Source organism: Mercenaria mercenaria, chromosome 1 (genome assembly GCF_021730395.1).
Source record: "Mercenaria mercenaria strain notata chromosome 1, MADL_Memer_1, whole genome shotgun sequence".
NCBI classification, from domain to species: domain Eukaryota; kingdom Metazoa; phylum Mollusca; class Bivalvia; order Venerida; family Veneridae; genus Mercenaria; species Mercenaria mercenaria.
The window spans coordinates 34,598,436-34,666,003 of record NC_069361.1 but is presented as its reverse complement, the minus strand read 5'-3'; the positions used below and the strand labels follow the sequence as shown (position 1 = coordinate 34,666,003).

The following is a 67,568-nucleotide window of genomic DNA, read 5'->3' as shown; positions in this document are numbered from 1 at the left end:
ATTAACGGAATACCTAAAACTACTTTAAGTCGAGTGGTATCATAATGTGAAATAGATGAACTTACTTCGGCTGAAAAATATTTTTTGTATTGTCTTGACAGTGATCTTTGGTATATTGTTGTTTCAATTTTATAATATATAGTGCTGCTTGATGTATTAAAAGGCTTAAAGGCATTCTGATGCCTATGAATTGGAAATGAAATCAATATTGAACAGACCTTTGAACAAATACACATTATTTTGTAAAGAATGTAAAACAAAGGTCAAACAGAAAAAAAGCTATATTCAAGGAATATAGTTGCTCATATACAACACAACGTGGAAATAGGGGTAATTGTAAATTATACACGTGCACAACGCGTGAGAATATGTAACGGAAAGTTCTAGACACAATCATTGCGGTGTGTTCTGGGCGAGATATTTCATTACAACTGCATTAGTAACCTCAGCAGCAAAATTGCTAAGGTAGGGTATAATTGGTTTTAGCTGTAGAGCCGCTCAAAAGCTCTACAGAGCTCATGTTCGTTGTTTCACAAAGCAATGGTAATAAAATAGAATTTACATTTTGCATGTAACTTTTTTGTCACAAACAAATGCAATATTGTCAATATAAAGGTAGCAAATAGACAGAAGCATACATGAAAACAGTATACAGCAGGGCACAGCCCTGGAACTGGCAGTGACAAAATACCATCGGGAAAGACCTAACGCATAATTCGATGTTAAACTTTAAGTGTATGAGATATGAAACAGATGTCTTTAAATCTTTGGACAGTTAGCTTTAAGGTTTACTGTAACATCAAATCAAATTCAAATGATATATTCCAGAAATTCTTAAAAATTCATAAATAATAAACAACATCTTGTACATGTAAGTATATCAATACAAACAGCATGTTTAAATGACGTCTAAGTTATATGCGAAACAATATATTTGCATTCATACTATTTCGAGGAAATCATTTTTTTCTTTTTATTGCTCTGTTTTTATAGACTTTAGTGCTTTATGGACTTCTTTACAAAACACTAGAATCCTGCTACAACATTTACTGTTCTAATTAGTTGTTAGTTACATCTATGCCCACGCTTCCTAATAACACACAAAAAGTGTCCTTTTTCCTTTATTAGCTTTTCTGAGATATGCACTGTTCTTAATCCTTTAAGGAGCTATATATTGCATTATGTTTTCAAGTTCAGATAATTGTCAAACAAATATCTGGTTTTTCAACTTTTTTTCCAGCACGAAGTCTTTTACAGAAAAGTGGAAACGGTGGAGATCAATTGATACTTATTTAAAAAGATTTATTTTTCTTGTACATCAAGTTAGGGATTTGTATGCAGTAAATTCAATGTTTTCAGGTTTTAAAATATGATAAAAAGAGCAGATCAATCCATAGTTACGTAACGGTGAGTTATTGTATGTTTTAAGGCATTTGCATCTTATCTCACGGCCTACCATTACTAACTGATGACCATGAACATTCCACAATGTCGTTGTATAGAAATTATCTGATAAAAACTAAGTACACTAAGGAGAGAATAGAAACTATTCAGAAAAAAATATAATTCTTGCTTGCTAATTACATAAGTATCATAACAATCATGTACATGTTTACGTACAAGCTAAATATATTTTTTGTAATTGATTGAAAATGTTGGACAATGCTTATTGATGTGATGAAAGGACTTTAACTCTGGTTAACATTGTAAGACGTGTTTCACATTACATGAATTGTCTTAAAAGGATTCAATCGAACCGAGTCCGCTTTACTTCCATCACATTTTATATTTTATTTTCGTCTTGCAGACTATTTGACCCACTTTCACCATATCAGAACCAAATAGCCGTTGTACAACTTATACCCGGCCTTAAGGTATATAAAAAGAAGCGAAGAACGAAACCAGGCGAAGAATTAAGACACTCATTTGGCTATCTCATAATAAGGAGATACTGTGAAATTATTAATTTCGTGAGCATGAAATTTCGTGATTTGGCCTAAAAAGGCATTTCGCCGGAATATAAATTCGTACATTTGAAATTAAACTTAATAAAAACTAAAGCAGTCACAGGAGTGACGAATTCTACCACCACAATACGACCTTGTCACAGAAGAAAGCCAATGTCTAAAGTCAAACCTCAAAATCAATAGGGGTCATCTTCTGGTCATGGTCAACCTCTCTAATACGTTTCGTGATCCTAAGCCCCCAAGCTCTCAAGTTAGCTCCGAAAACGGTTTAACTGTTCCGGGTAACTTTGACCTTGACCTTTGATCTATTGACCTCAAAATCAATATAGGGATCAGCTGCTGGTCATGTCCAACCTTCCTATCAATTTTCATGATCCTAGGCCCAAGCGTTCTCAGGATATCGTCCGGGAATGGATTAACTGTTCCGGGTCACTTTGACTTTTAACAATGACCTACTGATCTCAAAACCAATAGGGGTCATCTGCTGGTCATGACAAACCTCCCTACCAACTTTCATGATCCTAGGCCCAAGGGTTCTCAAGTTATCATCCGGAAACCATCTAACAGTTCCGGGTTATTATGACATTGACCCCTGACCTACTGACCTCAGAGTCAAACTTGACCTGTATTTTATTATGTTACATCTGTGTACCAATATGTATCATCATCCTAGGCTAAAGGGTTCTTAAGTTATCATCCGGAAACCGATTAACTGTTCCGGGTCATTGTGACCTTGAGGACCTACGGCCCTCAAAATCGAACTTGACCTGTAGTTTATGATGTTACATCTGTGTACCAAAATTTATTATCATAGGCTCAAGCATTATCAAGTTATCATCCGGAAACCGTTTAACTGTTCCGGGTCATTGTGACCTTGACCTTTGACCTACTGACTTTAAAGCGAACTTGATCTGTATTTTTTTGAAGTTACACCTGTGTACCAAAAATTATTTAAATCTGTCAAACCTTTCATGAGTTATTGTCCGGAAACCATAAAAACCAACGGAACGACTGACTGACCGACCGACTGACCGACCGACCGACCGACAAGCTCACTCCTATATACCCCCACTCCAAAAATAAATAAAGAAAGAAAGAAAAAAAAACTTTGTTTTGTGGGGGTATAATTATGGTTCCACAGTACTAAGTTCTAACTGGAAGATTATGAATTCATTTAATTTTACTAAGACATTTCCTTACATATTTAGATAGGCCTCGGTGTGTTAATAATGATGTGCGTAAGTTTTATTGTCTGGGAGGTCTGACAAAGACTCCAATCACCATTAAATAAAACAATTTTCGCTAACTGAAATAAGGATTTTAATTGCAGTGTTAATACTATTTATGCATATGCATACTGATTTTGATACTTTTAAATACTATAATTCGAAATGTCAAACTACAATATGTAATTCTGAAAAACAAACACGTATTTAGTTTACAAAACGCTTGAAAATCACAGCTTGTTTTTGAAACAAGTTCCATACTCGGCTAACAATGGAAATGTAAAAATTCAAGGTAAAAACTGAATCACACTGTTGTTCAGTAGTCACTGGCAGTGCTTAGCTTGCAACATTCATTGGTCTTTACAGAGAAAGTATTTTCACGAATCACAGAATGTTTTTTCTTCATTAATTTATTCGAGGTTGAAATAATATTCAAACTGTGAAAAACTATAATTTAACGGTTCAGCGTGCGAAAATTGAAAACATTTGGCATACTGATTAAATGGTTGTTACATATTCAACTATTACCTTATATAATATCATCCAGATATCATCCAACTAAGTTAAAAAGTGTCCAAGAGATGGTTTCGGTGTAAAAGTGGTATTACCAATTTATATTTTCTACCATTTCAAATAATAACTAAGGCGTTGAGACTTTGTATTACTGTGTGTGAGACGCTGTCACATAATTGTTGGTATCGTTGTAAATTTTAACATTCGTGTAGCGTTTGCATCAAAATATTTTCAGACTCTGTATTCTCTAAAATTTTATCAAACATAATTTTGGAACAGAATGTACAACATAATTGTCTGTTGTGCATTTGAGAAGTTCATGGTCCTTTTTGTCCTTACTATTAATAAAATAAAATCTTTAACAGGATTTATTTGTTATTCCTTCTCTTGAGAAGGAATATCTTAATTCAGTAAGTCACACTTGACTGAGCTACTGATGTTGAAAGCTGTTGTAATTACAAGCTGGCCAATTAAACTCCGTGACCTTAGAAATAACCTCTGACGTTAAACTGTTCTTTCTCAATTGAGGGGACTCCATGGGTTACACAATACTAAACCCGAGGATGATTAATTGATTCTTTTATTTCCTCCTGAACATAACATATGTACATTCACCAGATAGACATATATCAGCAAATTTAAATGTAAACAACCAAATATTATCGTTACCTTCAAATGCATGGTTAATATATGAAAACAAACCCGATTGCGACCCTCTAATTATGTGTAACAAATTCACATAGATTTACCAGGTCAATGTCTTATTGCCGTATTTATTCTACTGAAAGAGGTAACAGATTTAATTTGTTGTTGGATTTAACAATTTATGTTAAATAACTAGCGTAAATACTTACCTGATATTTTTTGGCAGTATAAAACAGACACTGCAACCAAAATTTTACAAGATGATCATTTTATATTTATATATAGATGTGCCCTAGAAGGAACTTCTGGTATGCTTTAACTTGTTATAACCCATTATTTCATTTGCATTTGATTTGTATAATAGCTAACGTATTTCAAAATCACATTTTATACCCATGAAAAATAAACCAATGTTTTATTACAAATAATAATTGAATCAACGAAATCACACTGCGTGACACTGCAACAGTTTTCAATAAGACGTTGTGATTGAGATATGACACGTTAAAACGTACCTCTCCCGGAGTGTTCTTTTCAACACGACACAGCAGTTCAATTTCATATAATATGTATAATTCTTTGTGTTGCTGATCGGCATTGTTGTTGCCTTTTATTGCAAGACAGAGTAGTTGTCATGTTTCAAAAATGTCATCCATTAAAAGTGCAGAGCTGTGTTGTTTCTTTGTTTTGTTTTTCTGTTCTCATAGTGTTTCGTAAATAAATATGTTTTTCTAATGAAGCCGCAACATAAACAGGATTATCTTTGTCAAGAATTCTCATTTTAAATCCAGCTAAAACATTCTGCCTTTATTATCTGAAAGTGTCTCAAAAGAGACAATGATGGACATTGAAAAACAATGCGAATACTGTTTTAGTCACATTCTATTCTCCGCGATTTTGATTTTAAATCTCGTTCGATTTTAGCTGATGTTACATGTGTTTCCTTATTTCTTAATGTAATTATAAATCTAAAAACAATAGTTTTTGATAGATAAAAGTGTTCTGTGCAGCTGTACCATAAACAATTGCTTTTGAAAATCTCAAAATGTTAAAATACATGTCGACATAGCCCTATGCGAAGGCAAAATAACTGTTTCTTAGTTAAATTCCCAGAAAATGTATTTTCTTGTTCTCACAAATAGACTGTATACTGTGAAATGGAAAAGTGGAAAATTCACAGGTCGCTCAACATGACAAAAAAGAAAATGTTGCAGGCTCGGTTTGATTGAGCCTGTTCATGGACAGTAGTGGAAATGCATGCTACCGTCCACGCCCTCTAGCCCCGGGTTGAGCAGAACTCAACATTTACACATTTAGAGACATCCGCAGATGTTTTCAAACGGCGGTGCACATGGAATCTTCAATGATATACGTGTTGTGGCGTGTAATTCCATGAAAAGTGGCATTTGGTCCCCAGATAAAGTAATGGGTTTGCCCCACACGAGAAAACAATGGGAAGAACTAAACAAACTGGAATTTAGAAAGGAGATCCGAGTTTATGGAGCCTGCATATCACAGGAACTGTCAAAAGACACAATTAAAAGGCAGGCACCATATCCAAGGGGTGATTGTACAATACCCAAGACTATGAAAGCGGGAGTATTGGAACCACCCATGCCGAAATGGTCATGCTGAGAAACTAAACAGTACCAATAACACGACATAAAAGTCGTGCTGAACGATCTGAGAAGATCGAAATATAACAGCCCTGACTTAATGTACGGGGAGACTTTTTAAGGCCGCCACACGGCACAAACAACGCTGCTGTGATAATAAAATAGAAAAAGTGGAAAACTATATTTTAATATTAAAGTATAAAATCAATTATTAATGGATATAGGCCTTAGACGTTTACAATGAATTTATTGTACTTATAACCGTTATGAGAAAACACCTTAATGAAGGTAAACCATGCATATGTCCACTTAACACAGTACCAATTTTTCCTTGAAAGTTTACATTTGTATGCTTATCTCATCTAAAGTATGGTATTGCAAACAAAGATAGAGAAACGAAAAGATCTTACAAAATGTCTCATTTCCTCATATCGGTCATTTATTTTTATTGTTGCATGCTGGACAGTATTTTTCCGTGTGTTTCCGGTGCTAGAAAACTCAATGTAAGATGTCTCACGTGCTGTAATTTATGAATGAATGGGTAAATACATACGCTACTATAGCAAAACAGTGCCTAAAAGAAAAACCTTCGTTTTTTTTTCTTTATATCCTCTACAAATTAAAGAGGACGACTTGCAAGAAAAAGAATCTATCACTAGTTGAAGGTATGGATGGAAATATCTGGCTCGTTACCGCCTAAACAGTTACTCCGAGCCAGATATCCCGATCCGCACCTTCAACTATAGTATGCTGTCAGCAATCTCTTTTTCACTGTTTTAAAACAAAAAGAACAATGCAACACAAACCCAGTTGCCGACAATAGTTTGATTATTTTTTTTAATAAGAGATTTATTACATGTATTTAAAGTTGAATTTGCTTATTTATTTTATTTTGTCCGTAAAAGAATATTGAATTTTCGCAAAACGGAGGGCTAGAAAATTTAATTATAGAATATGAAACACTCTATGAATTCATTAACGACAAATTAATGGTACAAGTAATGAGAAATTGGGTTTTACCCTGTATTTGACAGCTTTGGTTTATGTCATTCTGTTTGTGAAGTACGAGTTCAGTTCAAGCTGAAGTATCGGAAACCTTTAGGCCACCGATACTGACGCTCTCTCTCCTCCACAGTTGTAATTGTCTGGTTAAAGCCATTACATCTATAGTTTCCATAGATATGTAATCATATACATAGATAATACAAGAAATACTTTTAAAGTATAGATCATGGACAGTCAAAGGTTCGCAAGATTTCATATTTCTTTCTTTCTTTAAACGATTTCGTCAAAAGCACATTGCTTAAGATAGATTGTAATTTAAATCGAATCCTATATCAAATCCTAGTTAATGTTGACTCAAACTGATATTTATTTTGTTATTTTGGCATGCTATTAATGTCTTGTCAAGTGCAATGTAGCCTAGCTTAGCCAGAAATGTTTTCTCTCACAGTGATATTCTAGTTTAACGTCGTGCATAAAATATCATTCATAAAAACTGTTTAAGGTATTACTTTTTAACACGACTAGATGGAGGATTGTCGTCCACATACCTTTTACGACTGATAAGTCACATATTCTATTATTATTATAGAAGTACGGCGTACGTATCTAATTATACGATGAATAAAAGCAGGTAATTCACTTGAATATCATTAAAATTTAGCAATATAGCGTGTACCAAAATATAATATCTACTGGCCAATAGCACAACTAATAGCTATGTTTGCTGGCCTAAAGTCAAAATTTGATAAATAAATCTTTCAAATTTATTTCTCTCCAAATCCATCCATTGCATGTCTAGCAAATCGTTTTGTATATTAAACGCAAAGCCATTCAATACGTTTATATAAAAAAAATCTTAGAACGTGACGGGTATGGCCATTGCTTATACTTTAACGATGGCAACAGAGATGTTTAAAATAGCTTATATCTTGCTTTTTATCGTAATTTCTTATAAAAAATATTAAATAAGATTATATTTCTTGTTAATGCAGCTTTAAAAACATTTTATTTCTAAGGTAAGTAACATTTTCGTGTTATTTGCATTTATTTAAACAAATTTCACAGCTTAAAATACTTACAGCAGTACCCCTCGTCTGACATTTTTTTATGGAAAATCGTTCTGCATGCTGCTATTATTAATATGGATATTGTTGAAATGCAAATAAAAAGCCAAAGCTGTGTTCCTTAAATAGACCTGTGTCAACGTTTTTGAATTTTACATTTAGATATATAGGTCACGGGCTTCGTTTCCATGGTAACATCTATTTAATTCAAGAAACCACAATTTTCTACTAAAATTTGAACAATTTTAGAGCTTAGTTTTAATATATAAGTAACAATTTATCAATGGAAACTGAAAAGTAGGTATTACAAATCAAACTGCCCAGTTTTTATTTGAAAATGGCCGTATTAAGCAGCCTTTCACCCAGCTATATTCCAAATAACATTGGTTACCATCATCCATTTTCTTACATTCCGCATAACATTTCAAATATAACTACATAAAAGAAGCAAAATATTGATTATTATTCAGAGCGAAAGACGCATAAAAAATATTTCAGCAAATAATGGCTGTTTAAGAATAGTTCAAATAAAGAAAATGCACAGAATTACGTTTTTTCAAAATGAAAGCTATTAATTTTGCGCGGTAACTGACCTGACACGTAACGTTATGACGTCAATGACGTCATTTTAAAGCAACAATGTCTCAAAGAGTTTCTGCGCCAATTTATTCATTATTTCTGCGTTATTAAACCATTTAGCATCAGATCGGAGACAGGTTCGTGATTTTTTTTTCTGAAGAATGGATATACAAACACATTTAGTTTGTCGTAAACGTCGTCGTAAATCGTAACGTTAGCTTCCGGTTGGGCATGCGCACATACAAATATTAAGGTAACCTACCTCCTTAACATTGGATTTAGTTTTGTTCAAATGATTAAGAGGGTTCCAGTTAAATCGCTGATTAGATATTTACATATTACTTTGTCTAACAATTCATGGTAATCTGAAATCGCTTCGCCAGCGAGGTATACCAAAACATGACGTGTATTGGTGTCCTGTTTACAAACTTCGCGTGAATATGCATCATAGACATGTTGCTGTTGTTTTTTACAATGTTATAACCCAACTAAAACACACCTTATCAGTCGCCCTTGTATAACTTTAAAATGAAGAATATGTTATACATTGTATCTGGATCCTTTAAAATAAAGCAGCAGTTTACTAAAAATATTATTACGAAAAAGTGGATCAACCAGTAGGAAAATATTTGACTCAAAAAATAGCCTCCATTTCTGTCTCTACTAAAGCGTATCTGATCCAATAGAATACAATCCAATACTTCTGATCTTATGGTGGTAATCAAATATTTACGTGTGTTCTCGAACTTAAGAGTTTTATCACTTCCATATTTTCATTATGAACAATTTCTGGACTTTCGGAATGCACATTAAATGACATAAACCTGTTTTTTCTTGATATTATACCTTTGGCAGTATTCTCGAATGTTTTGACTTTGTGTGTGACAGTGTTGCCTTACTCTTGAAAATTATTGGGAAAAAACGTGGCGAAATTTACAGTATTTTTATCTATGAATAAAAGACCTATATTTTTGTAGAAAATTACATGTCATGAATATATCAAGTTTCACCTGTAGAATTTATACAACAACATTGATATTACAGTTTTAGATTTCAATAATACTTATTTTCCCTCCAAAATATAATTACAGCGGTATTTTTAGGCATGACCATTTTATATTTGTAACTTCAAACTGTAAATATTTTACAGCTATATTTTTGGGACCTGAATGTTTCAACTGTATTTATTATCATTTTCCACTTATAAGTCTTTTACAGCTATAATTTCAAATCTACACTTAATTGTATGCATTGTGGCCTCAATAAACATACAATTTTTTTTTCTTTGTTTTTTTTTCTCCGGCCGGAGGCCGATATTGATTTTTCACCTTTACTTCCTGTAAATATCTGGGGTGAAGCTAATTAAAACTGTCAATTTGATTATTGAAAATGAAGAATGCCACAGGTTTTCGAATGGAATAGATAGTATTTTCTTAAGGGGTGCTGTATTGTTAGACAGTATAAACCTTTGCAAGTGCAAGACTTCTGTGGAAATAGCTTGCGTCATAAACCTGAAACCCCTCGGTAGTAAAACTGCGGCAACCTGCAACCTCTGCCACTCTGATATGGAGTGATCTCCCCCTAGTCAACTCGTCCCCCAGTCAACTCGCGACCCATTTTCGTTTCCCTTGACAATTTCAAAAATGATCATTTCGTCCCCCACTTTTCCACCCCTCATTTTTAGTCTTATTTTTTGTCAAAGTTTCCTAGTTTATGGTTAATATGATTATGATGTTAAATATGTGTTCTTTATAAAATGTTCTACATAAAAATCATGAAAATTTTACTTTAAAAACTACATTTTGTTTTGCTTTATAAATATCCGATCGTATGCAAAAGTGCAGAGTGCATGAATGCATGCACGTTTCGTAGCTTAAAGTATGCATTTTAATGCGGCCGTGTATCTTTTCTAAAGCTACTTCTTGTTTTAATTAAAGCTTCCAGAAATAGGTAAATCAAACAACACATTATTGCAAGTAAAAGTACTAGAAACATAGCAAACAAAGGTCACTGATACCTTGATTAGTTATTGGAATGTAAACTTTCCAAGAAATCAGTAAGCTAACATTCCGCCTTCCCGGTTCACCGGCTGAATTGATGCACTTCCCGGCTCACCAGTTTTCAAAATCTGGATTGCTTATAAATGTGATCAAGCTCACCTGAAATTCTAATACATGGAGTAACCAATTGCAATTGAACATTTGTTGTCTATCATTATGTGCATATCTATGATACATGTTCTCTACATTTCCTTCTATTTGTCATTTTGGGTAGATTAAAGATGGAAAAGAAGACAAAATCTTATCTTCATTAATGGAACGGTTAGAAAGGCTTGCCGAGTGATTGACATGAATGACACATCTGAGGTATCATGTTCGGAAAGTTGTAGGACATTTAGAACACTTTGAGAAGTAGAGAACATCCTCTTATGGAATTACCAAAGAGACGGTTTGTGTCCGTACCAACAAACGACTTTGTCTGGTGCTGTTTGAACTAAATAGGTATGTATATACATAGATGATTTATTTCCAATCATTTTACAGTCAGAGGTAGTAACTATGGTCTTTAACACATCATTACATTGTACTTAATTTCCACTCTTAATATCGACAGTATTTCTGGAAACCTTTGGTAAACTTGTATATTCACTGCAAATAACCATACATTTTTGTAATGATAAGTATATATGGCGTGTCATCGAAAATAGTGGAGTGTGGTGGTGTTGATTCTGAAGCCGGGTCCAAGGCAGGACTGATGAGACAAATAAGAACACACATTGATAATGTCATGCTTAGTTAAGCTTAATTTATATAGTAAATTATTAACAGTGATGTATTAAAGGCGCAAGTCGTACGTCAGTATGACGTTTAATGATATACTACCATTTTCTCAAAGCAATAAAATATTTTGGCGTTTCAGTGACCACGTATTCGACACAGCTGTTCGGGAAAAAACAAAAAAAAGACAGTATTTAGTATTACGCCAACGAAATGTCCTGATGGGATGTAGATAAGTGCTGGGAAAGAACATAAGCGAATAAAATCAACCACGAGAATGGGACAACTGGTGAATCTAAACTACTGAATTGAAAGAGATCAAGGATTTAAAAATGATTGACGTTTAGATATTCACACGGCTGGCAAATCGTAGTGCACTCACTTGTATTTTAACGCACAATCAATGTTAGTGAACATGGACAGCTGTAAAACAATTTTACATGCAGTGGCAATTATTTTGCTTTTCTTAAACTATCCAGTTGTTAGAAATGTTGCTGTGTTAAGAGATTATTTAAATTTTGTAATTTTATTGGATAATATATGCAAACCCTTCCACATGTGAAGCCGTTGTAACAGTTCTTCACAGGTTACAACAGCAATATATATTTTCTGCTAAGTATTTTCAGCTTGGTAATTACAGAACCGACATTTATTAACTTGTACAATACAATGCGTCTTGTTGATACAAAAAGAGTTTATTAGTAGAGAATGAACAAGTATTCCGATTTTAACCATTAGGACGATATAGGAATGTTACAACGATATCACGATATAAACGATATCACTCATAGTAGTATATACAGAAATGATATACAAAGATAATCTGCATTTCACGAATTCAAGAAATATAAGTTGTATACTACATGAATAATCACAAAACTTTTGTTATAATTTTTTTGTGGGAATAAAAACGCAAAAGATGATCAAATATTCTCAAATTCATAATACCCCTGACAACATACCTATTATGAAATCAAAGTGTTTTCAATGTTTTAATATAATCCGTGAAAGTTTCGTTGACAGTGAGTAGATATATTAAAAAGAATATTTACACTTCATATTATTTACTGCTGTAAAGTGTTATTCGTTAGGAGCATGATTGTGCTGTCGACTACAAGTCGTACAAATTTGAATTTAATTAGTGCTGTTAAGTTCCTTTTAAAATCTGCCAAGTGGTTTTAGAAGAAAGGAGCTGCACTTACAAAACTCTATGATTTAACAAGGACAGATCTAGATGAGACAAAAAAGTTTCTATAAAAAATTATATTTGTTTTTATAAACAAAATCACCTTCAGTTTCATCTACAAATTTTATAACTCTTTATGACAATCTATGGACCTCGCCATGAAAAAATACAACACTTCACTTAAACCAGCTTCTTTTTTCAAACTCTATTACACTATATAATTTTACATGTTTTAATAGATCAGTTTTCGCACGTAACAGTGAGCTGTTTGAAAATGTGTCTGCACATATTGCCATTTACTTTCGGGAGAGATATAGTCTCAGAGAACGACTACCCTTTTGTGATCTTCATTTCTGACATATCTACAAACAGCGAGTTTTGTTATTTCTTTCATTGTTACGTTTTTGATCATCATCACATGAAATTGGAACACACTAGTGATGCATTCTTGGGGAATGATTATTATATATAGCTTAAGTTCATCTGTGCACAGATATCACACTTGTTTGCATAATGTTGCCGAACGGGTGTTCGGCTTCATGCTGCCTGCCTAAATGTAAATCTAATTCTGATATACAGCTACGGCATGCCTCAGGTGTTTCCATTGTGATCTGAAAAAGAAAGAGTAAATGTGACATAAACATAACACTTGCAAGGTAATGAAATGCTTCCATCCAGCACTGTATATTATCGACATAATTTTCGTAGCTGAAGTACAATGATTCAAACTAAATTGAAAGGTTAATTAAAAGTAAATTCATCCAACACCAATACAGAGGACGATGTCCGGTGACCCGGAAAGTGCATCAACTCAGCTGGTGAACCGGGAAGGAGAAATGTTGGTTCACTGATTTCTTGAAAAGTTTACATTCCAATAACTAATCAAGGTATCAGTGACCTTTGTTTGCTATAACAGAACACCCATCAAGGCTTTGATTCGTTAGAAAGTCAGTAAAACTCTTTTTATGCGATATAAGAATATGATGCGGTGGATTGGGAAGTGTTTCCACGAAGCGTATTGTGCACGAATGTTCTCTTAAATCGAAGGCTTTCTTAATAAAAGCAAACGTCAGTGAAAACCTAGAGACACATGCGGGTACTTTAGACAATATGTAATTTCCCAAACTATGCGTTATCAATGAAAGAATCGCAAGTTTACTCACCGAATCGAGGTGTTTTGACACAGGAAGTGTTGCGCGTACCTGTTCATGACGTACTATACCACCCCTGATAACTATCAGAACAAATGATCAACAAGTAATATTCACGTACAATTGTTTCAAATGTACCATAAAGAGACTCACTTTCTATTAAGATAGAAACTGAATGGTATTATCGGGAAATAGAAACAGAATACTCGACGGTAGTTCTCTGCTTTGTCCACTCCTGTCTGTTTGATGTACTCAGAAACGCCCACAATACTAAACGTAAATGTTAATAGTAATTGCATTCTCGTCAATTAGTCGCCAATCACGCGAGACGATATCGGATACGAGCTATCGAGGACTATAGTCCGGTATATAATTGAGAGTCGCGTTATCCTCGGTCCTATACATTTCTGGATTTCCAATAAAAATAGTACATCTTAGAACGAACGTACTTGGAGCATTTAAAATGAAACATATAAAAGGTAGGAGTATTATGTTTAAATATATTGAACACATTTTCTACATTTTTGTATTCAATGAATGTAGGTCGTAAGCAGATAATTTTCTTGAAAACATTGCCATCATACATTACTGAATTTTAACATTTACAATAAGGATAGTTAATACATTCTCGATAAATAATATATTTTGATCTTAAAGTTCTGTTGTTTTTTTCTTGTCTTCAAACATTAGCGATCACAAAACGTTTACAGTAAATTTAACCGTTACAAGTTTTCATAACGCTTTCCAATAAACTTAACAGAAATATTAGAAAATATTTATTTTATTAAGAAATTAAAATAGTTTTAAGCAATCTGGAAGAAAGTTTTACTTCTGCACTCACAAGCTATAGAATTTTTAATAATTTTCCCTTAAATACTCACTTAACGTCATGAAAAATCGTTTACATTGCTGCAAATAATTTCCAGGAATGCTGAATAACCAACTCCACGAAAGAGCTTGAAATAATTTAATACATATACATCTTTTACATCCGCTAACTAATGTTTTGCACATGAAACATCGATCAACACATATTTTACAGGCATTTCGGCTTCCTACCACGAAAACTTGTTATTTGGATGTTATTCTATATTAGAATGGCGTATGCCAGTTGCAGTCAGATATTTTGTCATGCAATTTATTTTTAATTTTAAATTTTCAACTGCTTGTTATACACTTTAGTTAGAATGGTACTTATCCCAACAAATTTACTCCCATATGATATCTAGACTTTACTATGAGCATGTAAGAACAAATGGAACTGTTTGGATTTCTCTGTTGCTAAAACATGTTTTTACAACACTTCAGTTTTTACTGTGAACAATTTTATGGGCCCGTACATAATCATTCATTGCAATAAAAGTACTTTTAACACTTTCTGTTACATATTTCTTTGACATCAATAGTTTTGTTGATGTTTCTTTTTGTACTTATGTTGCAACCCGACCATCGTAATAAAAAACACAGTATAAATTTTGTTAGTTTCATGCCTATCGTTGTTATCAAAAAAAATTGAAATGTTTCTTGAAGGCAAGATTACTCTTAATCTATACATGTTTTTGATTTACACGAAAAAGATTTCTTTACTTACAGCACTGAAATAGTGACAATATAATCCATAAAGCCGTAAAGTTAAGAGTGTCTCTTAATGGTATTATATTAAAACGTCACCATTTCTGTAGATATTTGTTTTCCGGTATGCAGAAGTATGTTTTTCTCCATTTGACAGATTCAAACAAGGAAAAGAAATGCAAATAATTGACGGAAACTTAATTAAAATAATGAAACCACTTTTATAAAGATAAAAAATTCTTTTGACACAGTGCCAGTGGTTAAGCTGGCAATTCCAAACAAATGAAGTAAATTTCTGAAGCATTAATAATTATGATAGATCTATTGGTGTTTTTGCAAAATATTTAGATTTTAATTAGCTTAACAGCATAATAATTTGGTTTAACAGATGGGTTCCATTGGATTCCATTCTGGAGACATGTATACTTGTGCTCGAATATTTTTGTTAATGTCAGGTCTGAAGATGCAGTGCTTTTTTTTCTCTATAAAACCGGAGAAAATAGTTACAAAATTTATATTCATAATAAGAATTCAAAATACTAGTTTTACAAATTGAGAAACAAACAGTTGTACTGTAATGGTCTCTTTCAACAAAACTATTATGTATATTGCATAGAAAATGTCCTTATATAGCAGAACCTTAATACGAACCAACGTTTGTTTTATTGTATAATGGTCGCTATTTAGGAAGCTTAAGATTATTTTCAGAAAATGTTTTATGGACAAAACTTTAGTGTAAAAAAAAAAAGTGAAAGCATAGAATTGGGGACTCCATGGTGATTAGCTGCTTTAGTATATCCTTATTGAATGGCTTGGTGGTTAATGGTCAAAACTATCGTCTTTCAATAATTGTTTTATAACCTGATATCATAAATTAATTTTCACTTTATTATTTTTACACATCTTTACGTACTAGCCCAGTGAATATATGTTTTAGATAGACATGTCACCTAACACCAACTATGGACTGGAAATTTATATAAATAGTCATGTAATAATATAAAATATATATATGTTGTAAGTCTTAAACCTAAGAGATGACACCTATGATGAGTAAATGTGGTATACATCAGTATTGTTAAAAACAAAAAAGTGTGAAGAATGTGAAATAGAAGGTACAAGTTTTGTCGTACATCACAATAGGCTATGATAAACTCGCCATTCTGATGTTGTTAACGACTACTGGGTTTTACCTTAGTGTTGTTGACAAAAGGAGCTTACTTTCACGATTTGAATAATACTATGCTTGGAAAGTTTACCAGTATAAATGTACGTATATAATAATACAAAATGTTCATAAAGTACGTTAAATTCAGTTTGAAGAGCACATGACGTTTAGAAGTCGTAAGGTTGACTCCGAGCCGAGCCGCTTTGTCACCCTGAGAACCGATTGGAGACGTACCCGGTCACTTGTTCTTCAACTCTGATTTATTTAATGAATATATCAATTACTTGCGTAGATCAGTTCATTACTGAGATGGAATCATGTTAAATAGAAACTGTACGCTACTGAAACAGAGATTTATCGCATAGTGTGGCAATTTTCCTTTGATCTTTGCAGCATGTTATACACAGTAACACACATTATTATTACAAAACTGTGCTGATATCTTACAAAACTGTTGCGATATATATCAACACGGAAATCTCTATGGAGTTTCATAAGAAAAAAAGTGTTCCGATATATATCAGCACAGTAAAACTGTTCCGATATATATCGGAACACTTTTTCTCTATTGAGGTCCTATCAAGGGAGTATAATTTTTTCCTTTCAAAGAAAAGATGATTTTAGCTCCAATTTACAGTTCACAGAGAAAGAATTGTCACAAACACCTACATTTATAAAGTAAAAGAATAAATAAACTAGAATATTTCTCCTTGATAGTTATTGCCAAATTCAGAAATACATGAAATTCTGAGATTTCTCAAATGTTTCTTTTTTTTGATTTTTTTTTACAAACAAAACAACAAGTTTTACAATATGTCTGGCCAATGAAATGCAAAGATTTAAAACCAATGCAGAAATTGTTGGGTACTTTTATCTGGGGAACATATTTTCTAAAACAGAAGTTTTAGTGTTTCAGTCAGCAAGGCGCAGAAAGGGAATCAAAATAGTAAAAATAATAATAAACAAATTTAAATGAAAATAAGATATAAATTTTAATGATAAACTATGCGATAAAACAGTTATAATATGTAGTGCTCGTGTGTTACCAGGATATATCAGAGCTAGGGGTACATCTCGTTATTTTTCTCTTCACATATCTGTCTCGGCCTACCGGCCTCGACGATATGTGCAGAGAAAAATACCCTCGATGTACCCCTAGCTCTGATATATCCTGGTAACACACTCTCACACATACTATAACTATTACGTACAAAGGTGGCGAACCCAACAATAACACAAAAAGAATCATAAAGAAAGCCCCATTCGCAGCCGTGAGTCTTGAGGGTAATCAAATCCTTAGCAGAACAGAACCAATGCCTAATAATGAAAACGATTCAATGTTTTATTCTTTATTGTTAGTAGGAGTGTTGATTAATCTTTACCTTTCAGCTAAGCATATTTGCATTCCTAATAGCTTTATTTAAATTGAAGAGTAATTTTAAGATTTCCAACAATTCCATAACAAACACTGAAAATGTATGTGAAAAAAGGAAAATCGCGTCAGTTAGAGTATTGCATTTACTTAAGCTAAGTCGGCTTCCATTTACTCACATTGGTAAATTGACAGTTACTTGCGGAGAGCATGATACTGATAGTAAAGCATCCATGAAGACTGATTAACTGCTTGCCTTTTATAACTGAAATACTTTTGGAACACGGTCCTAAAATCTAAACAAACAAACATCCATACATACAATTTATTTTAAATGGTCAATGTAACTGCCTTCTTTAAATTTATATAACTTCTTTACTACCTTCAAGAGTCGTGTGTTGAGCGTAAAACTTCTCAACGTACATAGACTTATGCTGTTATATTATCTGACCAACTGGGATCATTGGTATCACGGAGTTCCTTAAGGCTCCGACAAGACATTCTGTAATCAGCGTATCTAAATACAAAATTTGTAAAGTCGGCTAAACTTATAGATGGTTAACATAAGTTTACTTACAGCGTTGTTTATATTTAATAAATCTTAGAAAAGGACAACTATTTTGAATCACAGAACAACACAACCAAATGATAACAAGCTTAGTTTGAGAGATATTTTGAAAGGAACAAACACCACTCATTCCAGCTAACACCGACTTGAGCGGCATTCTATTATACATAGAAATTTGATACACTCCATTATCCCAAAGGACAAGAAATATAACACCTGAACTTTTATCCTAACAGCGGCATACGAATGACTTTAGTAATTTAAAGTAACATTTGGATAGTATGTTCATTGCTACAAAGACATTAACAAATCCCTCTATCAGATATTATTTTATAGGGCATTGTTATTTTTTCTTTTATCCTCAGGAATTATAGTGATGTCTGTAACATTAGACAATAATGAAAAACATATTATTCATTGTTTTTGCATTTTCTTTGACCTCTATTAAGAACTACTCAAAAACAAGATGAAACAAGCAAATTCGATGAATTGGTATCCCTCCACCGAAAGGGTTTGTGGTGATGAATGGCAAAAAAATATATGCGGCAAAAAGTTAAGGATGTTACTAAGAAGCAAATAACTTCATTAGTCAAAATCAATTTAACAGAAAATGAATCCTTTTTTTTGGGGGGGGGGGGGGGGGGGGCAGCGGGTGTGACCAGGTGAGGGTATAAAACTTCACATGTTGATTATAAATATTGATGGAAAATTAAAAATGAAAAAGAAAATGGGGTGAGGGATGCATGATCGGGATGGTAGGCATGACTGGGTGGAGGAGTGAGGTGGGGTAACGGTACAACTTTGCATGTTGATAAATATTCATGGAAGGTTTGAAAGAAAAATTAAAAAAGGAATGAAAAAAAATGTTGGCGGGGGGTTGGGAGGAGGAGCGGGTGTGACCAAGGCAATTCAGTGACCAGTTGTGGGTACACAACTTCACATATTTATAATAAATTTTCATGGAAATGAATGAAAGAAGTTTAATGAAATTCTACTAATTGGTTGGTTTGTTATGTACAAATCTGTGGATTTTTAAATAATTAAAGAGCAAAACCTCTAAGGAAAATTGACCAATCCAAAAAAACTTGAAGGGCATCATCGCAGTGTTGGTTCATGTTTATTTCAAGTTTTATGAAATTTTACCTGCTAGTTACTGAGAAATGGCTGCGGACGGACATTTTTCATTAAATCAAGGGCAATAACTCTAAGGGAAATTGACCTATCCAAAAAAACTTGACGAGCATCATCGCAGTTTGTTGGTTCATGTTCATTTCAAGTTTTATGAAATTCTACCTGCTAGTAACTGAGAAATGGCTGCGGACGGACAGACGTGACGGACGGACAACACCATTTCAATACCCCCCTCCCGATATCATCGGCGGGGGATAACTAACACTACGGCTTCAGTTTATTCACCCAATTTGCTGAACGTTTATATTTTCTCATGGTTAAAAGTCGTATAAAATATAGGGAAATATACTTGGCTTACATTTATTTACACATTATTTAGGACCTGATCACAATCTGATAAAAATCTCATTTGTCTAATGATCTTCTATTTGACAACCTAAGAGTGAAAACGTATGTTTCATTACTACTATACTGTAATGGTCAATTTAAAATATGCAAGACGATCCAGTGGAAATTAGAAAGCCGTCAAACAAATATATGCCAACGTTATGACGTCACATATGTTGCACTGACTATGGGCAACATAGATAGATAAGGTATATGTTGTAAGAGAAACCAATTGTTAGATGCAAAATGAAGCGTCACATAAAATACCGTAATATGTAAATATATAGTTTCTAAAGTAAAACAATAGACTAAAATTAACTTTTTCATTTTATGTAAAAATATGTTAATTGTAATACCATATCAAATTGATGTGCTGAACGAAATGTATATGTATTTGCATGGGAGAAATCAACCGAAGTATGTTGCTAATAACGATGAACAATCACATTTTTCTTTCATTCTTTATCCTTTGTAAGTGTTGCAGTATATTACTTAATTAACATTAGCGAAGGCAGCCTATCAGTTCAGTCGCTAAAATACAATCGAGAATCCCGGGTTCTAGTGTAATTTTTCTCACTCGTTGGCACAACTATATTTTCTATTTAACTTAATACGTTCTTATGATTACAGCTTTGTCAACTTACTGACGGATATGAAACAAACAATTTTAATGTCTAAGGTCTATAATCTATAGAATTCTGTCAACATAATTGAACATTAAACATGTAATTTAAAATATATATGTGTATAGAATTGACAATCACATCAACTTGATACTTATGACATGGTGCACAATACGTCATGCTTTCATCTCATCTGCAATAAAGAATAACAACTTAAGAAATCTCACATGAACAATTAAATTATCACACGAGAAATGGTAATGCTTTCAACTCATCTTCGCTACAGAACTATCACATGCTTTCTTTTCATCTACACTTGAGAAACGTTACATTTTGTATCTCATCTACACTTCAGAATTATCACATGGGAAAGGGTAATGCTAGTTATTTTAGAACACAAGCTTGCTCTGTAACATTGATAGATATAATTATTAGAAGAACATATAAAATATCGCTTTTAATCTTGCTACTCTCTTTAAAGATTGTTTATGCTTAAATTTGTTAATTGGATTATACAAAAGTACTGGAAATAATAAGTAATAAAATGTAAATTTATATTCACTTGTACTCCTAATTGAATTACATGATGCAGCGTTTACATCCCTAAATTAGATTAATAACTCTTTGTAACTTAGAAAATCGAATTAGATAAAAATTTAAACAATTTCACTATAATAAGGAAATATTTTATAAAAAGGAAGCCGTTAAAACAGCCAGGGACTACCACTACCATAATAAAAGAGCATCTGTTACTTTCGCATTTGTATTATGCAAAAGCATGATCCACAAACATGTAGACATGAAATATATTTTTGCATGAAAACAAATACGCAAGAAAAATGATCATAAGTTCATAATTTGAGGTAAAGAATCATTAACGCTTTTAATTATCAATGTTATCGTTGTGATAAAGATTACTGTTCCTTTTTATGGCCTGCTACTGTTTTTGTTAAGTCAAAGAATATATCGTGGGGTTAATGCAGAAAGGAGACTAGTGCCTTCTTTATTCATATGCAGATGTAACCTTTCTGCATTAACCCCACGATATATGCCAATAATTTACTTGTTTACGCTCTATTGACTTAATACATAATTTATATAATATTTATTTAAATTATAACAACGTTCTATCAACTTCGATTTGTATCTTTGGAAAGGGCTTTGTTCTGTGTAAGGTACATCTATACAGTACATGTTGGGACATACCGAAATTTTTCGTTTCTTAATGCTAAAGGGCACAAACACTCTACTGTATCCATCGCCATGCATTATTTCAGACACCTAGGTCCGTCTTGTGTTAAATCACGCTTTAAGTTTGTAATTTAGACTGATATTTCAATTATAATATTTTTAGTTTAGTCTGTAAAATAAGCATTAATTGTAACAAAACTTTGTATAAATGCGCTACAATCACAAATACATCGGCAACATTTTAGCTGCACAACTATTCTAGAAGCAAAGATGTTTCTGATTGATTATTTGACGTTCTTGCGTTCGACCTATATCACACTGGCCATAGCTTTATCAGATCAAGTGGTTCCAACGTTGTTTGAGCGGTGAATTTTACGCCGATCAGATGGAGAAATATGGCCGATACTACAAATTTCCGGTATTGTAAGTATGATTTAAAGGAATTTCTACCCGTTAAAAAACAAATTAAATGAAAACGATGGGTGCACCTGAAGCGCAAATGTGTCTACGTTTTAGCACATGTGTCCATTTAGCTGAGATTTGTGCCGTTTATTCAAACACTTCTGTACAGTCCGACGGGGGAAGGAGATTTTTTACAGTTTTTGACGATATCGCATCAAATATAGTATTAATCGGGAACAAGTAACTGTTAAAACTGTTTTTATTTGAAGGGCTATCTCTTAAAACAAAGCGTATGTATTTTCATAGAATTATTCAGGGTTATTTCTGAAAAATCGGCCGAAAACCTAATGCAACGCCGTTTCGAGTGGGTCGCTATGCAACGCAATCAAGTGGATACCGTTCTGCGTCTTACTTGCGAAGTCTTATCCGTCTTAAAACAGCCATGAAAGCCTAACAATGAATAAATTTAGTGAGTTTTATAGCATTATAATGATTCCGCCATTTCTAATATATTGTACACCGAACAATATCATTAAGTAAATGATAGTAATAGTTCGTAAAAACAAGAACCAGTTCACGGATATTTATCTCCTCCACGAATGGTACTGAACAGCATACCAAAATCGGGTTGACTCTTTAAATCAGTATAGTTACAGTTGGTTACTTTTTAGTCCCTTAAAACCAATACATGGCGATTTCATTACTAATTTGTTGTGCATTTTAGCTGTTCATACAAAATAAATAAAATTTGGTCCATGATAAAAGTATTGATCTGTTGTTTGTACATATTTTCATTCATATTCCTGTGGTAGCGTTCATTTATTTTCAGAGAGATAAATCACAGAGAACGTTAAAATTGGAAAAGTCACGATTTTATTTGTCCTCCATAAAACAGAAACGACGTAATAAACCTCTATGGTTCCGTTCAAAAATGAAAATACAAATGAAATACAAACACCAATGAAAGAAAATAAACGGACCAGCAATACTAATAGAGATGAGCCACAGTTGTACTATTTAACTGTCACTAACCAAAGAAGAAAAGCGATGTTTGCCAACGGGTACTTATTCCATTTGATAAGAGTTAGAAATATTGTAAAATAATGTATCCTTTGCTTCAGAAAGTTGTCTCAGGACAGCCTTGTCGCTTGCAATGTCTAAAAGATCTGTCTCTTCCTCTGTTAATTCTTCAAACATTTCATCACATAAAACTTTTTCTTTAAATACCTTACTGTGAACATTTTTTTTTTTTTTTTGATTTGCTTGAAGTTGGAGTTAGCAGTCTTTTCGTTTGTTTGTTGTTTTTTTTTTATTATTATTATTATTCACTTTGAGGACATGGAGAAAAAGCTCTTAATCGTTTGCTTGATGACACGTCTCTATTAGTATTGCTGGTCCGTTTTTTTTCTTTCATTGATGTCTGTATTTCATTTATATTTTCATTTTTGAACGGCAACCATAGAGGTTTATTACGTCGTTTCTGTTTTATGGAGGACAAATAAAATATTGTCTTTTTCCTGGCCAATTTTAACGTCCGCTGTGATTTATCTCTCTGAAAATAAATGAACGGTACACCAGCAATATGAGAGTTTTATAGCATTATAATGATCCCGCCATTTCTAATATATTGTACTTTTACATTTTTATGTTAGCTTAACATTTAACATATTTTTGTGGACATTGTCAAAAAAAAAAACAACAACTTCAACACAAAAACATAAAGCAAGGATGAAGATCGAATAATATCATTAAGTAAATAATACTAATAGATCTAGTTCGTAAAAACAAGAACCATTTCACGGATATTTTTCTCCTCCACAAATGGTACTGAGCTGCATACCAAAAGCGGGTTGACTCTTTAAATCAGTATAGTTACAGTCGGTTACTTTTTAGTCCCCTTAAAACCAATACATTGCGAATGAGAAAAGTATTGATCAGTTGTTTGTATATAAGACTTCGCAAGTAAGACGCAGAACGGTATCCACTTGATTGCGTTGCATGGCGACCCACTCGAAACGGCGTTGCATTAGGTTTTCGGCCGATTTTTCAGAAATAACCCTGAATAATTCTATGAAAATACATACGCTTTGTTTTAAGATGTAGCCCTTAACATAAAAAGTATTTTAACAGTTACTTGTTCCCGATTAACACTATATTTGATGCGATATTGTCAAAAACTGTAAAAAAATCTTCTTCCCCTGCCGGACTGTACAGAAGTGTTTGAATAAACGGCACAAATCTCAGCTAAATGGACACATGTGCTAAAACATAGACACATTTGCGCTCCAGGTGCACCCATCGCTTTCATTTAATTCGTTATTTAACGGGTAGAAATTCCTTTAAATCATACTTACAATACCGGAAATTTGTAGTATCGGCCATATTTCTCCATCTGATCGGCGTAAAATTCACCGCTCAAACAACGTTGGAACCACTTGATCTGATAAAGCTATGGCCAGTGTGTATATGTTCATAATCGACAACCGTCGTCTTTCCCGATATCAGTGTTCCTATTAGCTTGAAAGTTTTATATATTTCATTTATATTACTCCTGAGTGTTGCATTATAAGATTTATCCCTATTGTAATGTCAGCTCTTGTGAATTATTGATATGCAGACGTATAAATAATATATGTCTATCAATTATGGCTCGGATTTTTACACAATAGACATGAAATATGTCCAAGTTTCCGTCAGGTTGCTAAGGGTTGCTAAGGGGAGACTTTTTTCATAAATCTCATTAAGCATTTGCAATGACAGGGGATTACAGTTTAGAGATGAAACAGAAAGATTTCCCTGCGCTGTAGGAATCGTCCAATCTTCTTTCATAGCCACGTTCTTACATTAACGAAAACATAATTACTACCTTTATTTTACCTGTTGTTTCTAAAGTGTTTTAATGTGTCGGTTACATATTAACATGTTTTATGCAGTTTGTTTAGGTTCTTATATCTCATTTTAATGTATGACCAACTGAACCGCTCTTATTTGCCAACAGCCTGTCACGTGTATTGTGACATTTCTTAGTAACTATTACAATTTTATTTATTTTTATTTGAAGTATTGAGTTGGACAATACAGACATCATGCAACAAATCCCAACATTTTGAACGTTACCATATAGTTATTGACATTTTTGCAAGTGTTTTATGGACATCGATACCAACTGTTAGTTGAATTTTTTATGACAATATAACAACAGTAGAAGTTGAAGTTCCATAAGGCTTCTTCTATTATGGGAAATATAGATAACGGAACTGTTCAGGTAGAGAATATACATACATGATAAGAAAAGTATTACTTTTAGTGAATATTGTCCTACAGGGGCGCTCCCAAAATGCGCTCCCAAAATACATTCTCTACATTTAGCCTACTCAGACTTCGTTTTTATTAGATCAGAAATTCACTTTTCCTAATGTTCCTTAACTTTTTCATAGAAGAAAGAACACATTTGACTGCTTTTACATTTTTCATGCCACCCCAAGTTCTATTACATTGGAACAAAGGTTTACCAATCTCTTACTGAGTCATAACCAATCTGTGTTCAAACAAGCAGGCTCTCGTTAATATTCACACCTTAACATAAACAATAGTCAATAAAAGTATTAAAACCTAATTCATAATTATCTATGGTAATTAAAAACGATAAAACCTTTAGAAACTGTATCAGTCTACGCACAAAATGAGCGTATTATTTTACACCTGACCCCGTAAAGGTAGTACTAAATAGTATCATTTTACAGCGAGGCGATCAAGCTTATAATGACAATCTTTACAAACGTATGTATAACAACAGCCCTATACAATTGTTCAGTATAAAATGCTTTAATTTTGAATAGATTTACAAAATAAGGGACATTAATATTGAATAAATAATTTTATATCAAGTTAATATAAAACCATTGTTGATAAAAATGAATAGAAATTTTATCTGAATGTTGGGTGAATCGAATCACTAGAAATCACTTAGGGTGCGGCTCCCTATTGTTAGGTAACTGTCTGTTACAAAGGTTATCGATTTTTAAAAAATGTCCCTCCACCGGGTCTGATGACGTCATTTATATAGAGAAAGAAGGAAAAAATACATATACGTATAAGGTTAACTACTTTTATATTTGTCATATAAATGCACAGTGGATTTACTTCATCATTCCGTAAGTTTACATTCCATCTTTATTTTCAGATTTCAGGATTCTTGGCTTTCTTGTGATTGCCCTGATAAATATGATCCAGACAACTACACAGGCAAAGATAGAGCCGCAAGAAGAGGAGAGTAAAGACGTAAAGTCATGTCTTTTTGAATGCATGGCGTGTAGAGAATTATGGGGAGCTATATATGATGGACACGCATGCGCGAGTGGATGTTTCTTAACTCAAGGTGCAAGTATAGACCAGGACTGCAGACTTGGAGCGAATATGCCGAAACGATATGCTGAAATTAAATCAACGGACCAGTGCAAGAAACAGTGCGAACTATGTTCAATGAAATTTACTTCACACAAGTACGACCGAAACAAATGTTTGGACACATGTAGCCTTACAAACGGAAAATCTCGAGATGCATCCTGCAGTAAATACTTGACCCTATACAAAGTTTTAGGCGCAAGTAACAAAGTATAGATAATGCTTATTTTTCTTGTTTATTGATACGGGGCGCGAGTCAGACAAACGTTTGGCTTTGCTTCGTATGACAATAAAGTTATCTTGCATTTTAACTGAAATGAAATATTTCATGTATGAGAATGTAGCCCTGGAATTGCAAAATACAAACGTGTTTTTAGATATCATTTCAAAATCGACATTTATGTAGATAGTTAAGTACTCGAGAAAATTTCGATCCTTGTGCATAAAGCATAACATTACATATTTTGTATAATTATATATCTTTCAAACGCTTAATTCTACGCGTTGCACAAGTGTAATAAGAATACATTTCGTCTTTCGTCTACTATTAAGTTTCCTAAATATGTCAAAAATATTTGCATAAGATTTCATTCTTACTCATTTGAATTGTGACAGTACATTTTTATTTACATGATTTAATCTGCTTTTGCATGTTAAAAAGCTATTCAGTTCGTGAAAAAGTGATATTACGAGTACAACTTTTCTGTTAAGTTTGTTCAGTCTTCTAACTGGTAACAAATCTTTGGTGTGTTTGAAATTTTGAAAACAAGCAATTACTCAGTATCTTTTTAAAACAAAGTCCCGAGGTCATTTTGGAGAAAGAGTATCGTATCGATTAATTGATTAAATTGTGTCATTTGTCAAATAATGAAAGCAGTAAAAAGTGTGTAAAACGACACTTTGTGAAGTTTTCTCATTCCTCACTCGAGTTGTAGTGTGGATTTAACGGCAGAGTTTCTCTCTTGCAGTTTGTCTTTTCTTCTTATTACAAGTTTTTTATACAAAGATCTGTAAAGATGATAATAGTTACAGAATACTGTTATAATATATTTTCGTTTGAATATAAAATATGAACATTTATATTCAAAAGCTGCGTTAAATTTCAGATATTGTATACATTGTTGTATTTTACACATTTAAAATATGAAATGCAATAATTGTATCAAAACCTAAACAAGGTACTATATGCTACTCTACGTTTCTATAACAGAATATTTTCGAACATTTATTCTTTATTCTTCGAGTATCAGATTTTCATCATCATAATTCTAACGGTCTCTTGGAGTATTAGTAACTTATGAATTCAAAACCTCTAAAAGATATTCAATTTTATGTATGTTTTTCCATTACAAATTATAGCCTCCTAAAATGTGAAAGCATTTGTTTTAAACTTTTATATATAGTTATAGAATTACAGTTCTTTTACGTTAACTTAGATATCATGGAATATGTTTGATAACCCATATACAGATACAGAGAAAGCCAAATGACAGGGTTAAAACTTCATTTTGTCCAAAATGAGTGTAATTTTTATCAGAAATATCCACAAAATAAGTCTAAAAAGAATACATATTTTAGAAATTCTTAAAACATCCTATCACAGTCTTTCGGGTTCTTTAGAATGATTTATGATATTTTTTTTCAAGAGAAACTGTTGGAAACCATGTTACGAACTTGATCTATTAAACAGTAATAAAAGATGTTATGTGGAAGTAAGAGATGGAGACTTACTTAATTTTGTTTATTCCAAAGAGAAGCCAAAATTAACAAGTCTAAAAACAGAATGGTCACTATTATCCGTAACGAGAAGCCATTGAAAGCGTTAAGCCGACAGCCTATCATTGTAGTCGTACAAAGGAGGATAGATCAATGCCTTACTTTAGCTGAATGTTCAAATATAAAATATTTTTTTAAAAAAACACCAGTTAATCAAATAAGTGCATAATTTCAGACAGTAGCTTCTGTTTCTATCCCATGGTGAATAAAATATCCCACTTGATTTTGTCCGATGGTATTAGGTTTAATGTCACGTCGACACGATTGTAGGTCAAATGGCTTCTTTTCAGCCTTTTATGAAGAGGAAGACGCCAGTCGACCCTCCTGGAAGTACTTCAAGCATAATAGGCCAACTGGGTAGAACCATATGTTAGCTATTTTGACTGGTTTCGTCGAGAGTCGAGTAGTTGACGGAAAAAAACATAAATAAACATTTAAAGTCTTGCTGTCTTAGTGGCGTGTATATGTTTTGCCAACACAAAAATGCTACATACACAACATGAAACAATAAAAATTATTTGGTAGAAGACTCCGTCTCGATAGATTTTATTTGTCGGGTTTTCATGTCAAGGGTTATAAAGATATAATTTGGGAACGTTTTATTGTCCTGTTTTTCGGGAAAACACACGTGAACTCTACAAGTCTTACACGAAGAAATGACAAATAAATATCGACAGATCCTTTCACTCACTGGTTGTAAGCGCAGATTGAACTGTTTAAGCGGTAACGAGTCTCTACCTAGTAACAGTGTTAAATGTTACCTGAGTCTTTTTATATGCAATCTCAAACTTTTCCTCTAGGAATTTCAGTTCAAGTTACTGAGCAGAAATAGTTTTTCTGTTTTTAATAACGGTTACCTTGACCATCACCCTCTGACATCTAAATGACTCTTTCTTTTAAATACCAAAACTAAGGCTCGAATATACCAGGATTTGATCCGCGACCCGTCCATTCAACGTTACAATTGGTACAAACGTTTAAGCCCATTGCGCCACCCGGAGTATGCAGATAAGTTATGTAATTGCTAGCTGACGTTATAGGGCGACAACCATATTTTTGTTTTCTGATACAATGACCTTGATCCGAATGACCATCAAATACACTGGCCAGTTTAGTCTTTGGTAAAAGCTATATACACACAACTATCACAAATGTTGTAGTCAAACTAAAGTTATTGAGTGAAAACTTGTTCAATCACGCACCAAAATTAAAGTACATTATCCATAAAAGCTTGCTTTACACCAAATAAGGGAACAGCAAGTCAATCCTAGTAATGAACCGGAAACCACATTTGTTTGTTAATCCCAGCTGAAAATCTATTTTAGTAGCTGTGACCTTGACATTGACCATATGACACTGCATTGTGGTTTAAAACCCGACTCATCTGTTAAATATTACAAAAGATACAATAGATACTATTGCACCACGTATGCATATTAATTAAGTTATGCTGACATTAAACTTATAAAATATATAAGCCTAATCTTGACCTTTTGTTAGTTACCTATAAGCCAGATTATGTTTCAATACATCAAACTTAAAGTTGTTAAGCAGAAACCGTTTCTCTATTTTCAATAGCAGTGACCTTGATCTATACAATCCCTGTGCAAGCTACTTTTATAAATCACTGCTAACTCAAGTTATGGAGCGGAAACCAAAGTTTTACGTCACCCGCCCTCACATCCGCCAACACAATGACATTTGCGAACCTGTTAATCAGAACTTCTGAAAACCTGGGTCCAGTTGTTCGAAACTGTTACAGACGATTAAGCTAACCGTTCATTTAACTTTCAGAGTTTTTTTATATTTGTATGTGAATTATCCTGATGAAGGCGTTAGCCGAAACGTTGATGAGATAAAAAAAAATATAAATAAAAAGTTGTTGAAATACCTATCGCATAGGGTTATTTTTAGACATTTTAGAAGTTCTAAATGTATGAGTTGGGAATTATAAACACTGAAAAAACTCTTTACAATAAAATCAAAACATCATGATAGTGTTCTCCACAGTCACTAGTGTTTTGAATCAAACGTTAACCAGCGATTAGTTTAACAGGCGGTTAAAGTTTCGAACAACTTCGCTCTGATGAAAAATGTTTGAGGATAGGAAAAAAATATCTCCAAAGAAAAGCTTTAAATTCGTACACAAGTACAATTATAGATTGCGTGTTTCAATCATTTGGAATATAAGTGATACTGAAAAGTCAGTCATATACCTACCATTTAATTTGAAAATAGAAAAAAAAGAATATTTTTCAGAGAAAACTTTCATATCAATCATCATCGGAATATTACTGAAATATCTTTTCATGGTATTTTCCGAGCTTTATATGTCAGGACACTATTATCAAACGTATCACAAGCGGTATTGTTAAATCTGGCTGTATTTTGGCTAAAAGTGCTTATATTCATGTTCTGTTTTTAGTTGTTGTTTTTATTGTTGTTGTTTTTTTTTGTTGTTGTTGTTTTTGTTTTTGTTTTGTTTTTTAAATAATTATGTACAATCATGCTCATTTACTGCAAAGTATTTTAACCTTACAAAACGTAATAAACAAAAAATATGAAATGAGTATTCAGAAAGGAAGCCACATTTTAGTACAATTTCAATTTAATTGTACAAAATGCATTAAAAAAAGCATGTAATGAGTATTTAGAGAAGACGAAAACAGAGTTTAAGTGACAAAGTGTGAAACATGATAATAAAGTCTGTAAAAAGATCCTTTGGAAGCAAAGAATGCAGCCAAGAAGAATAATACAGACGCGGTTTGATTGAGTCTGTTCAAGAGAGGTAATGAAATGTGCAACTTCTCTCACACCCCTCAGGCCCAGAAAATATAACAACATATGATAAACCAAATAACGGATACAAAATTTCACACTTTCAAATCATATATTTCAGAATTCTTTATATGGGACAATAACACTACTTCGTAGGAAAATATAAATTAGAACGTTACACATTCACGCACAATTCACAAACACTTGAAACCTCAGCGTTGTTTCATAAACCGCATTAAACTCACTATGTTTGTGGTTTAAATACTTAAGAGGCATATATAAGATAATCTCAGATCGTGCAATAACTAGCATCATTGGTTTATTAAAAGATACACCATTATATGAAAATATCATAGAATGCCTTAGTTACGGTGCTACAATTAATACTTCTCCTGCGATTTAAATAAACTAGCCAACGATCATGTTTATTTTCCATAAAACTTGTTAGAAATTTGTTTTGTCAAATGAAATGCAAGTTTTGAAGGTTGATTTGATTATAAATAGTCTGATGAATATCTAAATTTTCAACTTTAAAGTTTACGCAGTTGCCAAAGTAACGATAGTTTGAGAGTTATTTAAAATGTTACGCCAGATAAATATTTATTTGTAAATTGTCTGTGTATCTTTTAGACCACTATAAACTTTCTTCAGCCGTTTTATTTAATTTCAAATCAAACGATTAATATATATTCACATCTTCACACAGCTGGAATATGTATATAAGAGCTTTTAAATAAATTGCATATGTTTAAAGTTAATGAAACAATTCTGCATTATGTAATAATGTATGATATACAATGCAACCTCTGTAGAGCAAAAACTTTGGGAGATACAAATATTGACTGTTATGTAGAGGTTGTTGTTCTTGAGAGGTAATTTGATAGTATATTTCAGCTTAGAAAAATTTTGACGGTGTTGTTATAGAGAGGTTTTTGCTTAAGAGAGGGCCGCTCTGGTGAGTTTGTACTGAATACATGTATAACATGCTTCATTAAACACAATTTTCGCTTTCTAAATACACAATAAATCAAAATGTTGGAAGATAGTGTAGACTGAATTTTAAATGGTTAAGTGCGTCCAATTAAAATCTAGTTTCATTTCAGTTTTAAGTAGTCGTAAGATAGTCTTCTCTATACTTTTAAGCCACCTAGTGTATTTGCTGTGTACACCCACAATATGGCCGCCCATAAATTAAGGTTAACTATTTCTTATACTTATTTAAGAGAAAGTAAAACTGTCGTTGAGTATGATTTGAATCCCTATCAAATAAGCATTATTTTATATATAAAAGTTATCAAACTTTGCGAAAACTGTTAAATTTGATAAAGAGATGGACAAAGATAAATGTGTACACGAAGTATTTTCCTCAGCTATATATTGTGGTCAGATTCCACTCTCGCTAGGATTCAGTCATGCGACTTTCGGGTCAAAGGTTATGCACTTTTTCGCCTTTCGCCGCTGTCTGATTACAGTAAAACAAACAGCAACGGTTTGCACTTCGAAATGTATGTCCTTTCAAAAAAGAATAGAATAAATATTTACACCTTTGCCGAACACATCTCAGTCGGCAAATCAAAAGGAAATGATTCTATTAAAGCGTGTCAAACAATGAATCGTGTAAGATTGGATGAAGTAACCAATTTAGGAACAATTCATCTAAAGATTCTCTTGGTTTCTGAAGCATGTGTAAGGGATTAAGTTTTCTGCGCAATTACTAGATTTTATCGCCGTCGCCGAGTAGTCATTAATTTTGAGGAGGTTGGAAAGTAAAGGGTCAAAATCGATGTCACTTCAGATGTCTAGTATCATTCTTCTCATTCTCAAAGAGATAGATATCGCTGACCGATAATTACTCTTGATGTGGTATTAACCGAAATTGGACATCACTTTGTAAATAAGTCTGCCGATGCGTAGAAACAGATCAATCTTACACTGCGACTTCAGAGTTCATGAAATGCCTTTTTCTGTTGTCTGATGCTATGAGCCAACTAAAATTCGGCATGACAAAAGAAAAAAGTAAACATTGATTCTTAAAGTTATTAATCAAAGAAAAATTATTGAACCTTACTTTTTATCTTAAGGAATAAATAAGCTAAACATTGAGGACTCAATATCAATTAAGGATTAATCTAAAATAATATTACTCTTATTTTGAAAGTTATTTTTATACACGTTAAGATTAAATGTCTAGTTAATCCAGATTGTTTTTTTTAAATCTTTCAATTTTGTCTTGAACGTTTTCCTATGGAACGCAGTGCAATCTACGTGAAATATACCTTCTTGAAGAGCTTACAGCTTCATACAATAACATCTGGAAGAAGATCTAAGGATCACATAATACAATAAAGCAAACTAATAGCAGACTCGGTTCGACTGGGAATGTTCATGAGACGTTATGACACGTGAAATACTCCACGTTTCCTGACATGGGCTTAAGTGGAATTCTATTATACATAAAGATTGGATGCACTCTATGATCCCAAAGAAAAAGATAATATAAAAAATGCCTCAAAGTACGGGGATACAATTTACAGTCGTCACATGGCTGTTGTGAAAGTAAATGAGCCGTGCCATGAGAAAACCAACATAGTGGGTTTGCGACCAGCATAGATCCAGACCAGCCTGCGCATCCGCGCAGTCTGGTCAGGATCCAGGCTGTTCGCTTTCAAAGCCTGTTGCAATTAGAGAAACTGTTAGCGAACAGCATGGATCCTGACCAGTCTGCGCGGATGCGCAGGCTGGTCTGGATCCAAGCTGGTCGCAAAGCCACTATGTTGGTTTTCTCATGGCGCAGCTCAAATAAAATATACAGGAAGATCTTTAAGAAGCGCAAAAAGGAAACAAGCGAAATTAAAACAGACACCATTTTTCATGAAAGGAAAGTAAATAAGAAACACATCCACGCCCTCTATTGCCCCCTTAATGGAAACTGCATTATACATAAAGATATTATATTATAGATATTATCAGAAAATATAACAACAAAGAGTATTGGGACATTTCTTAAGGGTTTTAGTATTATCATAATTATGATATAAAATATGATTTTCTTCATAAAGATATAAATTGAAAAACATTTCTGTTTCTTTTTTATTCTTTACATTTAGACATAGTGATTTCTTTACATTTAGACATAGCAACAACAACAACCACAATATTGATATTAGTCTTATGTTCACAATGACCTAAACACGTCAACATGTCAACACAATTTTAACATCAACGACAATATTTACCATATTTGTTAGCTGTCTGAGAAATGGCAAAACACACAATTACCGTTTTGACAGAATATTGCTGTTTTATTTTCTGGTGTCTTCAATTGTCAGTACAGTAGGTCGAGTTTTGCACTTTACTTAGCACAGCTAAAATACCGTATACTCATTTACATGCCGGATGAAATGGAACGTCAAGGTCAATATCATACTTTCAATTTCACAAGACAGAGAAATATTCTATTTTACTTTATTTTCCATCTAAAGTGGTTCTTTAAATTATACGGAGATCACTGCCTAGGGACACTAAAATAGATCTGGAAAAAAAAGAAATAAAAAGAAACTCTGTTTCATTGAAGTGAGGAATTACATGAAACATCTTTTTCTGTTGTAAAAAACAAATACAGAAATATATCATCAATATTTTCATATGTTATTTTCGTAATTAGCAGCGGGAAGTTAATATAACCAGTGTCCTGTACTAATAGTTCTCCTCAGATAACAGCCAACTGCTTTACCTGAATCAGAGAACGATTTCAGACACAGTATCTTTTATCAAAAATTCACAGAGAGCATGCGCCTTGTTCAGAAAACGTACTCACGACCCCGCGATCCGTAATGAGTTAAACGGCGAGCACATGTTTCATTTCAGTGACAAAAATAAGGAAATAAGTCTCATTCCGGTGAAAACAAATACTGAAAATTGACATATCCAACATATTGTTTTAAAGGAGTTCATTACAATATTTTGTGCGCAACTCAATCGCGCAGCAAGCGATAACCATAGTAAGCAATTTTCACGATTCGCGTCGCCGAAAGTGCAAAGTTCTCGGATATGCAGTGTACATGTGCAAAAAAAAATACCGTATATATTGACAATTTAGGTCGAGCAAATTTTGCCTTAAAGGTCGTAAAATTAAGTCTTTAAAAGTGATGGTGTTTTATGGGATGAGTAGTCGTAGGAAGTTCGTGTCTAAGAAATCATCTTGCTCGAATCAAAAACATTGTAGACAGCCAAGTTAAACTATTTTGTCGAGTAATGATTCAGCCGACTCTCAGTCACATAAAATTCCAGAAAATCTCCTTAAGTTTAAATGTGTCTTGCTAAAATGGCGTTATACTTTTTGTGCTCTATCCCGGATTTCACGTACTAAGACCAGAGTGATGGCCCTTGACTATAAAAATGTACCTAAAGGGCCTAAGACTTTGTGTCGCATGTTACCTCCAAAGGAGTATGGCCTAGAATCATGAAACTGTACAAGAATTTAGTTCAGCATGCAAGGTTGTCCACCAGGGATTTGATTTGAGGTTTCATGCAGTAAAACAAGATTTGTGTCCCTTGACTTAGTCAAATATATACGTAAATGGCATGAAAGCTTGTGTAGCACGTATCTCAAAAAGTATTTGACCTAGAGGCATGAAACCCTCTATGACTCAAGGCCTTGGATTCAAGTCGTGCTAGATGCACTGCCAAATTTGACACGGGATATATGTTGGGGACATTGCTGGCAGGTCTGGAATTAGTTTATCATCTTTTTTTTAAGTAAATCCACTATTTTGTATTGAAGGAATAATAAACGCTTGACAAATAAAATCTGAAAATTATTTCCAATTAGAAAAAAATGGGTGAGGTACTCTAAACAGCTCTAGTAGTATCAAGGTTTTTCTTAAAAGGAGCCAACACCCGGCATTCAGGCTTCATGCAAAACCAAAAATATTTCAAGGCGTCTGATGTTTTACTGCCAGGGCAGCAAAAAATTTATTTTTGTTACGATCATGACAGCTGGCCTGACAGCGTTCTCCATTTTAAACAGCAGATATTTTAAAATACTAACCTAAATATTATAAAAGAGCGAAAGTATTTAAGCTAAACAGCGAGAAGTATCTGAAAAAGTCCTGAAAGCGGGATTTCAATTTTGTAACAAAATCAGCGAATAGAATCGATTCTTTTTGGTCAGAATCGATGTCGCCGACTTTGAAACTTTGGCGATAATAACTGTTTGCACTTGTTTTATTATGACATGTATGTTTTGTTTCTTCAGACAAAAATACCAATTTGGTGTTCGTAATAAACTTTGAATATTGAAAAAAGAAGCACGGGTACCTATTATTTTCATTTTTTATCTTAACTTGTGATACATCAATCTATAAATATACAAAGTTATAGAAAAATCTGTCCGCTAGAAATAATTGTAAAAAACATCTTTAAATAATATCGTCCTGTTTCATACAGTACCCTTCGATAAGGGGAATATTAAAGACAATTTCAGAAATTTATGCTATATACGAAAAACAGACCATTCTTTATTGTCACGAAAAATAATAAAAATGTTGGCAAAACTGCTTTATAAGATAATTATTATAGTACTTAATCAAACAGATAGGAGTGTAAATCATTTCATTTTATGAGAGGAAAACGGCTACTTTAATTAAACCTTGACCTAAAAAGTAACATTTAAACTGAAATAAGTCTCTTTATTATTCAACTTCACAGTCAGAGGGCAAATAAAATGTGCAAATGATCCTTTATTACGCATTGCATTCGAAACATAAATATTTATAACATTTCAATCTAATTCTTAAGTGCTTTGCTTCAATGCCAAATGTAAGGATGTGATAGTATAAGAAGTGAAGCATCTCTACATGTTAATAATATGACGTCTGAAAGCACATCAAAAGTGAGGGTCAATTTAATGACCAGATGCCATATTATTTATGGTTAACCCTGTAGCCTACAAAAGCAGCCGACATAAATTATGGGTTGCAGTTTATTGTTCTTTGTCACAGAAGAGAAATCTTTCATGGGCTTAATAGTGTGAACGTCTGCTATATCTTTTTCCCAGAGGAAAGATGATATCAGCATGTGTTAAGTTGAAAACTGTAAATATGTATTGCATCAACAGCTTCGTGCAAGACAATCATTACTTAAAAAAGAATTATCACAGACTTTAGCCGCACAACAAGTAATTTAAAGCATACCATAATATACAGTGTACTTCAACATTGATAGAAGATCATGCGATTTCATAGTGTTTTGTTTTCTTTGTAGGATTTCAGCATTTCTACTTCATTTTTTAAAAAAAGTGTCGCTATAAGAGTATATGTTCCAAATGTACTTGTTAAGCCAGCATCAAAATGTCTGCTTTTAATTTCAAATCGCAATAATTGGCATCAAATCAAAGTAGTAATAAGATATATTATATATAAACTGATTATTGGATTCTATTTTTTCTACATTTCGGGTTAATTTTACTAATCTTATTGTGCGCCGGTAATTTAAATCGCTTTTTTTTTGTATTTGTCGCTATTTACGTAGTTACCGACGTGAATTAAGTTATACTGAAACTGTTTCAAATGATGTAAGTTTGAAGTTTGTTATTTTATGAAATGTAACGACTATCGTAATATGTCTATTGCCATGATATAAATTATCGGCATAGGACAATATCTGAGTGTCGTAAGTTTGAATACCGGGCGAGTTGTATTTACTCTTAAATCATTTACTGAAGACCACACGTCTGAGACAATTCATCCCTAACTATCATCATTTTTTGTGTTGTCAATTACATTATTAGCATGTTGCTTTCATTGTACGTTTGTCAAGCATTATTTTTTTTTTTATAATGAAATACTAAGTACTGAGTCCTGTGGCATTAGATAAGAATGGAAACCACGTTTCTTTTCTTTTTGTTTTTCACATCGTTTTGAAGGAAACCACGGCATGTTTTTACAAAATCCGATTTTTTCCGCCGTGTTGGTATAAAGTCCCAAAGTAATTGACTAAAGTGGATTTTCAAATTATGTAGTACTCTTGTTAGCCCTCTTCTCAGAGCGTATGTATTATGTCCATATTTAAGAATGAAAAATATGCTCTTTCTAATGTAGATGTGACAACGTCACTTATGCTAAGTATAAAAACTATAAAAGCACTTACGGAGAGTACAGATTTATCATATAGGTGGGGACATCACTCAAATAAAAAATGTCATAAAATTACAACCCGGAACTTGGCATATCGTTAACTAATATACTGTTTTTAGTAGACCTTTACGGCGTAAATGGAAATGTACACGACTACGTACATGTATATGTATTTCGATCAATTTCTAGGGGTTTTCTCAAAACACTGGAGACATTTTGAATAGCAATAATTTTAATAAATAATTTAGCCAGATTACATACAAAGTCAAAACAAGAACGTTTCATTTGATTTTAATGAGAACAGTAAAAGGAACTGAAAACGACAGTTATTCACGGTAAAGGACCGACGGACGACGGATACCGTATGCCTCACGGGGCTGCGACACCCGGGGAATAAACACTGCTGGTGGTAGTCCTCTTCAGATTCAATAATTAGGCGACGGTCATTAGAAAATAAGAGGAGCTTGGGCAGGCAGAATTAGCTCCGACTCGTTTCCCCGTTATTTGCGTACACAGAAAACCTGGTGCGAAACATCCATTTACATAGATTTTACAATGAAATTGCGAGAAACAATTTTGTTAAACAAATATGGTTATGATTCCAAATTTATGTAAACATAGGCGACAGAATTAGAGGAGGCAAATATATTCTATCATTGTGGAACTATTCTATTTGTTGATAATATTTCAATATTCAAACTGCGATATGCAAGACCATTTCTTAAGGTGGTCAAACTGCCAGCTGTGCCATAACTATGAGACTTGGTATTAATCTTAACTGATGATAAGTTTTTCGTTGTTGTCTTGAGACAACCCCCAATTTTCGTCCGAAGTACATAATACAAGTACGTAGTCATACACATGTACATCTACGCCGAAAAGGTATATTAAGGCCAAGAAGATCGTAGTGTAAATTCTAGTTTCCTATCATTCATAGAATTAATGTATAGTGTATTTTTATATGTTTTTATATATTGTCCTGTTTTTCTGTGCGCGATTTTTTATTATGTGTTATTTGGAAATGTACTGCCTCATATATTTGTATAATTTGCGAACTGAGAATATTTGAAATAAACTTGAAAACTTAAACATGAAAACTTGTTTTTTTATCTATTACGATTATACATATTATTAGCTTGTCAAGTTATTAGTAGTTAAACTCTAATTTAATTGATAAACTTATTATTAAAAGCAATTTAAAGGGTTTTCAACAGGTAATTGGTGAACTTATAGAACTAATATTTAGAAGACCAACTTTAAACTTTCGGATCGGATAAATATTCAAATAAAACCTATAAAATAAAGGGGTTTTTGTTCAGAATTTTGTACTACGCTCTAGAAATGGTTTTGATGCATGAATATGTTTACAGTAACATCTAATCAGTATTATAAACATGTCTTATGATGATGGTCTGTTGTATCTATTGCCTGGCCAAGGTGAAAACATATCTTATTAGCAGTTCTGTTTCGCTGTCATGTTTAAATCAAATTCATGCTAATATACATATATTTATTTAGAAAAAAATACCTAAAGTTATGACATAAGTGGAAGTGGCTCTCTATAAATCACACGTCCTGAGAATTTAAAGGCTGTACTGGACCGTGCAAACATAAAATAAAGCTCAGATTGCTCAATCAGAAAAGACCTATTAAATAATGCACACGCTTTTATAATAATGCTCGGACCGGGTGGCCAACATTTTGGCTTAGGTGTGATACATGTAACGCGGAATCGAGTTACAAAAAGTGTGTTTAGTAATATAAAAACACTATTTCACTTTTTTCATACTTCTTTATTAAATAATATATAACTAGATGTCATTACTACCAGTATATACTATAAAGCAAAACTCTTCTAAAATATTGTTTAAGTTCAAGTTAACAAAATTCAATTTTGTATTCTCTCATACCACTAACTGGAATCTATGATGTATAATTAACATCCCTTTATCAGATTAACACTTGTTTGTAATCATATTAACTAGAGATAAAAAGTTTTCAGTAGGATTTAAACATTAAAACCGAGGAAAAGTTTCAGGATTGGGACTTTGAAACAATCGAAAAGAGACTAATAGTATCGCAATAGAAACGCAAATTATTTTGAAATTCAAGCTTTATTATATTAAAGCATTTTACATAACTTAAGGAAATATAAAATCACATTTTAGACTACCTTTATACATGAGCGGTATACTCTGAAACGAAGCAGCAGTGCCGAGATTGAATATTTGTTTTTCTAAGAAAATTGACGATATCACTATCCGCTAAAACTTTTTATTTTCATCGTATTGAAATTTATGTAGCCATTTTTCAAAGCGCATATTTCAAAATTAATTGATGTTTCAAAAACAACAGTCTTCTTAAAGATGTTTGCATCAAGAAAGTCAGCAACAAATCTTAGAACTGTTTTGCACTGGCAATAAAATACTGACAACATTTTCTTACAAAAGATAAAAGGTATGAGTAGATTTCCCGGAAGCACAGAGCACCCAAAACACTGTCATAGAGCCATGCATCGCAAAAATAACAAAATAAATGATCGGAGGTACTGAAACAGGGCTTTTATTATTCACTGTCTCAACAACTTGGAATCTTCTGAAACACAATGAATATCTTAAAATATCTGTAATCGAAACAACTAAAACAATAGATAAATCAATTTACCAATGTTTATTACCTATTCACTGGAATATAGTTTTAAAGGTTTTAGTTGAGTTTAAATTCATACTTTCAACGCTAAGGATATAGTCAAACTATTCAGCTTTTAATGAAAAAATGAAAAAAGTTCCTGTAACTTACTATTAAGCAGATATCTAAATAATTTATGTCCAAAACTCTGCTACCAATGCCAGTGACATTCGTAAAATATATCATTCCGGAGATGAAACTAATAAACAATTAAGAAATTGTAAATATACTCATATAAAGTGAAAGTTATACGTAATGTAACTATATATAATAGTAATCGAAAAGGATAGATTGATCATATATTTGTGAATATTATCAAAATACGAGGAAGCGCAGTCTGGCGGGAGAATAGTGTCGGAGGCCTGATCCAGACATTGCGGGAGTCCCGGCTGTGAACGTCATTTAACCGCGGTCTGCACAATCCATTACTCAGTAAACGTCAGAATCAAAAAAAAAGCAGTCATAGGGCGTACATAGCGTGAATTACAAAATTTGACTGCAATTGTTAACAAGAAAATGTAGTTAGAAAGGAAGTTTATGATGTGATGCTTTCATATCATTTGTGTTATTCTATCATCTATCTAACATTTTGCAAATAGCAAAACTAAACACCACACTTTAACAGTTTAAATATTTCACAAAAGGTTTCGTAGGTGAGCAATTTTGTTTTGTTTATTCTACGACGAATAATTACAGCAGTGGTCTGGAAGACACTTCTCTACATAGAAAAGATTAAAGGTAAAGGTAGATTTCCCGGAAGCATAGAGCACCATAATCACACCCTTATTCATGTGATACCCAGACCGTATTCAGCTCCTTCTGTAAATTGATATTTGTTTGTATTGGAACAGGTTTTTATTATATGTATTAAATTTACTTATCGTTTTTATTAAATATATCAATATTCTTGCTAAATATACTGAGCGAAACGTAACTTTAAAACTGTAAACAGCGTTCTTAAGGATAAACGCCTTGTCTGGCATTTCACTGAGCGTTGCAAAATCAGTAGAGTGAAAAAATAGACATTCTCTTCCAATCAGGCAGAGTGTTGCATAAATCTTTCATTTTTATAAATTATCTATAATGCGTTATTAAGTAGTCTGATTTGCAAACTTATGTGACGTGGCATGGGTCGGTCCAGGTCACGAATTCGCCGCAAAAACTATAAAAATGAGAAATATCACTTTATTGTATGATTTACATTCAGATAAATGTCAAATATTTAAACAAAAATGTAATAGCAGTATGCGTTCATTTTGGTACGTTTCTTCCTTCGAACCTCCAAAAAACTTTCTCTTAAATGACCTTCCAGGACCTTAAACTAATAAATTACGCTGAATGATATTTTGTATTAACACATTCTTAAAAGTACTCATTAAGTCATTTGGTGTACTCTCTGATCCACGTGCAGTACAATATGAGGAAAAATAGCGAGTTTCAAGTTGTGACAAGCATAAATGCTCTGATTTTATAAATTGCTGTTATAACGTTTTCTATATTTTGTCGTCTTGCGACTCCATGCTGTTGCCCGAATTATTTTCGTCATCTTGACCAACCGAATAACCCTCAACTCTAAAACACGTTGTTCATAGCAATTCATGCAAATATAGTTTTAACTAGCAATTAAAGCAAATATCACAAAAGGCATTTAAATTGTTTTAATGTTAATACTACGCGGTAGGTTTTTCAAAGTCACTGAGTGTGAAGAAAACTTGTACACTTCGATTTTAATATTATTACCTACGGAACCCAGTCAATTCTTATCCTAAGCCGGACATTTCGTCTCAATAGTTCTACTTCAAACATCAACTCTTTGACTTATAAACATTTTTATATAATAATTTTCACTGTATGTTTCACCGAAATGGATGTAAGTTTTTACATTATAGGTTGACAAGTAAGCAATAAAAGGTAATACAACTTGATACTATAACATTCTCGAGTTTCGACAGAAAATATGAATGTGGTAAAATGTCTTGACAACTCGACTCATCTTGGACGCCTGTACAGTTACTTATATTACTTTCTATACAGGATAGCACAGCCATGTTGCCGACATTCCTAAAATGTGTTCGATATTTTCGTATTTCTAGATGTTATTTGGCGTAAACCTTTAAAGTGCAAGATTCACATTGTTGGCAAATCTAAGTATCGAAATTATCACAGGAGCTTAATAAGAATCTTTCAAAACAATAATAGCACTAGTATGGTCAACTTAGTGAAATGCTGTTGATTAAAAGAAGACCTTTGTTTGTTGGCAATCTCAGAACAAGAAATGTAACAATTACCCAGGGGATTTTTATATAATCATTACATTTGTTTCTTCTCAAAATACCGATCTGTTAGATATAAAAAATTATTATTCAAATACGCTTATATTAATCAAACAAGATTTGTAGTCGTGCCGAGTGGTAAAATATTCACGATATATTCTTGACTAAAAATACCAGATGTATTGTGTAGCAGAATTTTTTTTTCTATTCTTCCACAGTCATTTTCAGTAAATGACTAGTGATACTTTCAACAGTCTTAAAACTGCATGTCAAAGTGGTTGCTTACTAGTAACGTCATTAAGTAAAATAAGTAACATAAAATGATTTGACAATGGACTTTTTGTATATAGGTTTTATGCAACTGAATTCCAGTCCCAGTTCAATCTTTTTTCGCCATATAATTGCTGTCACCGGACTGCATTCTGAATTCCAATCTCGTATTAGTGTATCGTCATATAACTGTTTCTGTCTTCATTTCAACATACATTAATGAATTGACACTTCTTACAAGGTACTGGATTTTCTTCGGTTTATAGCACCATGAGGAGACTTGTATGATTAGCACGCATGTGCTAGCGAGCGAATGGTTCTAAACAAAACATGCAACTAAGACCAAGATGTTAGACTCAGAGCAAATATTCAAAAGTAATACGCCGAAATTAAACAAAAGGAAGAATTCAAGAAACATATCACAGTGTGAATAATGAAGTATTTGTATTACAATTGAAGCAAATATTTGAATAGACCGAGACGAGATCCAAAGAAGATGCTTCACCTTACATCTAAAAGCAATAAATAATCCATAGACTTTGTTTGATCGTTATATGACCTACATTAAAAAACTTAATACTTATCCATGTAAACTTACCATTCGTAAACTAGAAATGTGTCCCCGGGACATAGATGCCCCCGATACATGCCAAAGGACACAGATCAACCTTTAGGAAACAATATGTTGCTATTTAAAAAAAATGCAAAAAAAAATAATCATATATAATGTACATATAAACATATATGCTTTCTTGGGACGCGAAACCCCAGGTGCTCAACTGCACATGCTGACAAACATTCCTGTAAACGTGACTCTAGGTCAAATACTTTTGTAGCTACGCGCGACACAACAGTAAAATGACCAATTTTTAACTAAGTCAGGGGCCATAACTCCTACATGACTGAATGAATCCGGACGCAAAACCCCAGCTGGACAACTGCACATGCTGACCAACATTCCTGTAAACTTTGGTGACTCTACGTCAAATACTTTTGGAGCTACGCGCGACACAAAATTAAAATGACCAATTTTTACAAAGTCAAGGGCCATAACTTCTACATGACTGAATGAATCCGGACGCGAAACCCCAGGTGCACAACTACACTTGCTGACCAACATTCCTGTAAAGTTTTGTGACTCTAGGTCAAATATTTTTGGAGCTAGGCGCGACACAACATTCTCGGAAGGACGGACGGACGGACGGACAAGGGCAAATCTATATCCCCCCTCCCCTCCTAAGTGGGGGCATAAAAATCGACATATGACTATCAAATAGTTTTACAACTTTTTAAAGTTACTGTCATAACCCTTCTTTTCTTTAGAATGGTGCATACTGTCAATATTGCATCAAAAGAACGTATATATAAAGATACATCTTCGCAAATGCTGTTACGGAAACTTTGGATCAAAAAAGTAACTTTTGTTTGTTTTGAGTTTAAACTGTTTTAAATAGTATTTTAGTTATGAAACAGCGGGTAGTTAACCTAACCAGTGCACTTGGATTCTGCATCATCGCAAGTAACTGCCAATTTCTCTACATGTATGTGAGGTGAAGGATGAGTGATTCCAGATACAATGTATTTTATCAAATAGTCACGGAGAACAAATGGCACACCAGGTGATTGTACTCAAGACCCCGCGATTCGTAGACATGTTCTATCCCTCTGGAGCTAAACAGGCGAGTTGTGTGACTGTTGTACTAATGCAAAATTTAATAAAATGATGTTAGAAAATTGCACTGACCGTATTTGAAATACCGTGTTTATTCCCAGATGAAACCATTATTAACTAGTATGAAGAAAAGATTACAGACACTTTTATCAGAAGCAGAAGCCAATATAATGTTAGGAGTGATCTGAGAGCCTGAAGTTGTAATTAAATGTACTATGGCTATTCAGGTTAATGACTCGGTCATTTCTTAAGATCAAAGATGATATATTTAAACCATTTTTTGAAGCACTTGTTTCAAACTGGAGCCGTGGTCATGTAGATTGTGTGTCCCATAAAAAACGCAGCCAACTAAACGAAATTCAACATGGAAATTGTAATACATTTACAAGGGTACGAGTAGACCGGCTGATAGCCTGGCTCCCTGGATGCATGGTTATATTTTTAAATACTGCAAACCTTTTATAAGTACGAGGGTTGATCCAAACGTAATGTCACTGTAATTGTAAACTCGTGTATAATGAGAGGAAATAAACAAAAACGCACACCGAATTACCTTTATCCATTTGCAATATTGTCTAAAAATATCAATAAGATATCTTGCATAGATGTAACGATATCGACATTTATGAAAGGCATACTTGCAGCGATCCCGCACGCCACTGACGTCTTTGACGTCCGAGACGACGTTTCTTACTGATTGCTGTCAATATGCATTCCTTTTCAAAGTAGAGTCCTTGATTTTCTATACAGCGTTCATGCCTGTTCTCCTATTTACGGAAAGCAGCAACATACCAGTCCTTTGAAAGAAATGAAAATGCATTTTTACAGAAATTTTCAAATCCTGGAAATGGACCCCTCGGAGTTTATCTTTCAGATGAGGAAAAAGCGCAAAATCACACAGTGCCAAAATCACAGGCCAGTTCTCTTGCGATCCTCTAGTGACTGATCGCCGTCCCTGAAACACTTATACCACCTGTATTCACTGTTTTTGGTCCATATATGTTATTTATCGTCTCCATGGCTTCTAACGGTGGTTTTCGTAATTTAAAACAAAAACGCAGAAAAGCGCGCTGCGGTGCTTCGTCAGAAATCGACATATTTGCTCTCAGCATAAACAAGCGTTAATACTGCATAGATATTTTTAACGAGCGATAACGTAAATAAAATTTCAACACCAAACGGAGGAGATACGTGATGTCATGTAAAAATGTCATATGATTCAGCGCGTTATTTTGATAAAGATCAGTGGCTGCTTTTGACAGCTTCATTAATGAACCAATAATATTTTAGCGTGCGGCGACATAGCGTGATTGAGTGGTCTTTTTTTTAATTCATGTGCATTTTAAACGAAAAAAGCCATAAATAAATATTTTGATATATTATCAGAATTGAATGTTTGTACATTTTGATATATTTTTATTATTATACTCAGACGAATAAGCGCACCATCGACGCAATGACATTACTTTTGGATCAACCCCCGTATATTTTAAGCCTCTAGAATAGCATATTTTATTTGATGGCTAAACCATAAATGTTCGGAGCCAGGGGCAAGAAAAATCATATATAAGAAATATGACAGAACAAACATAGGGACGGGGAGCCAGTCTAACCGGCTGAGTATGTGTCTACATAAACACACAGAAATGTTATACAGTCAAACCTGTGTTAAAGACCACCTCTGACCACCTGGCTCTAAATACCACATGTTTTGTTTCTCATTTTAACATTTACAGTGTATTTTAACCTGTGAATAAAGACAACCGCCCAATAAAGACTATATTTTGGCTTTCCCAAGGGTGGTCTTTATAGACAGGTTTGCCTGTAGTAGAAACATAAAAGTCATAAAAAGGCAAAACATACTACCTGAAGAAGGATAGACCAGGGCACCACATCGGAATTGTGTTTAAACAAGATTTCTTGCGCAAAACTCACTATGTAATACTATTAAAACACAGTGTAAACATAATTACTAATTACTTTCTGACAGGTGAATACTACACACAAGTAACAGTAACCATGGTAACAGCAGAAACACATTAAGAAACCATAAACAATATGCTAATGAAATAGATAACTCAAAACCTCGTGGAAACATAAACGAATGAATTCACAGAAGCTACAGCACCAAGAAAAGCAAGCATCCTAAATGGCAATAGAATGCAGGAAAGGGTATAATAATAAAAAAAAAACATGACCAAAGTAGCCTAAGAAAATAAATACCTTGTAAACGGGTAAAATACTTGCACAACCCTGAAATAGACTTGGGTTTGAATGATTTCAAGCCCAACGAAAAATAACCTTGCCTCAAACTTTAATAACTGGGTCTCAATGTAAATGAATACCCACCCTCTCCTGTTTTAATGATTATTTATTGATAATTAAGGACAGTTTGTAATTTAAGTACTTAATGTGTATTTTCTTATCGTGTGTGCCGACTTCTTTATTCTTCATTCTTCAAGAGCAGGTCACGTATGATGTATTGTTATACGTTATGTATGCAGTCTTGAATGGCAGTTTGGTTCTTCATACGGAAGTTAGGAGAGTTTAATTAAAGCTTGTAACTCACATTAGTCTATGTTTGCTCAGCGAAATTCATACTTTGGATATAAATATTGTTTATAAACATACTGGGTGCCTACCAGTCACCGGACAGGAATATATACCGGACAAACGTAATTACGACTTTGTTTAGATGATATCAGAGTTATAGGCTAATCGGAAACATTCAGCACTTTGTTTTCATTTTCATATATCAACATTGGCTGACAAATAAGTATTAAAGAGGGATATCGTACCAATTCTCACCTGTGTTTACAAAACTGCTATCCTCTGACCTTGGGGCATTGGAATGACAGTGCGTATGCGCAACTTGTTTTATATAACGGGGCACCAAGTGGGTCTCAAACAATTACATGTATAGCACAGACCCCTAGAACTGCAGCCGACAGTTGTTTTTTTTATTATTCATTCCTCACTTGGTTCACATATTGGTAAAAAATAATACTGTTTCTGCAAAATGAATGAACGTCTGCATCATTTTCTAGGTCATGTGTTAATACTGCATGAGTGAATGCCCTTGTATATTATAATATATATTTACACCCACTCCGAGCCTTAATATAGTTATAGATTTCTTGGGTTTTCCGAAAGCAACAAAACTGAAATAGATTTGATTTTGTTGGCTCCTTATGGTGGCATAAGCTCCGAGGTATTTTCTGCAGATAGTATTTCGTTTAAAATGGTAACATGGGTAAATCACTGCTGTTATGGAGTTCGACCCCGAGGATAGTTTAACACTTCGAATATGCAAGAAAACATGTTTCTAGAAGACGCAGAAGACAGATGGACATAATCAGTATTTTTTTCGGTACAAGTGTCATCATCAAATAAAAATAATCAGTCTTCGAAATATTTGTCCGGTGACTATTCCACCTTGTTGTTTGATGTAGTGTATTTCATTACCCCTTTTGAGCCTCAAAATATCCGATGTTTTACGTCCGATTGTTTGAGTCTTTTACATTTTCGGATGACAAATGAGCTGAAGTTTTATCGGGGCAAATTTCATGTTTTTGTGTTCATTTTTTATAAAACGGCAAAGGAAAAACCCCGATTTCTGTCCGGTGACTGGTCGGCACCCAGTAAGCTCTCACTTACCATACAAAAACAATTCGTCAAAGTTCTGAACAACGGTGTTTCCTTGAACCTTTAACACGTCTCCTTTGAGATTAAACAAATAACAACGAACAAAATATTAATTTCAAAAATTCATATTTCAATATGTAAGTTGCGGTAAGCACTTGGGTCGCATCGCTGACAAACACATACACAGTACATAATAACAAACTATGAACTTCAACTGCTTATGTAACATCAGAATTTAAATTTAACAGTCACTATGAAAACACACATTATATATATGTACAAAATAATTAACATGTAATTCAATTAAAGTTTGTTTCGGTAAATCTTTAATCGAAATGTTCCAACACCAATAAAATGTCTTTGATAAGGAACTACTTCATTACATACTTGTACATATACAATCAAACTTAATAAAACATAACGACTTAATGACTGAAAACTATATTCTAGTTCAACAAACATGACCACATTTTATTTCGCCAATTTTGTTTCCAGCTGACCAGTATTAACATTAAATTTTTTTTTTTTTTTTTTTTTTTTTTTTTTTTTTATAATAAAACTTTTTCTCGTGTAGTGTAATGTCAGAAAGCCAAAGCTGAACTAACTAACAATCAGTTTGTGATATGCACAATAACTTCGTGCCCAACATATATAGCGACCCCTAGCGGATACTTTAATCGCTTTAAGGGAAAATAATTTCTTTCTAATTCGTCTGCTCAAACGAAAGAAATTATATTTCATCTCGGAGAAAAATGCAATAGATTTTCAAATTTCTGAAATATATCATTAGTAAAAGCCATGGTCATAGCATTAGTTACACCCTGCCCTGTATACAGATTAATTTCTTATATAAGTCGCCATATGACCTATAACTGTGTCGATGTGACGTTACACCCTACTAAAATGATTATATACAAAAAGTGGAAACCACTTAGCTCGCACAACTCGACAAAAATAAAGTGACAACACAGCTCGTTTAGAATAAAAGATGGCAATTCTGTTAAATGGCGCGTTATAGTAAGAGACAACACATATGGTTTAGTTAAGTTCCTTGCACTACGTTTTATAAGGGCACGGCTCAGTATGATGACGAATAAAAAAGACACGGGCGTCAATTAATAGGAGAATTTGCCTAGGCATTCTGAGTAGCGCCCGCGTTAAATCGCCTCGTAGATTGCGGTAAGATTGCAAGTCAAATTAAATATTTTATCACAGTTTGAAATCATAATATAAAAAAATCCTTTGGAATCACAGAATGCAACCAAGTTTTAAATTCATTTTAAGTGAGTCTTTTCTACGGCCTTCGTGATATATTCTTAAGCATAAGAACTCAAAACACGGGTTATTCTACGATAAACCACACTTTGGAACTTATTATTTCTTAAATAAAAACGTAAGAAAGGTAGTTATTATACTGCAGTTTTTCGTGTTTAAACAAACTACTTGTCATAGCTTGTAGCAATGATTCCGACATAAGTGTTGCATACAGACGGACAAATGCATGCACGATATCTCACTTCAGCTGCCGGCATAGGGATAATAAATAAGTACATCATCGTCGATTCAATCTCTGTTTATTGTAATTTAGTAAAGTTAAATCAATACAATCTTTTACCAAAGTTTTTCAATAAGACGCACAACACTAAGTACTAGATCATTAAACAAACCAAGTGGGTTTAGGATGTAATTGCCCAATATATTAACAATGCATTTAACGTTTCTGTTGTCTAAGGTATTAACATATTTGCGTAATTATACGATTTTATCGCCGTTGCCAAATAGTCATTAACTTGGAGGATACTGGAAATCAAGGATCAAAGTTGATTACCCCTACAGATGTCCGACAAGAGATACTTCTCCTTGTAAAATAGATTAATATCGCCGACCGATAATCATTCTTAGTATCCAAATTAGACGTCATTTTATAAATAAGTCTATAGATACGTAAAAGAGATACAATTTGATCCTCCTACTTCAACATTTATGAAAAGCTGATATACATTTTCTATAACCTTTTGCTATTTACATTAAAAATAACTACATATTACTAACCAAGGAAATTGTCATGAAACGAATGTGAATAAACGAACCTCATTTGTTTATCTGATATAACTACTATGCATAATATGGAGGCCTATAGATCTATTAAAAGATAACTTATTTTGTATCCAGAGTTTGTTTACTGTTTAATTTTTCGAGTCTGTTATTTAATCTCTGCTGATGTGAAGATGTCATTAGTTATTAACGAAGGGAAACGCATTTTAGAAAACGTTTTTGTTAGCTAAATAAAGTCAGTGAGCAAATAGAATATCAAACAGATACAATCTCATGCTCAGTATTTCAAGCATTGATATTTGTGCTTGATTCATGTCTAACATCTGAGTACTTTGTTTTTATGACGATTTGAAGTAAATATCAATAGTTCATTCTTCTATAATATCCCCCAAAGGATCGTGAGTATTATAATACGCGTGGCTGGCATGACGCCTGAAGTTCAACAGAAGTAGCTTCAGTTTAATGCCATTTCTATATACAGTGAAGTCCATATTAATAGACGAATTATTGTTCTTTATCGCCAAAGATAACTCTTTTTGAGCCTAATGGCGCAAATGTCTGATACATCTTTTTCTCGGGGGAAAGATTATTATATGCACCGTATAGATTACGTTGAAACTTGAAAGCCGTTAGCCACCTGCTGTAAGACTATCAGCACACTAAACAGACATATCATAATATACAACGGCATCACATACGCATTATATATTATAATTGTTATTATACCATATTTGTGGAGCACTTTTTTCATATACACGTTTAAAATACTTTACAGAAAGAATTGAAAATAAAAATAAAAATCTTTATTTCATTTAATGCAGGTAACATACAGTTAACGTACGTAACATGAAAATGAAACTTATTTTCAGTTACCATTTCAAAAACAGTAAACAGTTGTTATCTTAATTAAAACATGAATATCAAAATAAACTATAAACATTACATTTATTCACGCATCGCAGCATCATGCTTCGCTGGAGCCTGATAGGATTTTCGAGATAGCGTACATCCCGTATCCTGTCACCAACAAGCTGTGTAACTAAAACTACCGATGAAAAAGCTCCATCTCTTTACTCTATAACAATAATGTGATATTTAGTTACTTCACATCTTCAAATGCAAGAAACTTGACGTGTCAAAACATATCGCAAGAAGCAGGGTGTCTGAAGTCGTTGAAAATTCACAAAACATTGTTTTTTAATTTGTGAAATGATTTCACTATAATTGTATGTGACTAGGTTGATATTGCTTCGTTAAGTGATGTGGCTGACTTTCTTACAATTCGCTGTTGTTGCAAAACACAGGTAAGGAAAATTCCAGATGCTACTTTCGTTGTTCATGTTCCCAGAATTGAGATTAATTTTGTCAGCGTTTCTACAAACCTTTGAATTAATAAAATCTATAAAAAGATCCTTTGGAAGCAAAGAATGCATCCGAGAAGAACAATAGCAGACTTGGTTTGACTGAGTCTGTTCATGAGAGGTAATGAAATGTGCAACACCTCTCACGCCCCCTAGCACTGGCTTAAGCGGAAATCTATTACGCATACAGTATGTTGAATGGACTCCATGATCTCAAAGGACCAGAAAATATAACAACCCTGAATCCAAGTACGTAAGTAGTCTTATTTGAATTAGTGAAATATTGCAAATTAATGCGTCGTCATGTGCCTACATTTATAAATGTATTTTATTTTTTTTATTTTTTGGTGGGGGGTTGGGGGCATTTCTTCCCATGCTTAAGGGCTCATTATGGCTTTGTCTATGACATGGCTGCCATTTTTTATGAACATACGCTATATTTCTTTCTGTTAATAATTGTTTCCTCATACATATTTGTCCAAGTTTTAAATATTTGAAACAAGTAGTAGGGAAGGAGTTTTACTGAATTTAATATTTTGAGGGCAAAAGGCCCTGAAGGCATTTTACACTTTGAGAGCATAATCGCGCAGGCAGTCAAACATTATTAACTTTAATACTTATGTCTTAATTCATCAGCAGACAACCGAAACAAACTGAATTTCATCGGATTGTTTGCAGCATAGAACAGTTAAACTTCATATACAGTATATACGTGATCAATATGCAGACAAGTTGAGTGTGCATAGATTTGTTTGTTTGTTTAACGTCTCATCCATAAAAGTTTAGGGAATATGGCGACGTTCCAGCTATGATGGTGGAGAATGACCCCAGGTGCCCCTCCATGCATAAATTCATCGAAGGCACGCAGATTAAAAGTTAGTCCAAGTGCATGGCAGCTTAAATTGCGATGCGCACATTAAAACACGTAAAAACGTACTAAAAAATCAAATTATCCAATGAAATGAAGCTGATAAACATGACAGAAAGGTTAAGTTCAGATTGGAAGCTGTTTAACTGTAATTTTTGTTAATGAGTGCCGTATTTCTTAGCAAATGGTTATAATAGCAACGAAAACAAACTACAACAGTGATACTGATATTCAACACGGAGCCCATTTTAAGTGTACCTAGTCATGCTTTCCTCATCGTCACAAAAAGTTCAGCGGGCCGTTATGATTTAATAACACCTGACACGCGTCGTCACAAGTGTTAATCCCTGCGAGTTCCACCAAAACAGCGCCATTTTCGTTTTTGTGTGTAGTAAGATATGTATCAATTACAAGTAGTTTACGATTTCCGTTTCATGTATGCATGTATGAAAATTCCTTTTAATTTAAATATGATATTTAAGTAAGACTTTGAATGATATTCCTAACCGGTAAATCAGAAGAATGGTAATATGGCAATATGGCAAGTTTATATACGTTATCAAATCTTCATTATTCCCTAATCAGCTAACAATTTTACTCCATCACAGTCAAAAGAGGATACAATTAAATAGAAAAAGTGGAAACTCCACAGGTCGCTCAACACAACAAAAACGAAAATGTTGCAACCTGTTCATGGACGGTAGTTAAAATGCATGCTACCGTCTACGCCCTCTAGCCCCGGGTTGAGCAGGACTCAACATTTACACATGCTAAAAGTACAAAAAAACAATTTAGAGACATCCGCAGATGTGTTCATACGGCGTTGCACATGGAAACCTTCAATGCTACACTAGAGTGTAATTCCATGAAAAGCGGCGTATGGTCCCCAGTTAAAATAATAGGTTTGCCCTAAACGGGAAAACAATGAGCAGAACTAAACAAACTGGAATTTAGAAAGGGGATCTGAGGTTTTGGAGCCTGCATATCACAGGAACTGCCAAAAGACAAAATTAAAAAGCAGGCACCATATCCAAGCCAAACTTTAAAAGAAAATACAAACTGACACTTAGTCTTGATATTTTCATGGTGAATTTCCTATTTCTAAAATCAACTAAAGAGCAGTTGCTTAACCATCCTACACTTGTGACGATTTGCTTCTTCACAAAACATACTTAGATATTATAAATATGAATCTCCACATAACAAACGAAGACATACATCAAAAGAAAGAACATTTGGAATTTTGATTGGGTTCATTCTTCAGAAGAATATTGTCATAACCAGTTAAAATATGTTCTACTACCCCACCAGGCGAGCACACTACCGCCGAAAATTAATAGTTACGGTAGAGACCGTATCTGGTTTATTGTACCTACTTTATTCACTGTATTCTGTGTCTACATTAGTTTGCTACACATGTAAAATATCTGGTTACTTTCTTGTAAGGTTGTTCAAATTTCAGTTGATCTTTCATTCATTATCTAAGACATTTTACAGACTGGTAGCAACTTCTAATTGCATTGTTTAAGTTAGGGATACATACAATTTATTTAACAACAATTTATTGTACTTTTAGAACCTTGAATTTGTGACAACGTTCACTGTTCATCAATCCATAAAAAGACCCTTTGGAAGCATAAAATGCAACCAAGCAAAATAATAACAGGCTCGGTTTGACTGTGTGTGTTCCTGAGAGGCAATGAAATATGCAACCACCTCTCAAGCTCATAGCACCAGCCTAAGCGGGATTCTAGTATGACAAAATTGAATGTACTCCATAATCGCAAAAGACCAGAAAAAGTACCAACACGGGGATACTTTTCCACACGGCACTTAATGATTGCTGTTGTGATAGTTAATAAGATCCAGAAGAATACCCACTGGAAGCATAGAATACAACATGCGAAATAATAGCAGACTCGGTTTGACCACGAGAGGTATTAAAAACCCTCACGCCCACTAGCGCCGGTTTAAGTGGACGGATCAAAAGAAATTATGGATCAAAAATCCGAATACATAAATAAATTATTATGATTTGGCTGGCAAGTTCAGGTTATCATGTTTATATTCTTAGAAACATGTCAGAAAACTTTGAGAACCTAACATTCCCAAATAGCCACCAATCGTATATTGCATTTATACACTGTTCTTTGTTTAAAACTTTGAGAAAAGATGTTTAAAATCAATCAATAAACTTTATTGCATGCTTGGGGAAAATGACGCCCACACCATCCCTTTAAACACAATGGCATAAAAGTATCACATGTCTGTGGTACGTTTCCCCCAAGCACGGATCTGAGTATTAAATACAGTAAAACATCTGGGAATAGCGGATTTCCCTTGGCTGACTGTCTCATTTAACATTAAAGATGAGTAAGATATTTTACTATCGTATTTGACCTGTAAATCTGTAGTTTAGTTTTGTTTAATTTGATAAAAGAATAAAATGAACTAAGTGTATACATCCTCTCTAAATGTCTACAACGATACATCATTTTGAAAATACTCAAGCGATGTTTTCATGATAGTGGTACCCATGCTAGTTTTCTATTTAAAACAACAACAAATTTTTTGTATTGTAAACAGCCTGAATAATTAGATTATAGTCGAAAGTAAACCAGTGTCTCTGTGAGCTGATTATGCTGCACATTTGGCTAAGATTAACAAAAAAAACAGCAAACTCGATAATAGATATAACTTTGTTAGTAACATATTACAATATAATCGATTTAGAAATGTTTTTATATATGGAAATGGATTGCGAAAATACATAATGCTGGAGTGTACAGGATTTACGCTTAATAAATACATAGTTTGTTTAAAATGTCTAGCAAATTTTAAAGGTCCAGCTCGGGTACCGCTATCATGAAAACATCGCTTGAGTATTGAACAGATGCGCTTTCGTGTTCAATGTCGAAGGTGCAGATTAATTTCTTATTTCTGTTAAGGTTAATGGATGAGCATTCCTGTTCCGGCCAGATTTTATTGAAAGCCAGCCTGTATTACATCAATTTAGCTTATCAAAAACATTACAGTTTGGTAAAATGATAAAAATAGTTTACCGTTAGCATTTTACTCATCATACACGACAAAAATAAAAATGCTACAGTCTCAGTTTAATTGATGCACTGTCTATGTACGATAAGGGAAATGAAAGTTACCGCCGACATTCTTTAGCCTCGGGTTGAGCAGAACTTAACATCTGCACATATTACAAGTATCAAAATCAAAAAAGAGACCTCCACATATGTTTTCATACGCCAATGTACATGAAACTCATTTGAATGACACACAGGGTGCAATTCCATGACAGGGCGGCTTATGGTCTCCACTCAAATTAATGGGCGAAGCAATGGGCAAAGACTCTTTTTGAACGTTACTAGTGACATCTGTCAAATGAATTCATGCCCAAGAGTTGCAAATGACATGACATAAATGCAGTAATCATTATTTTATATGTAATGTATTCGCTACTGATCCTAACTGTAATATATGATGCATTATCTACGTCCCTTAATCGGATTTAAAATTGTTTATAGACCAGACAATTTAATTGAAATTATAAAGTAGACAACTTTGAAAAAGATGTAAACATGATTAACGCGGATGACGTTATGGCTAAAAATTGGCTAAAATTACTAACATGTCAAAATTACCCGTTATTATAGAAGGGTATATTTCTTATATACAAAGCTATTGATATAACATGTAATTACTTATATAGAGATATAATAAAATATTTTGGGGTTTTAATTTTATTTTGTACAACGTAAATGTTCTGTGCATATTTCAAGTATACGTTTGCAGCAAAAAAAAACTTGAAAAGAAATGTACATAAATTTGAGTTTTGAACTTGACCTAGAGTAGAAATTGTCAAGTAGCTTTTGGTGAATATTTTCTAATTCTAAAGTATTTTAATTGTTGATTTCATACTTTGTTACTGAAATGTTTTTTTATATATAATATTTCCGATATAATACAGCACAATCAAGCAGCTGACAGTTCACATTTTTCTGACTAAAGAGAAGTTATTCTCTTTCAATTTGTAGCGTAGAATAAAGTATGTGATTTTTACATTTTTCTATTTATTGACAAATCTTAAACGGAAAACGTCACAATTGCCAATAAGGCAGTTTCATCTGATCCTACCAATTGTTTCGTTTCAAATATAATCAGATTGTGTGGGTTTAAATTCCTTATCAAATTTTTTTGTTTGATAGCATTGCTCAAGCATTGTCACAATAGCCTACAGGGCAGCTTTATATGATCCTTATAATTGTTTCTTTTTAAAGTACGGAGCTGTTAGCAATTAAAGGTTCTTTAGAAAATTTGTTTTATGCGATAAAACATACAATAAAGTTTTAGCATATTTGCATCCGCTTTTCCGCTGAAAGAATAAAGGGACTATATTATTTTCCTTCTGCGATAAATGATCACCACAGTTTAACCAATCTGGCACTTACACAATTAGTTTTCAAGACAAGTCAAGTAAAATGTACGTTTTACTTATGTCTGCCGTTTGTTATGGTATATACATTCACGACTTTTTACAGACTGTACCCTAATTTTTCAAATCGTAGGTACTTTGAAATGCATGCAAATGTTCATATATGTCTCATTTTTTTATAATATGTTAAACAAAAGAGCATTTTCTTTACGTAAATGTGGTCTATGATGATAGTTATATTCCAAATACATCCTGACAAGTATGAAGTTATTCACATAACAGACAAAAGAAATCCATTTGACTTCGCAAACATGGAACCCGGCTGAAACCTACAGAAGGCGCTTAATTTCTCGGGGTCACCGTCACAACCGATCTCTTGGAAAACGCATATACGTAACATCATCAAAAAGGTAAACCCCACCATGGCATTCATCTGCAGTAACATCCGCTAAAATCCACCAAGTGCCAAAGCAACAGCCTAAAAGACATACGTCCATCCCAGGATGGAGTATGCTCCGACTGTGTGGTCCGCTTACGCTGACAGCCCAGCTGGAGATGATTCAGCGAAGAGCTGCAATGTTCGTCAAAAACAAATACCAACGAACAAGTTCAGTCTCGAATATGCTGGGACATACTTCAGCATGATGCAATATGTCCAAAATACCATTTAGGCATAATCTTTCGACATTTTCTGATCCTCCTCAACGCAATCAAGACAGCCAGAATCCACACAGCATACAACCAAATCCTGAGCAATCTGCAATCAAACAGTACTCCACCCACTGTTATCCATTTGGAACCGCCTCTAATGTCCGTAAATCAGCTCGCTAATTTTAAACTGTTCAGAATTCACACAACATCAAATGTGTCAGTTCTTCGTTTACAGGGTTTTATTATTTTTAATTGTGTAAAAGAGATTTTAGTCTTTTGTATGTAAATATGTCCCTTTGTGCGATTACAGTATTCTATCAATCGCGAGATATCTCTAGAGTGAGTGATTTCTGAGATCCAGTAGTCAAATTTATCAGTTTTTGGTCCGCCTTTGACTTGTAATTTCAGTCTTGACTTCTACCTTACTTTCTTCTGAAATTTATTAGAAATTCAAGTCAATACAGATTCATTTGATAATTAGAAAACTTATTTACAAATCATTTGTCTTTTTAACATTCTACAAACCAATAAATTGTATACCATGCACGATGGCTGATAATACTTGCGTAAAAATTTCCCTCTTCAAGAAGAAAGTAATTGTATATCTTCTTAAGGTCCAGTTATCGATATACATTAGGACGAGGATTTTTAAAACTACCTAATGTCATTGCATAGAATTTTAAAAACCTTTGAAACTGCCAGAATAAATTCATAAAAGAAATATATTGCGCACTATTTCGTTTTGAAGTTAAAACTTAAATTATTTGTGTCAATTTATTTCCGACTCGAGATTTTTATAATAATAAGTCACAAACCAGCAGTTTTATAAACTTTGTTTTTTGATTCGAGTGACTAATTCCACTTTAAAATAAAATCTCTGGATAATTACTAAAATAAAACGTCTTTATCCTTACCTGTAGTTCATTAAAAATGAATTATGAAATAACAGGACTGCATGAAGTACATGTATTTCAAAATAAATTGACAAATATCCCCTGCCTGCTACAGAAATTGGACGTAATAGGTGTGACAGCTGAATTCCAGCAAAATTACAAAGGAATAACGTTAAAAAGCAGATACTTATTATTGTGAGAGCTCCTTATTTACTCCAATGAGAAGACATTGATAACTAGTCTGAATTATTACAGAGGAAGCCAGTTTAATATCACTCATAACCGTAAGGTCGACTAGACTGAAACTGTATTTAGAATAGTCAGGGCATATTTCAATGCATCTTAGATCTGAAGCAAACGTAATAAATGAAATCAACTATATTTAAACTGTACAGATTGTTCGATCCGACACTCAAGACTTGTGTTAATCAAAATGTGACACTTCAGAACTTATTTTGAAATAAATGTCCATACAGTTTTCTCATTAAATTAATCATTAATGAATGAAATGTCAAAATACTGATAATTCTTTTTGCAATTTTCAAAAATTTATGCATTCTTAAAGAAAACATGTGAATTTTCAATTCCTTATATATATGACTTTTGAACTTGTGGCTCTGCATTATTGAAGGAAATACATACAAATGTTCATATGTGCATGTATTCAAACGTAAACTTACTAAAAATGTGAAAAAGTTAAGTGAAATAATTGACATTTCAAGCCTATTAGTTTGAAGCATTGCTAAGGAATATTCCAGGTGCTGCGTTCAATGAAATAAGAATAAAGATATTGTCATGTTCTTAGACTTAGAGCTAGATTATGTAAACCTCAATTTAAATCAATATTGAGGACGTTTGATAATGTAGGTGATTTAAATTATCATTTGAACATTTCTTAATAATCAAATATCAGACGTTTAAATAGAACATGACTATTTAAAGAACGTACAGTCTCTACTCAAGCAAAGACCAGTGTATGCGGTTCCTTTAAAACGTCATTTTAACAGCGTATGCCGTTCCTTTAAGGTATTAGATCACTAATAGTAATGTTTACAAAATGGCATTTGCTTGGTATATTCTGAAAGGTAACCGTGTTTTGCACTATTTTGCAATTTTTAAACAACTTTTACCGTGCCGTTTTTTATAAATTTTATATAACTTATGGTATCTCAAGTAGAGACAAATTTCAAAGTGAGAGCCACTATCCAAAACGTTTGCGGAGAACTCATTTTACCATTAATTTAAATAAAAGAAACACCAAACTATTGGTAAACAATTATAAAACACAAAATAAAAATGTCAATATCATTTTTTCTATGGTGCCTCAAGTAAACGGATTTAATGAGACAGAATTCATACTTCAACATTGAAAAAATAAGGTCGAATGCTGCGTTTCTGTTTTGAATTTTGCTTACTTCATTTAAAAATAACCTTAGTGCAGACATAAAACCTACCTAAATTTCTTCCACAATATATAATCTAAGAGTTAAAGCAAAATAGAGAACTTTCACCATGTGTAACTCAATATTTTTAAAGATGTGTAACTCTACCCTTTCTGTTTAAGTAGTAAATTCACTTTGAACACCAAGAAATCGCTTATAAGATTCATCTTTTTCCATTTTTATACAAGAAATCAATAATAAGTCTTGAAAGAAGTAAAAACTTACTAGAAAAAAGGAAAATAAGGGAAAAATGTTTTTGTCCCAGTAGGGCTTGAACCTACGCCCCCTTAAGAATTGCAGTAAAAGTAGGTTTATGGTAGGAATTGAATACTCTTCAAAAAGGAGGTTTTCTATTAGTCATCTAATACCTTAAAACATCATTTTAAAACCTCTTTAACGTCATTAAAGCAACGCATATTCGTTTATTTTAAAGACATATATATAAAAGAAAAACAACATTGTTATGTAAAGCAAATGTTGAGAAGCCTGTTTACACCTAGCAAAAGATATTTAACCTGCAAATTCCAATATCGTACAAGTAAAGATAATCATTTTATAGCAGACATATTTCTTTGTTTTTGTGGAGGGGTATTGTAAGGGATGGGCAGAGTTTAACCTCTACAAGAGTTATAATTATACTTCTGAAATCTATAGAATCCTAGTTTAAATCATTACAACACTCAAAAGAAATACATACGCTATATAAAGTAGTTCCATCCATGAACATCTTTGATGAATTGTCAATGATAAAGTATTCCATCATGCTGTTTGATTATGTTACTTTAGTTCCCCAATTTATTCTATGGTAACATCATTGACTGCGTTAAATCTAGCCGGTAAGATTATTTCTGTTTCTAATTCGTACGTGGGGTCAACTAAAATCTTAGACTCATTTGTTTCCCATTTATTGCTTGTGTTTTTCTTAAAGTTTGGTGACATCGGAATATTTTTACATTCTATTGATTATAAATATTTTAGAGTTATTTATAGGACAACTTGTAAGCGCGAGATTCATATGGCGAACGTGTGAATATATCAATGTTTTATTCTTTACCTCAAACGTCCGTAGAACGAGTATTCTCTACCTCAAGCAATGAGCTGAGCTGTCAATGCCTCAGATTGAGAAATGCGATCATTGACATAATAAAGAAAACGATCTACAAAATTCCGCCTCCGCAGATCTTTTCTAGGCTTTGATTTATTCAAGTAATGATCACGTTCATGATTGTTCTACAATCCGTAAAATGTCACATCTTTTTAAAGATAATGCAATAGGTTGATATACGCTATCTTCGTTTCTTTTATTTTTTACCAGTTAACGAGATATTCTCATGCCAAAAGATAATATACTAAATTTATTAGATGTTCTAAACAAAGGCCCTTTCAAATTCTGCATCAGTATCCCATGTTTGTACAATCAATCTGTCAGGTAATATTTCCCTATAGTTTGACATATTGTGTCTTCTGTAATGGTGTTTCCATGACAAATTCGATTTGTCTTAATGAACTTAAAGATCAAAACAAAGGCTTTTAAAATTGTGATTGTTCATTTCTGCATAAAACACATTTATAATTATCAATCTATATGCATGTAGTAAATATCACTATGAAATAAAATCTGTACATAATACATTCCGAAGGGAGTCGGTAGACAAAATACATGACATTTATATAGCGCAAAAATGATAAAATATGCTATTGCGCTTTACAATTACATAACACATATTTAAAATATATACATACAAAATATGAACATGATTCTAGAACTTAGATTTAGAGATTTGGACATGTATAAATACTATTTTACACCACTTCTGATATTTTGTATTTTAACAAGACTACACTGATTGTTCATGAAACTGCCTAAATAAATGTGCTTTCAGTTTTGATCTAAAGCTGGCTTCAGACTGAATGTTTTTCAGATAGCTAGGTAGATCGTTCCACCATTTGGGACCAACGACTGCCATAGATCTGTCTGCTAATTTTGTTCGCCATCTAGGGATGTAAAAGTTAGTGTCACTTTGTGAGCGAAGTCTGTATCGTTGTCGAGTAGGTACAAACATTTCCCTCAGATATACTGGAGCGGTGCCATTGATGACACGGAAGACTATTACTAAGACTTTGAATATGACTCTAGCCTTAACTGGAAGCCAGTGTAATTCTTTCAGAAGTTCGGCACTTCGTTGTTCATAGGAAGCATTCTTGACTACTCTAGCGGCAAGATTTTGGACTCGCTGTAGTTTATTGATTTGGTAGGCTGGAATTTCTGTAAATACACTGTTGCAGAAGTCAATGTGAGAATGAACCAATCCATGCACTAATGATTCAGTTGACTTTTGTGTGAGATGTTTCCGTATAGCCTTAAGGTTTCGTAACTGCACATGAGCTATCTGACACTTTTTCTGAATGTGATGGTCAAAGTTGAGTGTATTGGTCATAGTTACACCCAGGTCTCAGACATGATCGACGCATTTTACGTCACACCCACCAACGTTTACACTTGTGATGTTCAATTTCGCTAATTGTGGTCTGGTTCCATACATAATTACTAGTATTTTAGTTTTAGACTGATTCATTTTATCGCGAGACGGAGCATTCTGTAGTTTTGATTGGGCTCAACCGTTAGAATCCCGCCCACTCAATATGAAATGTCCACAGAAGACCATGGACATTGTTACTACAGAATGCCGCGGAAATTATGAATAGACAAACTTATATGAACTGGTTAAGAAAGGTCACGGATATTGTAAATAAACAAACAAATATGAACTGACTACAAAAGACAAAGAAAATTAAAAATACTCGAATGAAAATAAGACATGAGTAATAACAATGGTTCTAGTTTGGAAGATATGTCAATACAATTGTATGTCTTTTTAATTTGAAACCGTTCAAAAGTTTCTAGTTATGGAATGGAAACTTCAATATAGGACAGTGAAACTTTCAGAATTTCTGTAAAAACGAACATCTATAGAAGATTTTGATCTGTTTATTGATTTGTCCAAACACGTAAAATGAAAGTTCGGCATATAGTTTAAATGACTGTAATATGAATTAAAAAAGCATATCATTGTATCAACCCTTGGGAAATGTTAATGTACAAGACCGGTAGTTCAAAGGAAAACCATAAAGTAGACATCCCTATTTTTGTCGTTTCAAATAACGCCACGTTGATTCCCCACCAGGTCATTTAACCTTTTGATTCGTCCGTTTATGTTTGATTACTTATCGTAAAGGATAGCGGCACAATTGAATTTCCAAAATTCAAATGTCTTACATATTTTGTTTGGAATCCTTGTTTTGGACATCGTTCATACATAAAATCTAAGATCTTGATGTTACTGCACGTGCGTGTTGGATACAAAAAATTCTTAACGAGATGTCTCCGTGTCGAAAGATAATCTAATCATGTTTTAATGAAATTGCACAAAAGGCTTTTGAAAAAAAAATGTCTTTCGTAGTAAAATTCTATTACATAAATTACCACGAATAAAATGAAATGACAGCGCCTAAACAATTTCCTGTTGTAGGCAATTTACCTCTCTCTTATTGTGTTTTTAAAATTACTTCAATATTCGGAAATTAACCATAAAAACATTCAAACAATCGCGTAAAGGCAATTGTATGGTCAGTAATGAGACATATCACACAATTAAAAAAAATGTATTAATCATCATTAAAGTCATGTCACATTTTATAGCGCCATAAAAGTGCCGGGAAAATGTACTGCCAGATTTTTTTTTCATCTGTGTGTTTATATATAAAAGAACTATTCAGAACTAATGTAAATTTTTGAAAATTATTCTTTCTATAAACAGTAAAATAGTTTAGTAAATAATAATAAGTTCCTTGAACCAATTAGTGCCACTTAAGCAACAAAACCTAACATAGAATAGGTATAATTCTTCGAAGAATGTTTCTATCAAAAATAGAAAAAAGGTATTACAAGTGATTATGTTTTTTTTTTAAATTAAGCATTATCTGCAGTGACTCACTATTTTTAGTAAAATTTCTATCTAAACTATCTAACATCTGCTAAAAACTTAGCTTTCAAATTGTATTTACCCCTTATGAATAACTTGTGTTCCTGTATGTAATAGCCATCCAGCAGTGTACAAAAAACGTTGGATGGTGCTAAAAATAAATACTAATACTTTGCGATAGAACCTAGTTATTACATTCATTTTTAATAAACAATTGCAGCCATATCGTCGTTACTTTCAAAGGTTTATTAATTGTTATCATATTTCATTGCCTTTGAATACTGAGTGATTTATAACCAATATACACACAAAAGTCAGTATAACTATGGCCGATGCTTTCATAAGTTTACCAATATTTGCCGAAGAAAAACGTTAGTCGATCTAAGATTTTCTGAAGAGATAAATGCCCTTTTATATTAACAACTCTAGGTCAAATAAAATAACTATTTGTCTCATCAAACAATTGACATCGTACATCTGATAAGATAACACTGCAGAATATATGTGTGTATTTGTATGTGTGTATGTATGTTCGGGTTTAACGTCTTTTTCAACAATTTTTCAGTCATATAAACGACGGTGTCTACTTGTAGCAGTGAGCACAATGCCAAACTTTATAGTGCTGCCTCACTGGAATATCACGCCGTAGACACGTGACATGATACCCCACCCAGTCACATTAACTGACACCGGGCTGACCAGTCCTAGCACTACCCTCTTAATGCTGAGCGCCAAGCGAGGAAGCTACTAGTACCATTTTTTACGTCTTTGATATGACGCGGCCGGGAGCTCGAACCCACGCCCTCCCGCTCTTGAAGCGGACGCTCTACCACTAGGCTACCGAGGCGGTTAAAACCAAGTGAAACGACATAGACTTGACGCAATTAATGCTAAAAAAACCTTGCTTCATCTTGCATGTCCAGTAAATAACTGACCCAGAGGCTAATCATCGGGGCACATAAAGGACACTTGAAATATTAATCTCTCTTCCTCATACATTATAGTATTGGATGTGCGAAAACTGTGAATTTCCTTGATAATAACAATGTATACCCTATTTATCCAATAGTAATACCATGTCGGTGCACTACAAGCCCGAATGTATACTTTGGTGATAGTTCATCTCGTCCCATAGTGCTCCTAGTACTAACTGGAGAAATAATATTAACGTATTAAAGCAGCATGCTTCCAGATTTGGCTAAAAAATAATCTTTCTTTCAAATTGAAGTTTGGTCATATTATGAACATTAGAATATCAATTTTTGTTTCTAACATATTTTAAAAGATCCAAATCAAGAAAAAAAGATGACCGCGTCGGGAATCGAACCCTGGACCGCCGCGGCAATAAAGACATTTTCCAGTCGTCGTAACCAATAGTGCTGTAGCTGAAGTAGTGAATAATGACTTCAAAATATAGATATTTATAATGGAGACAGTTTACCTGGAGTAAAAGCGTGACAAACGCTTTTCGATTTTCATCGCAAACAGTAGTAAAATTCTCATGTGTTTTCGTAACATAAAGTTTGTCAGTAATTAAGTTTTAAAGCCTTCTTTAGAAATATAGCATTTATCTCAAGATATCTAAAAAACATTTTTTGTTGATGTCGAACGATCTGGAGGCATGCTGCTTTAATATAAGATATATCTAATTGCACGTATGAACAGCACGGCGTCTGAAGCTCATAAAAGTAGGTCCATTTTAATGACTGTTTATCAAGTATACGGTTCCTCTCAATCTTATATACACATAGCCTGAAAATGAGATGTTTTGAAGAGGTGAATGTCAAGCGTATTGTTATAAGTCTATTTTGTATAGTTGGCATGGAAGTCTGATATATGCATTTCACCTGTGTAATATCATTTCACTTCGAAGTATGATGGCTGCTTAGACGGTGTGTGTAAGGGCGGGGTGGGGGAGAGGAGGAGGAAGCATCCCAGAGGATATTTTGCCACTCTACATTTATAGGCAGTGATCCACAATGTTCGTATATGAGTTTGCATTGTCCTTATTGTCTGTATGTTTAACTTCCTCCGTATATTTTTGTGTATGCATCTGTTGTCTATACATTAATATACTGTGTACATACACAAATGCCCTGTTCCGTTTTTTTGGCTACTTTCTTCGTATGTGACTATTATAATTGCATCATTAAGCCGTAATAACTTACCTTCATACCGTGAAATTTAATAGTACGTAATATAAGTACGTAATATGTAAAATCATGTGACGCTTTTGAATGATAAAGAGACGTAATTACAACATTATCTTATTTTAAAGTAGATCTGCACGATTGGAAAATAACCAAAGTGATTGCGTAACGTCATTTAATCTTAAAATATAGAATAAAGTCCGGATTCGGCATACTGAAGCGTTAAAATGACACTCTTAATGGATAAAACCGGCAACGTTGCTAAATTATATGAACTGACATATCGACACGTGAAACAAATCATGTTGTAAAAAGCTGCTTAATCATTGGCACATATAAAAAAAGTCAATATAAAGTAAAATAAGTTCAGTCTTTGTCATTGGTTTATATCCATTAACAAATCATGTAAATGGTAGATCACCTCTGTGTGTTAATAATAATGATGGACGTCTGAGAAATTAAATGAATAAAAAACTAAAGCTTAATCGCTATGAATTTCGGTTTACAATAAAAGAATAAAGGGGTCACCCACCATGGAGCTAAGAAATAAAATGCATTTTGTCATTACAATATTTGCCAATTTAAATATTTTTTTTTTTTGACGTTTTCCCGTAATTTTAGTACTCATTTACTCTTTAGTAGGCTGAGGAAAGAATCAAAACTATTATAGGCAATAAAAGAAATTTACCAACAGTCGGAGGATTTTAATATTGAACAGAAGGTCAACGTTAGTTACAATGAAGTCTACAAGGCGGTATACTTTAGAAGCATAGAATGCAAACAAGCAAGCCAATAGTGGTAGTACGGGGGCCAATGACGTCTACCATGCACCCCTCCCTAGACTTTTTTCATAGGTACCAAATTGTTCGGCAGGACCAACTCTTTCAAAATAAAAAATGTTCCCATGAAAAACTCTTTTGAACTATATATGAG

General features: G+C 33.3%; 1 protein-coding gene across 1 annotated transcript; it reads left to right on the top strand.

Moving 5' to 3' along the window:
- The first annotated feature begins 13,998 nt into the window (after nucleotides 1–13,998).
- LOC123542284 (uncharacterized) lies at nucleotides 13,999–28,852 on the top strand. Its single transcript, XM_045328051.2, has 2 exons — nucleotides 13,999–14,208; nucleotides 26,327–28,852. Exons 1-2 carry the CDS (start codon nucleotides 14,193–14,195, stop codon nucleotides 26,761–26,763), a joined length of 453 nt encoding a protein of 150 aa, XP_045183986.1. The 5' UTR covers nucleotides 13,999–14,192; the 3' UTR covers nucleotides 26,764–28,852.
- Nucleotides 28,853–67,568: the final 38,716 nt, after the last annotated feature.